General features: G+C 35.4%; 3 protein-coding genes across 5 annotated transcripts; 2 read left to right on the top strand and 1 right to left on the bottom strand.

Annotated features, from left to right (window-relative positions):
- The first annotated feature begins 1850 nt into the window (after positions 1 to 1850).
- Positions 1851 to 8419, top strand: BFSP2 (beaded filament structural protein 2). The gene is made up of 7 exons (XM_015822649.2): positions 1851 to 2330; positions 3526 to 3608; positions 3817 to 3973; positions 4942 to 5103; positions 6545 to 6676; positions 7469 to 7686; positions 8293 to 8419. The coding sequence occupies exons 1-7, from the start codon at positions 1875 to 1877 to the stop codon at positions 8417 to 8419; spliced, it is 1335 nt and encodes a 444-aa protein (XP_015678135.1). The 5' UTR covers positions 1851 to 1874.
- A 3205-nt stretch (positions 8420 to 11624) lies between these two features.
- Positions 11625 to 20844, top strand: CDV3 (CDV3 homolog). 3 transcript variants are annotated; one of them, XR_001549035.1, is made up of 6 exons: positions 11625 to 12181; positions 14565 to 14644; positions 15126 to 15262; positions 15548 to 15701; positions 16825 to 17085; positions 17239 to 20844. XR_001549035.1 is itself a non-coding variant. In XM_015823060.1 (5 exons), exons 1-5 carry the CDS (start codon positions 11954 to 11956, stop codon positions 16949 to 16951), a joined length of 726 nt encoding a protein of 241 aa, XP_015678546.1. In that variant the 5' UTR covers positions 11625 to 11953; the 3' UTR covers positions 16952 to 20844. The 3 variants fall into 3 exon arrangements, 2 of the variants coding, with proteins under 2 accessions (XP_015678546.1, XP_015678556.1); XM_015823060.1 differs by having other exon boundaries at positions 16825 to 20844; XM_015823070.1 differs by lacking the exon at positions 17239 to 20844 and having other exon boundaries at positions 15814 to 16941.
- Positions 20845 to 20852: 8 nt separating this feature from the next.
- On the bottom strand, positions 20853 to 66638 carry TOPBP1 (DNA topoisomerase II binding protein 1). Its single transcript, XM_015823079.1, has 27 exons — positions 66557 to 66638; positions 65340 to 65474; positions 64364 to 64507; positions 63566 to 63747; positions 62496 to 62689; positions 60152 to 60343; positions 57333 to 57502; positions 54215 to 54378; positions 53282 to 53514; positions 52340 to 52635; positions 50886 to 51058; positions 50396 to 50607; positions 49171 to 49469; positions 47177 to 47350; positions 43997 to 44106; positions 42748 to 42871; positions 39598 to 39741; positions 38989 to 39073; positions 37475 to 37667; positions 37131 to 37354; positions 36225 to 36403; positions 34112 to 34226; positions 33765 to 33928; positions 28382 to 28522; positions 26991 to 27080; positions 25855 to 26016; positions 20853 to 24935 (listed from the first exon to the last, which is right to left on the bottom strand). Exons 1-27 carry the CDS (start codon positions 66635 to 66637, stop codon positions 24792 to 24794), a joined length of 4524 nt encoding a protein of 1507 aa, XP_015678565.1. The 5' UTR covers position 66638; the 3' UTR covers positions 20853 to 24791.
- Positions 66639 to 72089: the final 5451 nt, after the last annotated feature.

The raw sequence follows: 72089 nt of genomic DNA, 5'->3' as shown, positions 1-72089 counted from the left end.
GCAGGGGTCATTCCAGAGGTTAGGGGCTGCAACATAGAAGGCATATTTCCAGGGTTCCAACATATTTTTTTCATTGAAGGATGCCAAGTAGAATTGAGTTAATCAGGCAAATACTATGCAGAATAGATGGTCTGTCTAGTAACAAGACCTTATGCCTTTTGGAGAGCTACAGGTTCTACATCCATGTAAAAGCAATTCACAATACTCAGTATACCTTCATTTATTTATACATTTCTCCACCACCATTTCTGTTTCAAAATTTTTGAGAGTATGTTGAAATTGTTCTGAATGATTTTATGGCCTTATTAATATGGTTCAGTTAGTGCTGGACACAGCTATATTCTGCCACATATTCATTGAATATTATGCGTAGTTCTAGGCTAAAATATTTCTATGAAATGAGCCATCACTAAATTAATACGAAACCAGTATGCATTACAATGGACATTACAATTTCACAACCCATCTTATTTCACCTTCTATCATAGGTCTCTCTCTCTCTACTTACCTCTAATCATGGTACGAATGTTCCTTGCAAATTTTTTTCATTGTATTATGTTCTATGTTCATTGTCTTTATCTCATTTCTGGCCCCCCTTAAGCAGTAACTCTCTCTCTCTCTCTCTCTCTCTCTCTCTCTCTCTCTCTCTCTCTCTCTCTCTCTCTNAGAGAGAGAGAGAGAGAGAGAGAGAGAGAGAGAGAGAGAGAGAGAGAGAGAGAGAGAGTTACTGCTTAAGGGGGGCCAGAAATGAGATAAAGACAATGAACATAGAACATAGTACAATGAAAAAAATTTGCAAGGAACATTCGTACCATGATTAGAGGTAAGTATATATATATATATATATATATATATATATATATATATATAATCTTTAAGATTATAATTCAATGGTGAATTTCAGGCTTTCAGTCTATATATTTTCCCATTGCTCAAACATTATATTATAACTGCAATTTCTTGCCCATTGAATGATACAATATTTGACATGCTCCTTCTCTAGGTCCAATATAACATTTTATAAACTTTAGCTATAAGATATTCATCATTAATACACAGTATTATTTCTATTTCATTTTTAGCAACTTCAAAACCATAAAATTTTTATCCAAAAGAAACCTTTATTTTCAATTGTAGATAAATAAGCAGTGACATGTAGGACGTTCTAGCTCTTCTTGATTTAAGAGTGGGTTCACCTTGAACAAAGGATATTATTTCGCTATAAATCCACCAGTTAGGGTTCTCTTGTCTTTTCCTTCTTTAAAAAAGGCTTTGTGGGATGACACCCAAAGAGGTATTTTAGAAAAAGACTTTTCTTTGTATTTATTCCAAACTCTATAAACGGCATGCCTAACAAAGTGGTTCTTAAAATCCACATTCATTTTAACTTTATCCTACAGAGATAGGCATAGCAATTCATAGCAGTGTCAAGGCCACAGTTGTTGGCCTCCACTGTACCAAACTGTTCCTGGCAGCCTGTCAGATAACTACTGCTGTTGGGGGAACAGCACATTAACACTGAAAACCTGACTCTAGCAAAACTATTTACACTGGCTGAAATCAAGTGAGCCAAATGTTTAAATGCACAGAGAATTCTTTGTTTTCCCCTCCCCATCTACAATGGCCCTCTACCGCATTGTCTTTGCTGCATGGTGCTCTTGTAGCAGATTTCTCATGAAATAGATTGCTGACCAAGTGAAATGGCCCAAACAATTGTTCTAACAAATATGCCTGAGGTAGGCAGCCCCAAACAATGAGAAATGTCCCAGAAATTTAGGAGAGAGCACTTTGACAGATTTCTATGAATATGTGCAACATCAGAGGCGCAGGGAAAGGAAAGTGAATCATTTAGTGCAAACCTTCTGAAGTACAGCATGTCCTTACCCAGAAGCAGGGCATCCTTTGCGGAACATGAACCCTCAACTTCTACTGAGGAAAGGTCAGTGCCCATAAGCCATAGATTTAGTATTAGCAGAGGAGGAAGCCTCTTAAGACCATCTGCTGCTTACATAGGTATTGTACCTATGGAAAGTGTAAGCAGCCTGGGCACACGGATATCCCGCAGAGCCCTGGGGATAAGCAGTGTCTTCTTACAAGGTCTTCATAGTTCTTGTACAACCATACCACTATCCCAAGGAATGGAAAAAGAACGAAGCCTATCTTATGAGAATATGAACAGATGCTTGGTGGATTACATTGAAAAGGTGAAAACTTTGGAGCAAGTCAACCAGGAACTTGAAGGACATATCCGTGCTTACCTGAACAAGAAATCTTCCAGCGACGGTAAATGGGGATCTCTGAGGGAGAGCTGGGCAACCATTTACCATCAAGTAAGTATGAAAATTTATGGCAAGAACAAAACAATGAAGCATTTGTTAACCACAGCTAAATTCACCAAATTCATCTATATTCTGATGAGGCTACTTAAGCGCAAACATACACTACATTTTCTCCTACCTGATACATTTTAATTTAATTTTCATAAAATAAATTCTATTATTTATAGTGTATGTTGCAATATTCAAATTAAGTTTGAGCATTGCCATAAGGGATCTATGTTTTTACTCCTTTATTTAGGGCATCACCTGACCCCTCCCCCCCAATTCTGAGTGTTTCACAAGAAAATATGAAAAAATGAAGAGTTGCTTCATTTATACACTTACTGTATATAGCCTTTTTACCAGCTTGATTCTATGTGTAATGAAAAAAGTGAGATTTTCATTATATTCCCATCCTTGTCACATTTTAGAATTACAATTTTGTTTAGGAAATAGAGACATTTCTCTGATCTCCAATGAACTAATCAGTGAAATTTAATATCATCCAAAGCATAAGTCCTCACAGCATAGGGAAGCCTCGTTTGCAAGTGCCCCACAACTGCTTTCAAAACCAATTTCCACCTCTGGAAACCTAATCATACAAGTACAATATGTGAGAGCTATCATGTTATTGGCTATCCACTCATTTACTAATGGTAAACGTGTCCAAAAAAGCTAGCAGTGTATATGAAATAATTACACATTTCAAACGTACACACAAATATATTTCTGGAGATTAAAAAAAAAACAGGGGAGGGGGTTGGTTCTGATAGATAAGATCTCAAATATGTTTTCTGGGGAAGTGCCAAACTCCTGTGAGATATGTCAACATTTGAGTTTTTCTTTTCTTTTTACATTTTGGGATCTGCAGTCATCATGTAGGAATTATCATATATAATAAGAGAGGAATTACATCTTATCAAAAATACAGTGCACGGGAAACGTGCTGGCAATGTATAGGACATATAAAAGCTATTTTAAATAATTTCAACAACAAAAGTGCCATGCAGCAAGTTATTGTTAGTGGTTCACTCTGAAGATTCATCCATTTTTTTTCATTCTACACTGCCGTCAGGAGAACATTAAGTCATATCTATGCAAGCACCACATGAGTTAAGATGTTATTCTAGCACTTAGTTCCATCCGTATCCAATTTTGGATACAGGCTGTATATTTTGTTTACATTTGACTCTTTAAATTGTTATAGGTAGGGGATGCAGTTCTGGAAAATGCCCGCCTCATGTTACAAACAGAAAGTATTCAAGCATGTGCTGAAGATGTTAAAGACAGGTAACATTAAATTAAAAGTAAATATATATATATATATATTTCAATATTTAAAAAACAAAAGAATTGTACTTTAAATAATAGCTGAGGAACTGGAATTCAATCCTCCTCATTAATAGAATGCAACTATGACTTCAATAACTGGTAGTTCTTCATGCCAAAAGTCTAAACTTTGTGATATTATTTTCTCATAGTCTCATTTATACTGCAGGTATGAAAATGAGCAACCATTTCGAAAGGCAGTGGAAGATGAAATTAACTCTCTGTATAAAGTAATTGATCATGCTAATTTGACTAAAGTAGACCTGGAGAGTCAGATAGAAAACAAGAAGAAAGAACTAGCTTTACTGTCAAAGAATCATGAAGAGGTAAATCAATTCTGAGAAACAAAGCATGATATGTATTCTACTTCTATCTAAACAAAAGATGGAAATCAATTTTATATATTTTGATACCAGAATTTTAATGCCATCAGTAAGCATTTTATCATTTTGTAATAATATAATAATCTATGGGTTCTCACTTCATTTCTGCACACCTACCTACATCGATGAAAGTCTATAATATATAGCATTAGAACCAATAGCTGAAAAACACTTTATAATAGACATTACGAAATCTCTACTTTCTTTTGTGTTCATGTTTGAAATTTCTGGGTTCTCCTTAGTAATTGTACTAAGTTCTGTTTTTTCACAGAACATCATGGAAAATAACAATGGCTATTAGCAGTACAGTATATATTCACTATCAGTCGTACAGCTTTCACCATCATGGTTCTAAATATCAGTGGTTATGGAATCCAAACATTTTGGAGTTCCCAGAGAGATCTAGCTATCCATTATGGGAACAATGATAGATTAGATGGGTTTTCAATCTGTACCAGAAGGGCTTTTTTATGTACTTATGAGTATCAAAAATGTAATCATGTACTGGATTTAAATAAAAACTTTCAAAGCAATGCTAGCTATCTGAGCCTATAGCACAGCCCTGTGATGTTTTATTAGACTGACAAAAATTAAATTATTTTGCAAATCATCCATTAATTTAAGACACTCTTGAACATTGCTTGTTCTCAAGAGAAATATATTCATAGTCACCCCTTAAAGCCACAATCAAGATTTTTATGTTTCTATTAAATTCTTACATATATTATGAAATACAGGATTAGCTGAGGAATAGCTCTTTCAACACCTTACTATAGAGGCAAATGCATTGCATAGTGACAAAGTTGCATCAAATCATAACTGCTCTGGCTTTCATTACAATATGTGCTTCACTTCATTATTTTATTTATTTAAATTAACTGGTCATCTATTTGTAACAACTTTATTTTCAGGATATCAAAATGCTTTACAAACAGCTTGCTTTATCACCACTGGAAGAATTAGAAGCCTCCACTGGAATTAGCCTGGATGACATTTTGAAGAAAATCCAGATACAATGGGAGAAAAATATCGAACAAAACCATGCTGAGACTGGTATCTTGCTCCATGCTAGGGTAAGCATGGAACAAGCTAAGATCAGCTGTAAGAGTGAATTTCAAATTCTTTTAGGTCAATTAAACATAATCAAACAGTATACAGTTTAAGGTTTTTGAATTCTGCACAATTATTCAGCAAAATTGTAAATAAAACCAAGAATGCAGCAGAAAATAATAAAAGAAACACCAGGCCCAAAGGGTTTGCATTTGGTCCAAGGCATATGTAGAAGAGGACAAAAAGTCATGCAATGCATTTAAAAAAAGGACAAGCCTTCAAGCACATGGTTGCAGCTGCCATTTTGACTTTTATTGTAATCCTCATTGTGGATGTCCCTAACTTGGTAGGTAAAGTTGTAGACATTCAAATTAGGCTCTTTGGATGCTCTTTGATAGTTGCAAATTGCAACTAGGATTATCTTCATTCTCTGCTAGGGTGAAGAAACCTAGCAAGTTTCAAATTGTCAAATGGAACAAAAATTAGTGTTAAGTAAAAGAATGGAAACTCCCAAAGCAATTGTGAATTGGTTACAAAAAAAAATCAAAAACATTTATCAGGCTAATCTGAAGATCAAGATATGGGAATCTTTTGAGTTCTCCAGAATTGTTCACCAATAGAATTAATATATGCTATTACATTATTTTGATTTCTAGCAACCACATAGTTTTTCTCCACAACGCTTTATCCCTAAGCAGTTGTTTCAAGTCTCCCAATGGTCAAGGTCAGTGTAACTGAGTCATCCTCTTCATCCCTTATCTTCCCCCTTTTCCAGCATTAGAGCCTTCTCCAGAGAGCTGGATCTTTGTGTGTGTCTAAAGTAGGATAGAAGATGATGACAAAAAGTTGGATGCTGTTGAAGCCAAGGAAATTAAGAAATGTATGGCACCTCTATGTTCACTGGGTTGGCTCCTGCCTACAATAGCCATAGTTACAATATAACTTTATGGGTCAAATTATCTCACCGGTATCATCAGTTTTAGTGGGATTGAAGTGAGGCTAGTATAATCTAGATTTAACCCAGTTGGGTGCTTCTACATTTTAACGTAATGCTATTCATTATTAGGACTGTGCAATGCTTCCGATTTGATTAGGAAGAGATGTTTCAGAATACATGGAGTACAAATGTAGCCTTCGTCTGTGACTCATGAGAACAACCACATTACTGAAAACAAGATACAGCCACTGAAATAAATTATAGATGCAGTGTTTACACACATACAAACTCAGCACTTCTTCCTAGCAATCTGAAGCACTACTCATTAGCTCATTAGTAATAATTTTTATTTCCATTTTCTTCTGACAATGTTTCTATTCAAGAATTATATTTATTTATGTTAATAATTAAAAAGCTGGATCTAAAACCTCAATAATTTTCCTTTAATTTTTCTCTAATATACTTATGTAGAAGAGACTGGAAAATAAAGCAATGTTTTTCTGTTTATCGCTGTTATATCTTGTCAGCAATCCACAGAAACAGTGCCTGCTGTACAAACACAAGATGCAGAGTTAGCTGAATCCCTAAGGGCAGAGTTTCATGAAACAGCTTGCAAAATTCAAAGCCTGCAAGTAGAGACCGAATCACTGAAAACACTGGTAAGTTAGGGACCAAGCGTCTCTTTCTGGAAAAAATCACTGACCTGGTTCACATATTATATTATTAAGTAGCCAGTTTAGGAAAAGAATACACAGGTCTTATTAGAGATCTGGACTGATCTCTTCCAGAGGATTTTTCAAATTAACTGAAAAATGCCCCTTGGCTAAAGATATAAAAAGATATTTTATAAATAGTATCCCCTCACACCTAGAATGACCATTTTATTTTGAATTCCCACATGTTCTTAAAATATCAAATGCCCCCAAAAACTTGGGGGCTTCTAGACTAGTGCATTCTTAATAAACAGCTGTAAACTGTTTACTATCAAACAACTTTCCGAGTTTTTACAAATTATTAACTGAAACCCATTTTCTGATAAAACAGTAATTATTATTACTAAATTATCTACTTTTAACTTGAAACAATATCAATATTTTGGAATGCACTGTGGTAATACAGAGATAATACTGATATCATTCAGAAAAATACTTTTGACTTTTTACCAAAATATTGAGAGCACAATATTAGCACTATTTAAATGCTCCTGATCAGTATTTATTTTGATGGCCAAATAATCTCTTTGACTGGAATTCTTTAGTCTGTGCACAGCAGATATTTTGTAGGAATAATGTATTAGTATCTTTTTCTTCTAGAAATTCATATACCGTATACCTGAGAGGAGGATTCTCTATTTGAAAAACTAATATGTATGGATTTAATAATTGTATCTCTAAAGACAGAAATTCAAGAAATTTAATGTTCAACATTCTATGGTTATTTTGTCTTTACAGAAGAGAGGCTTAGAAAACTCTCTTTATGATGCCAAGCACTGGCATGACATAGAGCTTCAGAATTTAGGCTCTGTCATTGCCAAACTGGAAGCAGAAGTAAGAGAAATCCAAGGAGAAACTGAGCAACAGCAAAGAAATCATGAAACTCTATTGTCCATTAAAACACAACTCGAATCAGACATTGCTGCATATCACTGCCTTCTAGAGAAGGAAAGCAGGTAATTCTTTTTCACGAGTGAATTATTTTGTATGAGTGAGAATTGTGTGTTGAATTTACATAGCAGCATCTCTGGGCCCAAGGAAAGAGGGAAAAATCAGAGTAAGCTGATTCAGAAAGAAAAAAAAAGCTGAATATTCCTAGTTGTGGTTTACATTAATACAAAATGGTAAAATTCCTGGTTTGCCAATATGCTTCTTCTACCAGCACCTATTCTACGGGAGGGATGAGGACATCGTTCAAAACTAAGTCAGTCCCTCCAGCTGATGGGATCTTAAAATAAACCTCTCCCCCACAGCGACTCTGCATTTTCTGCTCTTTATTGAAAAAGGAAAACTGAAGTGTGATGAAATGCCATATCAAGGGGTCTTGCCATCTTTTGTAATCCATATTCTCTTGTTAACATTTTTGAGCTTCCACTGAGATCATTATGTGTAGCTAGTGCCATTTTGGTTCTTTGCTCCAATAATTGGATTTCTGTGTAATAAAATCCAAGCAGTTTATTAATAATTAAGAACCTATCCCAAATACTATTTACCAAATAGGAATTCAGTTATTCACACACTTTATTCATATATTAGCTTTCTCCAACTTGATGTCTCTCTAGATTGCAAACATTGTCAGCTAATGGTTCAGTTTGTTCAAAGTCAAGCCTACAGTACAGTAGTACTTTATCAGAGCAAAAAATAGAGGCAGCTGCCAAACTATCAAACTACAATACCAATCAATCCTGATTAGTGTCCCCAATAAATTTAGAAAGCACCAGATATATGGTATATATTACCGAACATCTAATTGCGTTTCCCTGTGTAGTAACTATAGTTAAGAAAATATTTTGCTCATCTGGTCTTTAAAATTAAAACTAAAATTAGAAAATTATAATATTTTAATAAATTAGTAGCATGTTGCATTTGCAATTACCTACTCTGTAAATAAAAAGCATCAAGTCCAATTTAGTAACTTTATTTGTATTCTAACATTTATTCAGCCCTTAAAACTATGATAAAAGTATTCTTCATTGTCTCAGATTAGGTGACTATCCTGTTTATGGCATAGTTCTTACTAATCATTTACATAAATATAAGGGCATATGGCTCCTAAGGGACCCCTGATTATCTCAGTGGATTTTCAAAATTAGTTTTTATTGAATGATACCTTCTGAGATAGCCACATCTGGTAATTTTCCAACAGTCCTGCGTAAGATCTTGTGAAATTTCTGAGAGCGAAATCTTTCTCATAGTGGAAAATTTATGAGATTTAAGAGAACTCTTAAAGCATCTGCATGTGAGTTTATTGTACACAAATCTTGAATGAGACCATTAAAATCTTAAAAGAATAAAAATTGTTTTATTTTATTTTTTAAATGGCATCAATGTCATTGAACAATAATGGTATTCCATACCTAAAAAGTTTGCTAACTCTTGATACAAATCCATACATATACAAAATGTATCTGTGTACTGTAATTTTCTTATTTTTTCTTGCTAACATTAATCAATAATTTTGCTTTGTTAATAAGTTGTTAACAATTTGTTATCTTTTAGGAAATAATAACATGGCATTTTTTGCATTTAACTTTCAGCTGATCTCTTACTCGTCAGAAGACAATTATTACCATTCAAAGGAAAGTATCTTATTGGCAAGTGTTCATGGAAAACATGACAATAAAATTTCTTTGATTTGCTAATCTAAGCAGGCCAACTTGCCTATTATATTAAATGCCCTAAATGACTGCTTTGCATAAAAAGTATAATTGAATAAAATATTAGGTTCAAGTACTGCTGTCCAATTTTTTTTAAAATACTGAGCAACTAAAATAATTCTACAATTTTATATATGTAACTTGGAAATTGTATTCCAGTGATCATAGTGGGATTTACTTATGTTTTAAAGGAACAATTGAAGAATCAGACTGGCAGAACAGTATAATCTAAATTGTATTTTTGTAGAACAAGCTTTGTGCACTATGCACTTGAAAGATTTTAAGCTAACCTTGTAAGTTTCTTTGGAGTTTGTCTATTTGTTATTGATTGCACTCTCCAAGAATGTGAATATTTTCTAGGCTACCTTTTCTGTTTAGTCTTGAATAATGATCTCAATATAGCCCTAAACTACTAGCAAGTGAATATTTTAGACTATCCTTAGCCAAAAACACAACTATTTTTTTAAATTAAAGACTGTTTGAGGGAGCATACTGAATCATATCTCAATACTGAAAATGGTTTTACCTCTGTCCTCACTGCAATTTTCTAACTTAAATTTCATATATATATATAAAAATCACAATAGTATATATACTCTTTGCTGGCAAAGAGAGGAGGAGACCCTGTGGCTTGGTGGTTGAATCACTGCCTAGTATGTAAACTGCCCAGGTTCGAATCCCATAAAGGGTATGGCTAACTGATGAAAGCAGAACAAGCTAGAAATGGCCATCTTAGGGATCCAGTATATCCTAGAGATTTTCTCCTGTGGAGTAAGTAGTAATTTTGCAGAAGAGTGAGTATTCAGATAATGCAGAGATTAATGTTTATTTCCCCTTTCATGATCCCAATCCAATTCAGTATTCTTCCGTCCACTGAAGCTGTGAAGTTTCAAAAGTAATGATATGCAAAATGTATTCCCCGAGAAGAATGGTCTGGAGAATTCCAGAATGTTCCATTTAAAGAAAAGTATATTTTGCACAACTCTTTAAAAAATAGATCATTGCATTAGAAATGTATTTAATCTCAATTCATTTGAACTAAGAAAGAATTCCCTGGAGCAACATTTAAAAAATGTTGGCCAACATCTAGAAAAGAGCGTGTGAAATAAGAGTTCTTCCAGGAACCAGGGGCTTCAAATCCTAACACAGGGGCGAGTTGGGAGGGATGTTATCATTTCTGATCATGCGTCAATCTGACATACTTTTATCATTCCAAGCAAAGAGATCTGTAATGTTATAAAACTAAATAGGTCCATTTACAGATAGAATTTCATGGTTCAACTCCTTATTTCCCTCTTGTTTTCCTTTTGTGATTGTGATGGTCAAAAGAATAAATTGACTTCTATAATGGTAAGTAAAATTTTTACAAATACTGTACATTTTACGGTTAGCACCCAAATCTTACTTAAAATACATGCTGTAACTTCAATTCACAATATTACTTTAGGTAATAAAGAAGTTTTTAAATCAACATAACTTGAGATCCTTACACACACACAATATTCTAAGTAACTGAAGTTGCATTTAACATAGTATATTTTAATCAATATTTGGAACTAAGCCGTGCCTCTACAATACATCATGGCAGGATTCAGTGTTGTAGCTTTATTGCTGTGCATTGTAATAAGACCTTAAAACTGCTAATGATTTGGAGCTAAGCCCTTGAAATTCATTTTGCTGGTAATGCTGAAGGGAACTTTCCTGTGGGATACAAAACGCATGAGAAAAAGCAATTAGAAAGCTTATTATCTGACTACAGGCGGCTCCAAACTTAAGTCACGAAGATAATTAAAAGGAGAACCCTCTGATGTCATAAGTCAGATTTCCGTGACCTTTGCCGTCTACTGTCGTCCGCGCTTCGGAGAAGTCACTAGAAGTAAAGTCAAATTGCGCAGACTCCTTTCCCGCCTCATAGCGCATGCCCCTACTAAGCTCCGCCTATTTTACGCGAACGAATCATTTCTCAAAAATTCTACTGCCCCTACGCATGCGCGCTAAATAATTCACCCGCAGGAATTCCTAACGTTCACTGCTGCCGGCACTCACTTTGCTAGACGTACGTCGGTTCCTCCCCGCACCTTTTGATTGGCTCCAAGACTCTTAATTTCTTTCAGCGGGTTGGTCGGCGGAAGGACAAATGCATGCGTTCTCCCGCCTTCCCGCTCCGATGCCCAATAAAGTGGCTCTTTGCGTGCTACGTTAGAAAAGCTCTGCTCTTGACGGCGCCCCTCCCTCTCTTCTTCCCAGCCTCCTCTTTCGGCTGTGACAAGTGGTGGCCACCAACGTGGAGAGCGGAAGCCGTTCTGCTCCTCTTCGAACGAATTGCGTTGAGGCCAGAGCCTGCGCGTGCGGCGGCAGTTTAAGCTCGGACCTTCTGCTTCCCACGAGAGAACGGGAGCGGCGGGTACCAGGCGAACGTAAGGAGCACGCGAGGCTGCTGGGTGGCGCCGAGTTCTCGCCGCCCTTTCTCTTCTCCCCGCAACTGTCCTTAGGCAGAGGCGACTGGTCAGTCTGTCAGTCATAACCGGTTTGAACCGGAGTGCGAGGAGCTACCGCCGCCACCGCCATGGCTGAAACCGAGGAGAGGAGCTTAGATGACTTTTTCGCGAAGCGAGACAAAAAGAAACGAAAAGAGAAAAGTAGCCGGGGAAGTGCCACTGCCGCGCCTTCCTCGGCTGCCTCTTCCAATGCCACTGCCGCGGGTGTGACTGGGGGAAGCCGGCAAGCAGAAGGCGCCCATGGAGCCGCCTCTAATGCTAACGCGGCCACCGGCGGTGCTAAGGCAGCAAACAAGGTAAGGAGACCGAGACCGACCAGGGAGAACTGGGAGAATTATGGGCTCTTGTTGGCCAGGAACTAGGGTGGAAGAGGATTGGGGAGGAGGAGGAGGAGGAGGAGGAAACTTTATCCTGACTACTTCCTGTGGGCGTTGGTAGCTTCCTTTCGGTAGAGGGCGTCGCTACATCCCAGCTAGGCCATCTTGGGTTTCCTCTGGGGCGCGTGGAAGGCAGTTTCTTAGCTTTCTTCGCTCATAGGGCCGAGACCGAGGCTAGGGGCAACGGGAATCCATTTTGTTAGGAAATAGACTGGTACGCGGGATGACTTTGGGGATCAAACAGGAGAATTGCTCAGTCTTGCTTGACCAGGTTTGTCCCAAATTTCCCACTTGGCACTCACGACTCCTCTGTTTGAACCCGCATCTTGCTGCTCTAGTCATGAGAGCACAAGAACGATTTTCTCAGTTGCCGCTTTGAGCAACAGGAGTATCTTGCTGTTGAGGCAAGATAAGACCTGGGCACTCGCTTCCGAGTATAAAATATGAGAATGGTACACGGTTATTACGATTTTATTGCCTCCCTCCAAAAATAGCTACCGAAGAATGTAAAAGTCTGGAGCAGACCAAAATTTATCTCGTCTAGCATTCTATTTGTATACACCACTAGTTCTCAAGATTAATGGCGCTGTGGACTAAAACAATATACTAATTTTTGTTCACCCCTCCTCCCCCAACAAATTATGGAGGAAGCAAGACTTTTGATGACTGCAAGAGGAGGAGGCAGTGAAACTGTCCGTATATGACAAGATGCTAAGTTTCAGAATTTGTGTAACTGCCTGCCTGTCCCCCTCAAAAAAAAAATTACACTTAGAACAAGAGTAGACAATTAAGACACCACAATTCTGGTTAAGTCAGCTTGGATAGCAATTAAGAGCAAATTGGGGGTATTGTAGCCATTTGTAATTGTCTGTATTATCTTTGAAATGGCTATTGCTGCCAAGGAAGACCTGGCTCCTCATGGCTTCTCAAATCTTTTGATAAATTTTATTCTCCAGCAAAACTTATTCAGTAGGTGTGCATTGGTTTCATAGAACTAGACCAGCAACAAGTGGCAGCCAAGAGTTAACAAAACATTATATCTCTTTGATATCAACTAGTGGTTAAACACCCAAACTATGGGTATAAGCTATGGACAAACAATCTTGGCAAATCTGCCAGCAAACTCAGCAAATTCACTCGTCCAAACATTGCTGCCATCAGGAAACATCAGCCTCCTCTACGGGCTTTGACACTGTCAGTTCATTTTGCTGCTATGTTGCTAGTCACTAAATAACTGGTGTACCATCTATTCCTTTGTAGCTCTTTCCAGTCTTGAGTTGTGCTGGCAAGTTATAAGGAATATTAAAGCGTTCAATAACCAAAAAGCCAAACAATGAAAAGCAAAACAATATATATAAATATAGAGTCTGGGAATTTTAACTGTAGAATAGCAAGATTTAGAGTAGCCTGATTCCCTGCTGACTCTTGGAGAGGAAGGGAGCTTGGCAAATAAGTGGATGAATACGGCCTACAGCAGTTAATGGTAAATGAAAATCCGTTCCATCTTACCATCATAATACATTGTTGACCAAATGTATATGTCATTTTCATGCAACAAAATAGTTTTTAACTTGCAAATACTGGTAGTTTCTTCTATGTTTTCTCAGATGTATGAATTGACAATGCTCATAGCATGTTGGCGAGAAATAATGATTTTATAGTAACTTCAAAGATGGATAGTAACTTGGGACTAAACTAAAATATAGCCAATTCTCTCTCTTCCTTTTCATCCCTCTTTAAGCTTGCTCTAAGATATTGAGGAGTTTTGATTTCACTACTCCTTTTTGAATCAAACTCTGAATTAGTCAGATCAAAGCTAACTTCCATAACTCCAGAGTGTGTGAAAGTGGGGACATATGACTAATACCAGAAAACCTACACGATATGCCATCTTTCATACTATAGAGAGGTTTTACTATCTTGAAAGTATTAAATTTTAAGTTTTAATTTTAAAATTGGAATCGGTTAGAACCAGTTTGCATACTAGAATTTTACTGTATTAAACAATACTAAGATTTCTATATAGCATGTAATTTGAAAGAAAAAATTAACATTTACTTACTATCATGAAAATAATTTAGTTGTGTTATGGGATATGTATGGAATGTTGAGTAGTGGAAATGGTCTATCTAGTTATAAAGTAGGCACTGTTTAGCTTCTGATATAACAGAAGAGTTGGGAATATTTAAATCCTAGGAGGATGACTACTATTTTTTTTCTGTGACAGTCATTCTATAGCTGCCAGTGCTGATTGCCCTTCATTAAGAACTAATAATGAGCCTATGTAATCTTCATCTTGCAGGAAGAGGATGACTGGAAAGAATTTGAGCAGGAAGAAATAATTGACTACAGTGGCCTCAGAGTTCAGTCCATGCAAATTAGGTATTATTGTCTTGAAAGTATATAGGTATATATTGAAAACTATAGTTCTACATGAATGATTCAGTTACTACTTGCAAGTTCTAGGTGAAGAAAAACTTAATCAGGTCTTATCTCTAAGCTTGCCACACAGTGGCTAGTATTGCTTCAAAACATCAATGCTTGCTGTTCTTAAATGCTTTAATATTTCTGTGCTTGGTGGAGAAAATACTGTTCAGTATTTAATCTTAGTTGGTGATTATTAAAAACAAGGTTTTTTCATGCCTAAACATTTTGCATCCTCTTTATTAGTTAGGAGCCTATAGATTAGTGACATGATTGTGTTCTAATTGTTGGTATTAGTCTTCATAACACGAGATTGGAGATGTTCCCTTTTGTTTTAAATAACATACTTTCAGCACTACTGTATGCTCAGTTTGCGCATTATAGTATGAATGTGTTTACATAAGTGATGAATGCTGCAACACCTTTTTTTTTTTGTCAGTGAAAAAGATGAAGAAGAAAATGAGAAAAAAGAAGAACCAAGGGATAATAGTGAGGAACCAGGTGGAAGTTTGGAGAAATCATCTGGTCCTTGGAATAGGTCTGCTCCTACACAAATACCTGTTGCTGAAATTATTGGTGAGCTTTGTTCTATGTTCCTTTTAATTTACCAATGTTTACTGAATCGGCCATTTTGTCTCATTTTTAGCTAAATGAAAACCTGTTGAATAAAAAATGAATATATTTGGAAATATTTTATTTCTAACACTTGCTTAAGGAATAGATTGTCTGAATACAGAGGAATCTTTACTTGTACAGCCAAAGAATTAAGTGTAGATTCAATATTAAATATTAAATTGAAAATTTTCATTTAACGTTTATCTAATTATATCTGATTGTTTGGGTTTTTTAAATTCTTTACAGAAAATCCAGAGCCAGTGCAATCCAGTGGAGTATATAGGCCACCTGGTGCAAGAGAAGGCAGGACACGAAAAGTGCCACAAGGTCCTCCAGAGATCTATAGTGATACACAGTTCCCATCATTGCAGTCCACTGCCAAGCAAGTAGATACTAGAAAGTAAGTATGGCGATACAATTCTAGAATATTTCCTTAAAATAATTCTTCTCCCAACCTAGCAATCTCTTCATAGTTTCATAGTCTAATCTAAAGTTTTGTAATTTTTCCACAGATCATAAACAAGTATACAATGTGATCTGCACTAGAGGAAGCAAGTGTGCTTTAAGAATAACTAGGGAGGATATGGATTTTATCTGCAGAAGCTCAGATTGAAATTTTTAAAAACCAGTTTCTCAATTTATGCAGTGCTATGTAGAGAGGTGGGATGTGAGATTGTTGTATAACTTGATCTGGGCCCATTCCTAATATCAAATTACTTTCTATGGGACTTGGTCCATTGCAGAACTTCAGTATTTTAATTGATACTGAGTAAATGGTTCAAATTTTAATTATAGGTGGTTTATCAATATTAAACTTAAGCAGTAAATTACAGTATATCTGTATTTGTTCCATAATATACACAAAGATGGCATTTGCCAATTTTGTTTCATAATCTGTTACTGCATTTGGGATTATTTGTGTTAAGAATGACTTTTAGGCAGTCCCTACACAATTAATGGATTTTATTTGAATATCAGTCTTCTTGTAACTGACTGCTTATAAATAAGTATTCCAGGTCCAAGCTTTCATGCGATTTAAGTTCAATTAAAAAAAAACAAGCATGCAGAAATAGTTATGCATTTAGCTTATGCTTTGGAATAGTTTCTGAATGTTGCATTTAGGACATTACCATATTCATAATTATTGACATGTTGTTGCAGTGTTAGTCTATTTGGGATGTTGGGATACATTTTTGTGGCTGCAATCCAGTGAACTGCCTCATTAATGCTATCAAAAGTTTTGAATATATATGCTTGTATAACAGAATTTACATGCTTGTATAACAGAACCCAGTTTGTCATTTCAAAATCAGTTTATGAAATGGCATTGAGGTTTGTTCAGAGAAATGTCATCAGTGGCATATGCAAGCCCTTAACCATGCCTGCAATAGTTCTTTGGATTATGGTCTCCTTTGTTAGGACCCTAGTCATGGAATTTTGCAACTAAATTAGTGTCATTGATTAGTATTGCTAAAGGGCAAGTGTGTCTAAGACAGTTACTGATTACATTTATTTTCCCTTAGGGATAAAGAAATGGAGAAGAGCTTTGAAGTAGTAAAACACAAAAATAGAGGTAGGGATGAGGTTTCAAAATCCCAGGCAACTAAACTTCAGCTAGACAACCAATATGCTGTGCTTGGGGATCAGTAAAGCTGCACACATATTACAATTAAGGAATGGTTATTTGATACCCTTCCATTCTTAAGATAACTAAACCACACCAATTATGAACATGCCGTCTTGTTTCTGCTGGATCTTCTACAACAAGTGCAGGCTACTTTGACGTAAGTGATTGCTTTTCTGCACTTTGAAAATATACTTAATTTGGTACACCTTCTTTATATTATGAGGGAAATTAATGTAAATTGTTGAACAAGAGTTCCCGGTGTTTTGATTCCTCTGCAGCCAGTGGTTATTTCAAATTTTTTTATGTTCAGATACTGAGCCTTCGTAAAGGTTGACTACCTCAGACTTGCTGCACTCATTGTGGATACCATGTGGATCACAACTTCTGGAAAAGGTTACAACTCTTTGGTGGCCATCTGAAACTCGAAACCAGCTCTACTGGATTCCTCTAAGAAATCCTGCAGAAATCAGCCATCTGAGTTGATAATATAATATAATTTAAGTGACCTTAAATGAGCAGTTTGTTCCGTGCCCCATTTATTATATCCTTTCACATGTAGCCATAATTTACTAGGAACCTCTAATGCACAGTTTTTTTTTAAATGCAGCATAGTGTTGAGTTTTTCTTTAGTTATCAGAAAATAAGTACATATCCAGATAGAAAATTTATGGACATTGGTCTGTATATTAACTGGTTTCATTTGTGTAAATTCTTCATTTGAGAAATAGCTCTCCAGGCTTGACAAATTGCAATATAGTCAGGTAGTTGCATGGAATATGCAACTATATATCAAAGAGTTAGATTTTCTTTGGATAAATGGTCAATAAATGTTTGCTCCTATAATATCTGGGACATATTTCTGAGAAGTTGATGCTAAATATTTAGCCTTAGCAATCTGTTAGGAAATATCAGCTATTGCTCACGCATACCATTATATTTGCAGGATGGAGATACTTATATGCATAGTGAAAAATGTCCATTGTACTTATTTACTGTTTTTAAGATTTGGATATATTTTGAGAATAAGATGTTGCATTTATGGCATTTTTTCCTCCTGCCCAAAGAGTAATGGCAACTTCAGTCAAAACTGTTTCCTGGCCAGCTATGTACTCATTTATTTGGACACATATTAACAGTATTTGAATACTAATTTATGCTATATTTTGCTATATAACATTGACTGTGAGTAGAATTCAAACCAGCTCCCAAAGAGGTTCTTGCTCCCTGGATTAATTTTTTTTTACTTTGTTCTTCCAATCTGAATCTAATGTGGCCACTCCTGATATGTCTTTCCAAATGCCTGGCTGTTTTCTGGACTCTCAAGCCAACATTTAGACAAATGTATTACTTATGAAGTAGCTATGTACTTTATAAAAAGATGACTTTGCAATTAAGGAGTGTTTAGAATATGAAATCATTGCTTTAAATGAAGAACAGACTGCTTAGAATAATATTTTATTCCTATTAAGAATTGTGAGATATATTCTTCTAAGTAGTTGTGTTTTATACAGATGCAGAACCAGTCCTCTACATGCTTAGATCACTGGAAGTAAAACAGCTGACATCGTTGAGTTGCGTATCTTTCCTGAAAGTTGTCTATTTGCCAACAAAGCCTTTGCAGGGTATTAAAGCTGAAGAACTAAGATTATGTGAAACGTACAATTTTAAATTCCAGCTTTGACATTTATTAAAATTGTTACACATGAATCAAGTTTTAATATACTGTATGATAGGGTAGATGAAGCTGTCCTTTGTATTCACTTGAGTTCTTGGGCATAGTTGGTATAGCAAGTTAATATTGTAACATTAATAAATATAGAAATGTTCATGACCTCTGCAGTCTAATGATTATATATACATGTTCTGATGCCGTGCATCACTTCAGTGTGGCAAATACATGATCATGGTGTTGAAACTTAAAGCTGCAGTCTTATGCATGTTACAAGAAAAAAGTTCTGCTGAGTTCATTCATAGATATGCATTGAATTGGCTGTTGCAAAGTATTGGTGGCCTGTAAGTAACTTGAAATGTGTGGTCATCATCTACCTCACTGTGTCACTGCTAGCAACACCACTAATATCAAGTGGCCAAAAAAAATGTAGTTAAAAGAAAACAATACTGCTAAAGTTGACAGCTTTTTGTAGTGAAGCTAAAACTTTTACATCCCCAGATACTTATTAGTGAACATGCTTTCATTGAAATATTACACCATTGAATTAGTCAAATCTTTCAAAAGAAAGTGGAGCTCTAGTAAACAAAGTGCATATTTTATATTATAAATTGTTCCTTGAGATTCTTAATTTTGGGAGGAGCTCATACACATGTGGATGGTTTGACTTTATGCACTCTGAAGTTCTGCATTTTATCTATCCTAACAAATGTCATATATGCGAATATAAACTTCTGTTACACAACTGCTTTGTGATCCGTGGGCAAAATAATTATAAAGAAACAAACTGAGGTGATCTGAATGCAAATGAGTATTCTTTTAGTCCAGACATCTAATTCTGAGCTGATTAAAATAAATGTTAGCTTGAAAAAAAACAGTCCCAGTTTTTAGCGGTCTGTCTTTGAAGTTCAGAGTATTTAATTCACGGTACTTATAAAATCATAGTTAGCCTAAAATTCATTCTGAATTTGTATTTAGGTTCATTGCCTATTCTATGAATACCTCTGGAAAACCATGTAACTACTTTGCTGCATAAGAGTGATTGGTGCTTTTTAAATGAAAGCAGTGTCCATGTTCCTAATCAAAAATATTCAACTATAATTTAGGAAGCTCTTAACAGTACACTTCAAGGGAATCTAAGGGGCAGATAAAGTGTATTTACATGAACAATATTTTGATAATACACTATAGCACAGAATATAGCATAATAAAACTTTTATTTGAGCAGCTTTTTTTCTGCTCTAACCAGAGCATTTTATATATCTATGTATTTTGTATTGATAAGCAGTAAATTGGGAGTTACTGTTCATTTGGTAAAAGCATTAGGACTTCCCAAGAACATTTTCTGAGGCTTCTATACAGATCCTAAAATGTATACTTATAATTCAAGCCATATGCAGATGTGGCTTTAATATCAATGCCTACATCCATCTAGTCCAGGGGTGTCAAACTACCGGCCCATGGGCCGGTTTCATCATACCGAAGCTGCACCCATACCATTGCCATCAATGCAAAAAGTTGCGATATGTCACGAGGCAAATTTGGCACCCGTGATCTAGTCAAACTCAATGTCACATGTGATTTTTTTGCCTTTGTGGAACCGGGGTGGGCCTGGCCTGTGTGTGATGCATCTGGCCCACAGGCTGCCAGTTTGACACCCCTGATCTAGTGGATACACATAATTGCACCATGCTATTTAGCTGGTGTACCTGTTTCTGAATGTTGGCAGTCAAAGTTGAATAGGGATCAAGAGATACAAAGTTCAAGCTACATAGATCCAATCAGCACAATTGTCATGTCAAGAACTTGAAGTCTTGGACTGTATAGTCAGTCATATATTGGAATTCAAATCCAATGTATTGACAATGAATAGGCTGTGACCTTAACACTATTTTCAATTGTGGTATACAATAAAAACACTGTATAGAGCATGTCTTCTATATGCTCATTTCAATACTTCATAGGAAACATGCTTTATACAGTTTCAAGCAATCCAATTGTTTTTGGCTAAATTGTCTAAGCCAAATCAACTATAGAGACAACTGCCTGCTTTCAAAAGATGTTTTTAGACAAAATAGGGCAATAATTGATCTGCAAAATAAACAGTTTTAATAGACTTATCCTATGTCCACTTCTCCAAAAGAAATAAATTTATAGTAAATGCTATTTATTTATTTATTTATTTGAGTGTGCTACTCTTTAGCTGTATTGGGCATTCCAAGTATCTAACAAAATTTTGTTTAAAGAAAGAAAAAAACAATGTGAAATAAAATTAGCAAGAAAAGATTAACAATGAAGAATGTGATGAAGTGTGCATACCAACATTCAGGAGCAATGCAAGAAAAAGCCTTTTCTCATAACCAAAGGCTAGCTACATCTCTGGGAGTGTAATATGTTTAAAAGTGATGCGGGGAGGGGGAGGAGAGTATCTCCCAATCTTAACAATCAATTGAATTTGTAATGAGAACAACAGAGACTCTAAGCCATTTGGGACTTTAAGAATTAATAGCAACCCTTTAAATTATGCTTGGAAAGCAATTGGCAACCAGTGCAGATAGTATCAGCACCGTATGAACTTTGCACCTTCCATAATTTGGCAATCTGCCTGCTGGATTTTGCACTAACTGAAATGTTTGGACACTTCAAGGGTAGCCACAGTGTGTTGCAATAGTCACAATACGATGTAACCAATGCACGGACAACTTGTAAAAATCTAATCCTGGAAGGAATGCAGGTGTAATAATAAAATTGTGCAAAGATTCCTCAACATCTGCAAATTCAATGAGATTTAAGGATCAAAGCAGCACTTATTAACTACACATTTTCACTGGGACTGCAACCTTATACAAATCACATATAATTCAATCCCAAAATCCAAGTCCTCCTTTTAACCAACAGTAACATTTACCCATTATCAAACATAGGTAACGTTCAGTTACCAGATGCCTGCTTAGAATTGGATGGTGAGTGTAGAACTGAGTAACATCAACCTAGCAATGACACCTGACATCAGAATTCTTGAAAACACTCCCCTATCAAATTCATGTAGAATAGGGATACAAAATCGGAATCAAGGCAGGCTAATGGGAACACAAATCAGTACTGCCATCTGGACATAATTTGACAAGAAAACTGGAAGCTCTATAAAACAATACCAAACCTCAATCCTCAGGCAATTCACAAGGTTGTTTCATTACCTTATCTTGGTCAAAAGCCCAATTGAAATGGATTCACAAAATATGCCACTGACCTTAACTGCCTTCTCTGGAATAGGGGAATATAGGGAGATGATTATTTCTGCTAGCATGGCTTGTCCTGGCCATTTAAAGCAGCCCAGAAAACCAGAAGTTGTCTAATCAGGTTATAGCCGTTATCATTCTGCACCTCCTGTCCACTTCTTTAAAATCTACAATCTGAAAGGAACCCAAAATTATATCCCTAGCATGTCCCAATTCTAAAGTAGAAGCTGGGACAGAATTCATCAATTATAAAGAACTCTAGTATCATGGTGGACTAGTTGCATAATGTATCAGTTCTGGGTGGAAGCAAAAAGAACTTGGTTGCCTGTATTATTACTATTACTATTGCAGTTAAGAAATCAGATGGGTTTCACTATATATAAATATTTTGACCCATTCTAAGAGTTACTTCATATTGCGTTAATTTCATCACTTACTAAATCAAGAGGATCACTTGGCTCCAGGAGGAAGATATAAATGTTTAAGTGCAATAAGGTCAACTGCCCAGGGAGTTTCCCCACTCATGTTTCAAAACTATTATATTCTGGAAATCACTCTTAACCATAAATATTCCCAGAAATTAATATTACCATATATCAATTCATTTGCTCATACAGGATTAAAGTTCTAGAAAGATTAAAATACTAAATAGTTTCTGACATGCAACGAGGTAGGAATAAAAAGATGGTGAGAAGGTTCTGTGGAGCAAAAGATAAGAATCTGCTTTGGAATAATAGCTTGCTTGAAAAAATACAACTTGTGTATAAAAACTGGTCTGCACAAAAATGGTAAAATTCTGGATTTATACCACTTTAGACACTTATTATTATTCTTGTCCTAGCTTCCTATAAATAGAAAGGTGAAGCATAAATGAGACTATCGTAGTGAGCATCTTTGATATATTTTGAAAAATGAATAATACATTAAAGATTGAAGACCTATTCAATTTGTAGTGGGATAGGATAGACTAAAACTCTTGTCACATTTATTCTCTTGGATGCATAAAATGCCTCTTCTTTTTAGAAGCAAAATAAAAAAGGGTAAATCTTCAGATTATCTGGCCATAAATATGCTGATGTACTTGATTATTAAAGATAAAAAGTTGTTATTAAAATGCAAAAATGAACATTTCTAACATTTGTTCCAACAAAATGGAAATTAAAATGGATTTCACTGAAATTACTGATTTTTACAAAAATGCAACTTGTCATGTGACAAATCCAAGAATATGAAGAAATTTGAAACCATTGCAAAGGAGGAAGCATTGTCTGTACCAAATACAGCATTGGAAATTAGAGGAAATTTAATTATATTTGTTTTCTAAACTGCAAAAACAATACTTCCCTACCTCACAGGGATGTTGTGAGGTTGACAACAGCTTTATAAAATGTTGAGTTTTCCAATGAAGGTGCTATAAAAAATACAAGGTGTAACTAAATTTGCTGACATCTGCACAAAAAGAAAATATTCAACTAGGTTTTATTTACAGTATTTTACTACTATGGTAAAGTTCTTTACACATATATTAATGATCATGTAACAATGGACTTTCTAAAAAGGCATGGTTGAGTTTTCAAACTTTATACATCCCTTTTTAGTTCTGTGTGATTAACTGTGCAGATATAATTGTATTAATAAGGTTCTTGGGATTTGCATGGATGAGATGAATTATCATTTTTGTAATCTCTCTGAATGAAATAAACTTACATTCACAGTTTGTTATTCTTTTTGTAGAAATTTTGTTACATGCTTTTTCAAGAGACAAGTAGTGTTATCTTTATCAGTTATATTGCCTGAGAAAAGGTCCTTATATCAATTAGCAACTGTTCAATATTAGATCAGATTGTTTGTTTCTTATTTACTGTAGACACTTAGCATCCAGGTAGTTTCTTTAAAAACAAAACTAGCAAAATGAGGCTGAGTTTTAATTTTACTACTAAAGAATATAATAATCTAATTTCCAAGTCTCCAAATATTGAAATTATGTTTTCTTCACATTTGCATTTTTTTGAAATCCTTTTTGAAAAATGAAAACCCAATAGAATTTTGAAAGGAGACAGTGAATGATCTCTTCTTCATTTCTGCAAAGAAGTTGTTACTTGAAATCTTGCTATTCTCACTACAGCTATTGATATAAATGAATAGACAGCCAATTTAAATAAACTGCCTCAGATGTGACTGATACTTGCTGCATACAGATTTCTTGATACTGTTATTAAAACATTGATTTAACAAATGAAAGAACTGGGAGAATACTGTAAACATGTCAAAACTAGAGCTTTGTATAAATTACATCCCAGTTAATAAGCAAGTTTTTTGGGAACAAATAAAATAAAAAAAAGTCTGAAATTTTGGTTAGGCAATTCTGAATTATTCTTTTTTTAACTTTAAAAATCAGATGACCTTTGGTCTGGAAGGTAATGTTCTATCTTTTTAGAGATGCTTAACTGTTCTCTCCATTGAAAAGAAAATTCCTGAACTGCTAAAGCTAAAGTGCATGTTTTTAGAAAAGGAGAGATGAATTATAAAAGCAGGAAAAACTTCAATGGGGCTATGTCCTTTTCAAATATAAGCTAATATAGCAACTTAAATAAATGTTATATAATATTATATAACATTATATAATTGTCTTGCGGAAACCAATAAGAAGATACAGATGGAAGCAAAAGATACAGATGGAAGTATGTTAAGTGGCCTTGTGTGTCCTTTCTCAATAGTTTTTTATGCATTTACTGAATAAAGTACACTTCAAGTACCATTTCCAGTACAATATGAATCTAAATACACATTCCTCCAAGCCTGTAACAAAAGTTGCAGAAGTTTAGTTTTGAAAAAGTTGTAGTTATTATTTGCTTGAAATCCAAGGCACACAAAAATACTACAAAAATTAATATATTTTATCTTGGGAAGGAAAACAAATAGAAATTGAAAATTTATATTTTCAGATTAGTCGCTTCAGTGAATTCTGGACCTCTTTGCTGTATGCTTTTCTTCAGCAGCTTTACGTTTTTGAGAAAACCCAATTCCAAGTATTTTACTATTCTGAAGATAAGCAGCAGCTTCTGGTAAATGATAGTTTTCCATTGAAGGTGGTGGTTCCTTTAAAAAAAAAATAGGGACAGCAGTTTTTGAAAGCTGTAAGAATCATACTTTCAGTTTTTTTATCTGACGTTTTGTTTTCAGCTACCATATATTTTCTTCCTGCTACCATATATTCTTGATTAGAAAGACAATGGAGAAACAAATTACCACTTGAAAGCATTTTATTATACTGCTATCTGAAAAGATCACGTTGAAACCCAACCAAAAGAGTAATTTGTCATAATCTTTATACCTGAGAAATAAAGTGAATGTAAGATTTTCTACCCTGTCTTTTAACTGTGCACAAAGCATCCCACTGCCATAGATTGTTGGGTAGGTTGGGCAGAAAATGGATGGGCGTGGGAACAGAAAAGAAAAGAGGAGAGAAGAGAACTCAAAGTCATCTAGGGAGCGTCCAAGGCTGTGGATGTTCAACCTGGTCTACCTGAATTCAGGTAATCATAGTATTTCACTGAATATACAGATAAATCCTTGACTTAAGACCCACAACTGAGGCCAGAATTACAGTTGGAAAGCAATGCAGTTGTTAAGCAAGTGATCGTGTGCCTGGACCTATTTTATGAGAGTTTTTACTGTGGTCATTTAAATGCATCACATGGTGATTAAAAACAAATCTGGCTGCCCCAACTGCATTGCTTGTCAGAAGCTGACTGGGAAGGTCCCAAATCACGATCATATTACTGCAAGACACTGCGACTCTTATAAATGCAAGGCGGTTGCCAAATGCTCAAATTTTAATCAAATAACCGCCAGGGTGATTTAATGATCATAATTTTGAGTGTGAGTCGTAAGTCAGTTTGCTGAGGTTGAACCGTTGTTAAATGAACAATGAACAAGTAAGTTGAGGATTACTTGTATACCTAATAAAATATAGTCTTGATAATTCAAAATTGTACTATGACACTAATATGCAAACCTGTATCAGGTAGTCAGCAATGTATTCTGGCTTCAGGCAATTCACTCCTTGAGCTGCAGCCTCTCTTATATTAATTCTAACATCTTCTGGTTTTAGTTTATTAAGATCAGCAAAAAAATGAGTAACTTCTCTAAAGATAGGTGGATAATATGCAGGGAACACCTGTAGATTCAATCAGACAGAGATTCTGGTTTACTTATGTAGTATAGATGGAATTAGCTTTGCCAATTTCAGGAACTTAACAAAACCGCCTAACATATAGCCTTCAGAAAATAGCTTGTCAGATTAAAAAAAAACCATACACAATATTTTGTTGAAATATAATACAATACTAGTGATGGATGATCATTGTCTGCTCATGTGGGTAAGACTTGCAAAAACTTACTCTAAATCATAAGAGTTAATTTTTTTTGTTTTAGAAGTAAATAGTGTGCTCTCCCACTTTTTCCCCTGTGTAGATCTGAATGAGTAACAGGGATCTTAATATCTATATACTACCTAAAATTCTTAGCAAGGTAACTTGATTCAAATAGGCTAACTTACCAAATGAGTCCAAAATCCAGGACCCGGGACTTCTGATCTGCACTCCCTGGTAGGTCAGCTCTGACCTGCATACAATCTCTAGTTCACCCCCAAGCACCCTAACCAACCCATGTGTGCCATCCTTGACCAACATGGCACCTCACACAACCCTGCGACTGACCAAGCATTCTTGATTCACGCTACCTCCCCACATGTCCTACCTTACCTGGTGGTGCACCTCCTACTGTATGCGCTCCATGGCCCCATACATCCTTCTTGACCTACACCTATGAGTACCATCCCCGATCTACACATCACTTTTTGGGCACTCCCAGGCATCCTTCCCGACCTATGCCACTCACCCACAACCCTCCTCGATCCATACTGCAACTCTGGTGCACACCCATACAACCTTCTCAACCCATGCAGCACTTCTTGTACATCCCCACACTCCTTTCCTTTTTTACATCTAAAATAATTCCTTTCAATTATAAAAAAATATTGAGGTTTAACATTTAATCTGAAAGCATTGTTTTTTTTATTAAAATAGCAACATTTCCCTCACCTATGATTGTCAAATATACTGATATCTAAATAATTAAATGTATACACACCTTTGCACTTCCTGATTCTAGAAGACGCTTGAAGCCTGATTCCTTGGCTGGGTCAACATTCAAAATAACTCTCCAACCACCAAATGCCCCCTTAAAAAGGCAGAAACATTCATTTATATGTATGTTTGACTGTGTACCAAAATATAATTAACTTTGTCACACTGAATATATTTTTTACCATTTACATTTGAGGCTCAGATAGACAATGCAAATTAATTCTAAGATTAATTAATCTTAACAATTTTCAAAGACAATTTAAATCAAGAAAGCAACATAGATTAATATTCTTCCCTGTTCCAATTCAAATTGGCAGATACTCTACTTGAAGTGGTTGGAGTCTCAAAAGGCAAAAAATGCTCTACCTGATTCAGAGAAAAGTGCAGAAAAACTTCAGCAATACCACCACCCACAAATAACAGGTCAAAGCCCTTCTATTGCTTCAAACAAAAAAATAAAATAAAATTAATTGCATCTATAGCCCTTCCATGCTTCAGTACATGGTATGAAAATAAAGTTATCTGAAGATGCACTCAAATTGGTCTCACACAAACATAAAAAGTGTCTCTCAACTGAAAATTATGAACTAAATCGTCCAAATCATGGCTTGCAAACTCTGGAGTAAGTCCAAAAATGCTTATTAACTCATATCTTCTCTCCTTCGTTCTGTGTTTCACTGATTATAGTTTTACCAAGGTAACAAAGCTCATAAGAAACTTAGTAACTTCATCTGACAATGAAATGCTAACAAGAGCTCCTGATTTAGATACTTCAGATTGGTCTGAGGAATAGGGAATATTACACAAAGGAAACTGTACAAACAGAATGATAGGAAACCATAGGATTCCAATCAATGTCTTAAATCTCTCATTTGGCCATTTATTTACCCACTGTAAAACAAGGTATTTTAAAACACACTATACTTGTGTTTTACACTATAGTGACTGAGGTATCTATCCTTGATGGTCTCTGAGCTTGGTTGCTTTCTTGCAGGTGTTTCATTACTAAACTAGGTAACATCTTTGGTGTTTTTGATAATTTGGGTAATAAAACATTTTCAAGAAAACAACCAAGCTCAGAGATCACAAGGACCCCTCATTTCAACCCTGAGCTACAAATATTGTCCTTTATTCGTACTAAGTAACTGTATAAATACTATAAATTGTTATTTGGGGGTGGAGGTTGTGCCTTTGAGTCAGTGTTAATCCTCGGTGACTATCTGGACTAGTTCCTGCAGTTTTCTTGGCAGCATTTTCATAAATTCATGCATTATCCATCAATGAAAAAGTATTTTGAGTAAATTAAGTTGGATTAATCTTTGTTAGATGAAATATACTTCTGTCCTCTTAATTCTGTCCTCAAGATACAACTCATGATGTTTATTGTGTAAATACCTCAGCAGAGCTGTTTTCCTCTCTCCGTCGTTGTATTGTCTTTCTCCATCTCATTGCTGCAACTGCTAACTTCTTCTGAACTATATTGATTCCAGTCAGTACACTAAGTATAGAGTTGCTTCCCCACTCATAATCTTCCTCCTATAATAATATTTAATTCTGTCAAGTTTAAAGGAAATTTCAAACAAAATCTTAAGACAAATCATTCTCATGCCAAACTGGACAGAATAGTAGAAATTTATAAAACCCTATCTATTAAAAAAATGTTTTTTCAGTATTCATGAGTTAGACAAATCCAATATTTTAGCTTTCTTTCTTGGAAAAGGAACTCTCTTCCTGCTTCATACTTCAAATAAACTTCAATAAGACTTCAAACTTTCAAAAACAGAATTTCAGAAAGCTATTGTTCAAAAATGAAAATATCTCTGCCCAGGAGATATTGGAAAAAATTTCTAGAGCAATTCTAATTCAGATTTATACTTACTGGACCTCTCTTCAGATTACTAGTGTCTCATATTCATAGTCTAGGTATAGATTTTTTAATGCAACCACACCCACTTATCATTTCTAACTTTAAACCTCCCACTGATATTTTGATCTGTTTGTTCAAGACTATTGTATGTAATAAAAATGAAAGGTAATACTTTTTAATTTAGCACCTTTCCTTAAATCTAGAGAAAGAAAATGGAATTACATGTAGGCCATTTTTTTCAATTGCTTTCTTCCCCCCACCAAATCACTTGCTATTCTTATGTGCCCCCTCCAGAATAATATAGAATGATAGAATGCTGCATATCAGCAGTGGGATTCTGAACAGGATGCTGGTCAGGGCGTTGATGTTACATCCCAGCAGAAGTAAACGATGTATTTCACAGGTCCCAATATGTTCAATATTACTCTCTAGTTTAATAAAGATAGCAGCCCAAGGCATTTCAGTCCTTTCGGCAGTTGCAGTTAATTCTTTACTGTTCTGTTTATGGGCTGAAATCATGCAAAGTAGAAAGGAGAATCCCAAAGATGCTTTTTCAAAAGGCAACTGGACTTTGTTTTTCCTTGAAGTCGTTGACGCCACTTGAAGGTTTATCTATGCCTTCAGGGTCACCTGAAGAGTGCAAATGGGTGTGGAATCTTCTTGGAACTGCTGAATGGACTGTGTTGTAATCAGGAGATAGATAATGTTGTATCCCTCCTCCTCAGTGGGGAGAGGGCTGTTCAGTCTTCATGTAGATGGCCCCTTTGACCCCTCCTTCAAACCAGTGGTCCTCTCTATCCAGACTATATTGTTTCAACCACCACAAAAGACATAAACACTTTAAACCTCAAAATATTCTAAGGCAGAAGCTTGTCTACCCCAAGGATAAAACACCCAGCAATGTGCTGTATGCAGTACAATGGAGTGAGACATGTACATATCTGTACATTGGAGAAACAAAACAACCACTTCACAAATGCAATGCACAACATAAGAGAACAAACCCATCAGGACAACATTCAGCTGTCCATTTGCATTTGAAAGACAAAGATCATTCTTTTGAAGACAGCAAAGTCCACATTCTGGATAGAGAGGACCACTGGTTTGAAAGAGGAGTCAAAGAGGCCATCTGCATGAAGACTGAACAGCCCTCTCCCACTGAAGAGGAGGGATACAACATTACCTATCTCCTGATTACAACACAGTCCATTCAGAAGTTCCAAGAAGATTCCACACCCATTTGAGCTATTCAGAAGGCACAGATAAATCTCCAAGTGGCCTCAACAATTCTCAAAAAGGGTGCTAATACCCAGATAACTGCAAGGAATATAAATCCTTCCATCCTCTACCATTCAGTCAGAACTGAAGAAGCTTCTTGGATGAGAAGCAAAACGACTTCAAGGAAAAACAAAGTTCAGTTGCCTTTTGACTTAATAATAGTTTTATTAATTTATCAAAATATAAAATTCAAAGAAAAATTCAAAAAAGTAATAGAAAACTAGGAGGATGGGGAGAGAAGAGGAAAAAAATGGTGTAAAGAGAGAAAAGAAAAGAAAAAGGCACCAAATTCCGACTCTCTTTAGCATAGTAGAAGATAACATTACAACTGCTAATTTTTACTTGTAAACAACAGTATGTACAAGCTATTTACAATAGCTTATCAAATTAGCAAAAACAAAAACAAAATTTCATTTTTTTTATTGCAAGCACAAAATCTGGAAGCAATTTCAAAATAAAAACAAGGTTAGATATATTCTTTTCTTTGAAGAAAAGAATCAATTTGACCATCTCTGCTTCTCTTTGTTGTGGGGAATAATACATACTTTTGTTGACTCATTAATCTTTATCATAACTCATATTAAGGGGATCCTCTATACTACTTCAATTTTTTTAACCCTAAAGGGAGAAAACACTGTTTCTAGTTTGGATATTTTACTAAGTTTAAGCAATACAGATAGTCATCAAGTTATGAATGTAATGGAGCCTGCCCATTCCATTCGTAACTCAAGGATTTGTAGGAGTGAACCTCGTACCTTGAACGCGATTCACCCCCAGCTTTCACCCACGCATTCACTAATTTAATGCGTGGGCAAATGCATGCCTCATTAAGTGAACATGAGGTATCTCAGGGTGGGGAAGGTCATGGGGGGGCTAGTGATGGAAGAGGCCACTTGCTTCAGACCACCCAAGCTCCCCCACTGAGATACATCATGTTCTCTCCCCTGGGGTCACCACAATTGCTCCCTCGCCTAATCCTGCCGCACAGGTCACTTACCTTGTAAAGATCTGCTCTTCTCCAGCCTCTCTCTCTATTCCCAGCAAAAGCAGAGGGAGGCCTCAAGGCCCAGAACGGACCTCCAAAAGCATGCGGCCGCCGCCCACAGCCTCCCTTCTGGGCCTCAGAGGCGGCCTTTGAAGCCCAGGACAGACCTCCGGAGGCCTGCGGAAGCATCCCCTGGCTTCCTTTCTGGGCAACGTCCTGGAAAAGGCCTCAGACACCTGGATCGGGCCTCCGGAGGCCCACAGAAGCAGCCCCCGCCTCCTTTCCAAGGAGCAGCAGCCCAGAAAAGGCCTCCAAAGCCTGGATCTGGCTTCCAGAGGCCCGCAGAAGCGTTCCCCGGCTTCCGTTCCGTGCTTTGCTGCAGAGAACAGAAACCTAAATTACCATGAGATCATGCAAGATCAGTAGTGTGAGATCTCATGCCACTGTTCTTGCGTGATCTTACGATAATTTAGGCCTCCATTTTCTGTGAATGCACCGAAGGCCTGGAGCAGCCAAGAAAGCACAGGATCTTTCAATCTTCGCAAGGTGAGTATCCACAGGTCTAACGCCTAGGGAGACCCGAGCAAAGGAATAGCCAAGGTGAATGTTGCAGTGCCACTGCGGTCGTTCGTAAGGGTGAACAACTGCCGTGATGTGTCAACATTCATAATTTTGGGGCGCTTGTCGCGTGATTTCAAACATTCGCTAAGGAAACGTTTGTAACTCAGGGATTACCTGTACTCAAGTATTATATATAAAGGAGGGGGGAACCTAAAACTACATTAGAGCTTTCTCAACATTACATAAAAAGACAGAAGACATGCATTTACAAACTAATTTTACACATACAAAGCTACCTTAAAGCTTCTTTCAATATATATATCAAACTTATAAAAATCTATCCTAACTAATTAAATCATTAAATTTAACTCACTCCCTCTAGCTTGTCTTCATAGAATGAAATCTTTTTTTTCTCTTAAGGGTATTTATCAAGTCTCAACATTATTTACATCCATGAAAAATTGTCCCAAGATTGTTCTGTTAGACCAGGGGTAGTCAACCTTGGCTCTTTCATGACTCGTGGACTTCAACTCCAGCTGGCTCAGGAATTCTGGGAATTGAAGTCCAAGAGTCATAAAAGAGCCAAGGTTGACTACCCCTATGTTAGACACTGTAGATTAACCTGGAGCAAATCCTTGTAGAATGAAGTTTCCTTCTCTAAGATTTCTATCATATCTGTTTTTCTCAAATAGTTCTCGACCTTGTTGGTATCCATGAGGAAAAAAACCCCAAACTTGACCTCTTAGGAGTTGTGAGTTAACTTGACACTCTTGTTTCAGCTGCACTGGGAGGATTATATTCAAACCATCATCATAATGAAAACTGGTGTCAGCTTTACATTCCAAAGGTAGAGTTAGGTTATTTGGGTTATCCAGCATTTGTAGAGTTGACAAAATGGGTTGATAATTTTATAAAGTGGGTTGATAATGTTCTTTTTTTAATGTCCTCTGTATAATTATAATTTTTGGACCCCAGGTGATTTATGGTATAAATGTTTTCTGTATTTTCAAAAATTTCCTTAATGACAGACTCCAGCACAGAGTTAAACATCTTCATAACTCCCTCTAGTGGTCAAAAAATGTTATTTATTTTTCCCCCTTTTTTCTACCCAGAGTTCATGAAAATCGGAAAATTTCAGCCACCACAACACAAGGCTGCAGTTTATTTTAAAAATAGTAAATTAAGACTACAACTTTTATTCTTATATTTCAAAAGAAAACAATGCTCCATCTTTCCTTATTTTAGCTGCCTCCAGGAACCCCCTTCCTTGTTGTTTAACAATAAAGGAGTCTCAAAGATGGCATATAGCTTCAAAAAGAAATGATAAACTGTAACTAAAGAGACCTTCTTTTAGCTAATAGAGATAACAGTCTCATAAATTGATTAAGAAATGAAGGGAATAGCTTACTGTCTGTTCGAAAAGTAAATCCCAAAACGGCTGTTTTATCCAACAATGACGTGATTTCAGCACCACCTACCACCCAGCTTCAGCTCACCAGCTATTTTGAAGCACGGCTTCTAAAACTGCTTGCAGACTGTTGCAGTTATTGGAGGACCTTGAGGGATGATTCTGGGACTCTTCCTAATCCAGGAAGGTCAAATAAATAAAAGGAAGCCTGTTCCTTCTGTTGTCAAGTTGGAAAAAAATGACAGTTCAGAGAGAATTCTCTGGGCATGTCTTCATGGGACAACCATGATCTGGATGACTGAGACTATCCATAGACAAGTAGATAGAAGAAATATTTTTAATTAGGAGATATTAGTTGAAGAATGGCTAAGTAAAGTGCGTACTAAGGAAGGTAAGGAAAATAACTGAAAGAATATACTGGAAAAAGCCTACTTATCAATTACTTTGAATTCTGTGATTTCTTGCCTTCTTAGACAGTAAGGGAGATTGGTTTGTACTGTTGTCTTCAAAAGTCAAACAGTTAATATTTTGGTGGGAATATCTATATATATAGTATACACTGGTCATATTCAAAGAAATATTTGTTCACCATGAAATACAGGCTGGGACATTATGTTCTAGAGTGTAAATTACATTAAAATGTTAATGAATTTTAAATGTTCTTAATAATGTTGAATACCTTTACAAAGCTGTGTGCTGCTCGGCATGCTTCCAAATAAGAACGATGAAGCACCCATTTTCCTGCTGCCATTGATGCCAAGAATTTTTCATTGCGAAGAGGCTGTCCCACAATTGTATGTGTGCAGCTCGAATCAAAGCATTGCTTCTCCAACACCACTCCCCCTAAGGAATATATTTTTGTACTGTTATTTTAAAACAGAATGCCTTCTGAAGGAAAAGCAAATTTAGGAATTTAAGAATTATTCAATAAAGCAATTCAAAAGAAACATGGTTCAATATGTCTCTATGAGGAATGCAGCAACAGAGTCTAGATACAACATTCCAAAAGTTCTATACATCACCTACCTAGTTCTTCAATTAGCTGGTAATAATCAATTCTTTCCTGTGGATTAAGAGAAGAGAGCTGAAATCTGTGCATTTTTGTTGGTTCTTCGTAGTCCCTTTGGTCAATTTTAGTGACCTGAATATGAAATAAAAGAAAAAATAATTAAAGGATGAATAGGATGCTTTCTCATTAACAATATCCTTCCTACATAAAAAAATCTTGCATACATTTAGCAAGCCATCTAACATAAATTTAGAGTAAGTTATCTAACTTAAACCATCATGACTACAGTTCCAGTCATTTAAGAAGCAGGTTATCTTATTCCATTTTTCACACATTTCAGTGCTACTACATTGCCATTTATTACTGTAATTACACTGCCACAATTTAGTATTTAATAATGATTGTTATTATTAGTGTTGTTGTTCATTGCACAGTCAGACAGATGTTCAGACTGGATTTGGCACTATGGTCTACCTATCGAGTCCTTTCCAAGGACCTAAGATAGGCAGATGCGGATGTTTGATGGTGTTATAGATATCGTTGCAGGATGGCAGCCGTTTCGAGTAAAGCCGCCTTTTGCAATTGACTGATGGTGAATTTGTCAATGCCAATGGTGCTCAAGTGGTGGTCCAGTTGTTTTGGGATTGCACCCAAGGCACTTATTACTATTGGCATTACCTTTGCTTACTTCTGCCATAGTCATTCTATTTCTATTTGCAGGTCTTTGTATTTTGTGATTTTTCTCAAATTCTTTCTCTTCTCTTCTGCTGTCTCCAGGTACTGCCATGTCTACTAGCCAGACTTTTTTATCTTTTTTATTGACAATATGCATTTGTTATTTAGACTTGGTCTCGTGCAGCCAGAATTAGCTGCTTTGTCTTTTCTTCAACTTTCCTGCTCTTAGCCATTGGTAAGTGTTGTTAATATCTGTTTTCTCTGGGTTTTTTTTCTGTATTGGCCATGTAATGCTTTGTATTTCCATGCTTCCATTCTGTTCTTCATTTGGTCTTTCTTGTAGGCCAGTTTGGTCTCTCCAATAGTCAGTAAGCCTTCCTGGTATACTAATTTCAATGCATCTTCTTCACTGTCCTTCAGATATTCTTCCCATCTAATATACTTGCAACATTCCATGCCTACACATTTTCCTTGATAGATAGAATCTGTTAATGATTCAATGTCATTATTTTTTGGTCTTCCTAACCAGGACTGTTGTTGTTGTTGTTGTTATTATTATTATTATTATTATAAAAGAGTATTAAAACACAAGTACACATTAAATCAAAACAGTTTTATGGCTCATAAGCCTTGCAAAATAAAAGTTTACAATCTAATCATTTGTTAGATGTGTACGTCCTACTAGACTATTGTTTTTCATACAACAGATTAACAGAATTATATTTTGGAAATTATTTATTTGAATTAGTAAAATTTGTGCATACATTTGAAATCAAGATTATGGCCTGCGCCTATGGAGAAGAGTAGGATTTTTCCCCCCCTCTAGGTCATTCTAAAGGCATCCACATAGGTATTACCTCTCTCTATATTACTAAAGATGACCAGTTCAATTCCAATTTCTAGTTTCTTCATCAAGAAGAATAAAGTCAGAAATAGCCAATTGCAATCAAATATAATATTAGACTTAGCTACTGTGAATATTTATTAGGAATTTTGATGTTTAACTTAACCTTTGGACTTTGCAGCATTGGCAGGATTTTACTTTCCCCAGGCTTTCAACTAAATTTTAATCAAGGAAAAGGATTTCTGGCAGGGTAAGAAGAGAATTTAAACTAATCAATTTGATTGAAAAGCCTGTCCAACTGTCTTCCAGGTGATTTTCCGTAAAGATTTCAGCAAATTGTATCATTGGAGAATGAGAGAACTAAATTCATAGCCAGTTCAAATTCTGTGAAGCAACACCCATTATTTTTAGTTTACTTCCTGTTTGATTTCGATATCTTCATTACTCTTTAACAAGTAGAAGAAATTACAAGATTGAAAGTAAATGCTGGGAAACAACTGAAATGAACATTTTTTTTCCTGTCTTGTACATCTATTATCGCAAAATCTAAGATCACGTCAAACTAGAGATACAATTTCTCAATTTATGTGTTACTCTATGTATCCATTTACCATGCTAGAACATACATCTCCTTTTGGCTGGGGAGCAACAGGAGGATTTGCCAATGGAAAAGCAATAGCAGGAGCCAATGGAGTTGGGATCAGATGATCTTCTTTTATTGGTGTTTCTGGATTTCTAATCAGAAGATTTGCGACCTCAACTGAATCAATTTTCGTTGAATCATTAATCCCTTAAATCAGAAAAATATTAGTGCATGATTTTTCATATTTGATGAAATTGAATAGTTTACTGAGTAAAAGCAAGTAAAAATGGACCAGTCAAACAGGAGCATAAATACTCCTTTCCTATACTCCAAGACAGTTACCTACTTAATTGTAGGTAACTATTTCAACATAAATGGGATTTTCTTCTGAATAAACATGATTAAGGCTACAATCTAAGCTTTATTTACACATGGAATAACAATATATACAATATAAACTCAATTACATATAAGATGAACATCAGGTTAATCCAAACTCATGCCACAAACATATGTTCTAAATTCTATTTCAGTCTAAATACAAATTTCTCAATCCAAACATTTTGCATGAGAAAAGATTTCAAATTCATTAAGACTATAAAAACATAAAAATAACAAAAATTACCATCTATGCAGAGATTTATTAAAAAGAATAAAGCATTTAAAGTGCTCATTTACAAAATAAGAAGAAATAATTCAGGCAACCTTCACTATGTGACTCTTTGCTTTTGTACATAAATTTTAGAAGGTCCACAAGAAGTCAAGCATGAAATGACAGTAACATACCTAATTCAGCCCAGATATCTTCCATGTCACAAATAAAAAATGACGGCTAAAATGTGCAAAAGATTTAACTACGTACAGATTCTCGTGTGATAATGAAATTGCAACTCAAATGCTGAAATGCCATTCTGCCATTTATGCTGCAACTTACCCATTTCAACAATTTCTGTATCACTTACAGACTTTCTAAGTGAAAGTTCTCCTGGGGTCACTGCAGTAGTTTGAACTTGTTCTGAATACTGTGAAGGACTGTTAGGCCACTGCAAGTTACTGGCAAGCCTTGCTCTCTCCTCTCTTGCCGTAGGGTCATCCCAAATTATCTGTTCATTCTGGGATGGCTCAGTATTGACATCAGTTGCTCCATGACGTGACTGCCTGAGACATGAAGATATGCAGCAAGTGTTAGGAAAAAATGAGGACATAACTTAAGCTGTTCTGAGCAGTTTTCCTAAGATTACAGCCCTGAAATCTTAAGACATTCTGGCTAGTAGCTACCTTAAAGCTTCCAAGATTCTACTGCGGCCATTACGAACAGAACGGGGTCCATCTGGAGTTGTTGGAGAATTCTCAAAACCATTCCTAGATAAGGAGTTCCTTTGTCCTTGCAACTTTGCTAATGATGTGGCAGTCATGATTTCTTGCAGTTGCTTCTGAAAGTTTTCCCTCATTTCCAATGTCTGTGTTAAAACTTACATATAAAAGAAGAATCAATAAAGAAACTATTACAATCAAAACACATCTGTGGCTTAATAAATACTGTAAATAATAATAATAACAATAATGTTTGAAGTGATCTTGGAAGCCATCTAGTCCAACCCCCTGCTCAGGCAGGAAACCCTATACCATTTCAGACAAATGGCTATCCAGTCTCTTTTTAAAAACTTTCAGTGTTGGAGCATTCACCGCTTCTGGAGGCAGGTTGTTCCACTTCCACTGGTTAATTGTTCTAACTGTCAGGAAATTTCTCCTTAGTTCTAGGTTGTTTCTTTCTTTGATTAGTTTCCATCCGTTGCTTCTTGTCCTGCCTTCAGGTGCTTTGGAGAATAGCTTGACTCCCTCTTCTTTTGTGGATACCCCTGAGATATTGGAACACTGCTATCATGTCCCCCCTCGTCCTTCTCTTCGTTAAACTAGACATGCCCAATTCCAGCAACCATTCCTTATATGTTTTAGTCTCTAGTCCCGTAATCATCTTTGTTGCTCTTCTCTGTACTCTTTCTAGAGTCTCAACATCTTTTTTACATCATGGTGACCAAAACTGGATGCAGTATTCCAAGTGTGGCCTTATCAAGGTGTTATAAACTGGTATTAACATTTCACATGATCTTAATTCTATCCCTCTGTTAATGCAGCCTAACACTCTGTTGGCTTTTTTGGCAGCTGCAGAAGGCTGCTGGCTCATATTTAAGTGATTGTCCACTAGGATTCTGAGATCCCTCTCACAGTTACTACTATTGAGCAAGGTACCTACTATACTTGTGCATTTGGTTTTTCTTGTCTAAATGTAGAACCTTACTTTTTTCACCATTGAATTTCATTTTGTTAGATAGCGCCCAATGTTCAAATCTGTCAAGATCTTTCTCTATCTTAAGCCTATCTGCTGGAACATTGACTATTCCTGCCAGCTTGGTGTCATCTGCAAATTTGATGAATTCCCCATCTATCTCCTCCAAATCATTGATGAAGATGTTGAAGAGCACTGGGCCCAGAACAGAGTCCTGGGGCACCCCACTACACACTTCCCTCCATGTAGATGCGGTTCCATTGAGGACCACATGGTGAGTATGGCCAGTCAGCCAGCTATGAATCCATCTGGTGGTGATGCTGTCTAACCCACATTTTTCTATCTTATCAAGTAGTAGGTTGTGGTCTACTTTATCATATAATAAAAGCTATAACAGATCCCTTTTTATGTCACACTTTTCCCATTCCACATTCTAAAACATTTCAAAACTCAATGAAAAATTCTAAAATACCTAGTGATGGGGGCCAAATACACAAAAGGTTACCTCCTTTTGGTTCATGCTCCTTTTGTCCAACCTCATTTATCTGATCAACAATAACTTTTTTTGTATCATCATCCAGTGAATTATTCTGAAATAATTGAATAACAAAACAAATTAGTATTAAAAAAAACTATATAAAAAGGCATGGATAAAACCTCAAATAAAACACAATATAGGCATCACAAATATTGAAATAGAAACAGGTTTTTTATAGAACTACAGCAAAGTGAGTGTGTGTATGTGTGTGTATACACATAACTTCTAACTTAAAAACAGATTATAGACTAGTAATATATGTTTACCAGCTCCAGGATTTAGAAACATTTTATTTGCTCAACCCTAGTTAGGATGATAGAGCTTGAACCCAAAATGTTCTGTATGCAAAGCATTGCTGAAGTATAAAATTTTAAACTATTTAAAAATTAAGATTAATTTTAATAATAATATTCTGATTACTTCTGTTATACTATAGCAAGCAACGTTCTTAAAGTTTAATATGGTATTTTAGAACTAATATGAGTGAAAACAAATCAGAAAACCATTATTGTTATTTATACATACAGATTAATATTAGCAAACGGAATGGAAGAATAGACTGAACAAAAAACATACTTTGTTGTTTTTCCCGTCTTTTCCAACAGTGTCAAGCCTTTGTGAGAACCTGTCATCTTCCACACCACTAATATTCAAACTCATTTTAGGATTATATGTATGAGGATAAAGAGATTCAGCTAATCGTTTGTATTCTTGTGCACTCTGGGAAGAAAGTAAAGGTCAGTTAAAAAGAGATTAATGCCACCACTTTTGAAAAATGCATAAATGAATGTTAATATTAATAATTTTTTTCTTCTTTCCTGCCTAATAGATAATAAACAAAAGATTACTTTGTTTCCCAATGGAAAGCCCCAGTAAAGATGAATTACTTAGTGACCTAGATAATTACCAATCAAAGCTCATTTCATCAGATGCATGAGATTAGAAAAAATAAGAGGCAGCCCAAAAATGTTGAAATGCAAGAAGAAACAATTTATTTCAGTTCTGATCTCATCTTTCCAATTTTATCTTTTGGAGGAAGGAAAGTAAGCAAAAGTAAAAAAATATTAAGACCTTAATTTTGCGACATCATCATCTCCATTATACTATTGCTACTGTTGCTGCCACCGCAGCTACTGCTGAACAAGGAACACGGAATTCCTTCATTTAAATACAGAAGATAAACTGTTTCCAGTGCAGGTAATTTAAGTCACTATTCTGCAATTCCAACCCAAGTGAAACTTTTTTTTTTTTTACTTCTGTCACGTTTAAGGTCTCAGATTAATCAGTGGCTTCTCACAATTCCCACCATTATGAACCTTGCTCCTTTACCTTTTCTGAAACTCACAGCTATCATATTATAAGATGTCTAGAATAAAAGTAAAACAAGTAACAAAATACTTGGAATTGGGATGGGCAAATTATGGCCTTTTCTTTAAAAGGGACATAAAAATAAGCAGACATATAAAGAAGTCGTACTGTATGGCTCTTTAAAACAAAGAACAGTGAAAAAGAGATTTTTTTCCCCCCTTTGGAAGTGACAACATGTGGCTTCTGGCCTAATTTTATCTGTGCAAATTATACCCTTCCCTAGCAGTCCACTGATTAGAGAAGAAGAGGACGGAAAAAAAAGATGTGCTGGGGAATTAGAATGAGATCTTAGATCATTTTTGCTTCACTTGCTTCTCTATTAGTAAAGATTCAACTAGACTCCAGTCCCTGAGATATTTTTGCAATAGATTTATTTTTAAAATATTAATTTAAACAAGTGTGTACTACCCTTCAAAACCAAGTTTTTGTACTGTATAATACTCAAAGACAAAACATCCTTTGATTCAGAAACTTCATTTCTCACTTAACAGCATCTATTTTTATCTTTTTAGAACAGTGTTTCATTAGATATATTAGGAGAACAGCAACAAAGCAAAGGTTGTGTGCAAAGTATTTACCTGGAAATCCCCAAACACCATAACATTTACTATAAATAGCAATTGCACTGAATAATAGAAAAATCTACAGAATTTAGGATTTATTCTGACAAACAATAGTTGCTTATCAGATGATGGAGTATAAAAGTAAAAAATAACAGGGCTCTGTGAAAGTCTATATCTCTTTCCTTAAGGAAGTAAGAAAACGTTACAGCAAATTAAAGAATGTCACATAAATCTTAACTTTCCACATATACATGATAACATTTTATACACAATGGGGCTAAAAATATATTTCTGCAAGAAGAGAATATAGAGAAACTGTTCAGAGGACCTTTTTCTCCTGAGCCAGATTAAAAAAACATTGTATTTTTATATTCATAGTCTGCAACTGCAATGCAGCATGTATAAAACATATGCCTAGTTCAGAAATACATGCAAATTACACACAAAATGTCAGCTATCTTATTTTATATTCAATTTTTTTAAAGACTTCTCTGATCTGGCAGAACTTTGCAGATGAAAGTATTTCCAAAACCATCCCTTTCCTGCTTGCAGTCTTTCCTCTGAACCTCAAGTGCATACTCTGCAAACCTTCTATAGTAGAAGGAGAAGGAGGCAAATAATAAACTGAGATAAAACCATATCTCTTATCTCTATCCTTTCTGCTAATAAAAACCTCAATTTAACTTTTCATCAACTTGTTCTCAAGAAACCTTCTTAGGTTCCTACCTGCCTGGACAATTTCTTTTTAGGGAAGTGATGGAAAAAATGGTTGCACTGTAATTCTAGAGGGTCTTTCTTCAGGGCTGGTCCCAATTGGTGTTAACAGTGAGCAAGAGATCCAGTCCACAGCCACTTCTTTGTGGTATGCTGGGGGCTTGGTTTTCTCTCTCTCTCTCTCTCGTCTCCTTTTTAACATCAATCTGAAACCATTGAATGGGTTCATCCAGTATCATGGGATGAGGTATCATTAATATGCTAATTTAAGTCAACTTTACATCTCCATCTATGGTGACCCAAGTGATGCTGCAGCTGCTCTCTTGCAGTGCTCAGAGGCTATGGGTGTCTACATAACTGTGGATTCAAAAGATCTGGGAGTTTATCATCTTTAATTCTGGATGGGGTTGCACTGGGGGGTTCTCTTAGACTCACAACACCTGCTCGAAGGGCAGTTGGCATTTGTGGCCAGGAGAGTCTTTGCACAACTTCATATTCTGTCACAGTTGAGCCCATTCCTGCATTGTGAGGCCCTGCATGCAGTCACCCATGCCCTGTTCACCTTTCAGTTGGATTACTGCAACATGCTCTACATGGGGCTACCCTTGAAGAGTATTCAGAAGTTATAACTGGTACAGAATGCAGTGGCACGGAAGTTCTAGAGGCCCTTCCCCTTGCTGTTATGTCACCTGCACTAGTTGCCAATTTGCTTCCAGGTCCGATTCAAGGTGTTGGTCATTACTTTTAAAGCCCTTTATAGTATGGGTTCAGGTATCTGAAGAGCTGTCTCACCCAATGGGATTAGCCATCCCACTCATGCCAAAGGAAGAGGCCAACTGCCGATCTTGTCTGCCAAAGAATTTCAGAGTCTAAAAGCGCCTCTGAAAGAAGATCCCCATGCTGCCCATCCTCTTGGTTTAATCTTTAATTTTAACTGCTCTGTATTACCTTTTTACTATATTTAGGCTGCCCAGAGTTGCTGTATCGGTGAGATAGAAAGCATAAAATTTAATAATTAATAATAAATAAACAAAATAAAGATTTTCTTCACTTTAGCATCAGAAAGAAAGGCTATCCCTACCTCCAAGAGCCAATGCTCTGAAACAATGTATATGCCTCTTTCTTTAGCAGATTTGTATTCCCGGCTGTTATCATTCTGCCTTCCTTGGTAGATGAAATGTGTTACAGTTTCATCAAAACACCACCTAGAATAAATGCACACAATCAATATTTGTTAAATAATTGCTAATTCAGAAGGAGAGAATTAATGTGCACATAGCAGAATTCACCTAGATAGTGAATATTTCTGTTATAATAAATTTGGCTATTACCTATTTACATCTATTGAAAGTTTTTAAAATAATATTCTGATGCATGTAGAAAAAAAATCCATACACTCCTTAACAATTCAAATTCTTATTTCCTGCCCTGTATGTTTAAGCAGAGTGGATATTCTCCAAATCACATATACAAAAGAAGCATACATTTTTTGTATGAGAGGCAAAGACAGTTCTGAAAGCCCATAAGATCCCAGTGTGGTATGGTTTGCTATTTTTATTGTTACTTTAGTCTGGGTTGCCAGACTTTTATTGTTTGTATATTTTGTAAGCCAACAAGAGAGGAAGATTACAATAAATTTAAATAAATTCTAGATATTTTTTTAGGACCACTGTTCAAGGAGGATCTAATGTAAAATTGAATGTAATTCCATAATATGAAAAAATGTTAGTATTTGATTAGTATACTAATATTAATGTATATTCAGCAATATTATAAAATATTATATAATTCCAATATTTTCATGTTTAATTTTCTTCACCATCATTAAAGATTATGTAAAATGAATTACAATATCATATAGTCCATTTGAACTTCTAGAGCTATTAAAATTTAAATCTATAGTCATTCTAACAATGACTATATTGCTATTTATTTAGCTTACAGCTGCATGTAGCAATGTTTCAATATCTCAGGGGTTGCCATAAAGAAGAGGGAGTCAAGCTATTCTCCAAAGCACCTGAAGGCAAGACAAGAAGCAACGGATGGAAACTAACCAAAGAGAGAAGGAACCTAGAACTAAGGAGACATTTCCTGACAGTTAGAACAATTAATCAGTGGAACAACCTGCCTCCAGAAGCTGGACATTTTTAAAAAGAGACTGGACAGCCATTTGTCTGAAATGGTATAGGGTTTCCTGCCTGAGCAGGGGGTTGGACTAGATGAACTCCAAGATACCTTCCAACTATATTGTTGTTGTTGTTGTTGTTGTTGTTGTTGTTGTTATTATTATTATTATTATTATTATTATTATTATTATTATTATTATATACCTGTAATCAGCTCCAAGAGATGCAGCAATAGCATTTAATTCACTCTGCTTTTTACTCAGCTTTTTACTCACACAGATGACAACATTCACTAAAGGTTTTGATTCTTCTTCCTGTTCAAGTTAGGAAAAATATTTGAACATTTGAGTTTTCAACATTTCAAGTTTCCAGCATTCAATTGTTTACACAACTCTGTATTTTAAAAAGTTAATATTTAAAGGAAGTAAAGGGGAGATTCATTTAATTATTTCTTTCAATAAAATAGCTCCATTGTGCTAAGTCAGAGGTAGGCAACCTTGGCTCTTTTATGACTTGTGGACTTCAACTCCCAGAATTCTGGGAGTTGAAGTCCATGAGTCATAAAAGAGCCAAGGTTGCCTACCCCTGTGTTAAGTTTAAAAAAAGGTATCTCCAAACAAAAATGGCACTGCTAGCTATTACAACACTGCCCTCAGACGAACTGTATGGCATCATTAGAGGAAGAATAACATTCAAGTCTTGTACCAGTGGTATCACTTACTCTATCACTTACTCTAAATTCTTCTTTTAGGTGACAGAGGAAACCCCTCCTGAGGAAGGCTACTCTTAAGAAGGCTAGCAGTGAAATGAACCGGACCATCAGAACGGAAAGGTTTCATTCCTAAATTACTCATCAAAATGTAAAATCGTATACTATCTGGTTCACATATACTTTTTTTCAAAATGTCCAGACTCAAGAGCATCCTCCACTAATTTTCAGAATTCCTATCAAGAACTGCCTTGTTTTTCATAATTAAGCTAATTTCAATACTACAGGTATAATTAAGGCTAAAAAAACACCCTTAGTTTTATTTTTAAACGTCCTTGCAAAGTGATATTATATCATCAGATCACGGAAGCATACATAATGGTTGCCCACTCAGTTCATATAATGATGTAGGGCAGGTTTTTAAAAAACCTGCCCTACATGACTCAATGATTGTAATGATCCAAAGGTGTGAAAATTTACACTTCTCCAACACACTTTCAGAAATATGTCCAAAAATGTGGAATTATGAAAGCTGAAGCTCAAGCAGGCCAGCACAAAGTTAAGAAAGCCTTCATAACACTAATTATATTTTTCTTCTCCCAGTTCAGATATGCTTACTTCTGAGATTTCCAGTGAAGATATGGCAAATTGAAAATAGTTCTGCAAAAGCAGAGCTGATAACCACAGCAAAAACTAAGGAACCGGTGAGTAGAATCCTCTCCAAATAATAAAAGGATGGGAGATCACCCATACAATATGTCCTCCAGACAGTTGCTCCTCGTAAGACTACAGAATAGTGATTTTCCATGATTTCTGAGTACTGGAAGACAATGGAATCAGCCATTTTGCTCATACCTGTGGCAGAGCCTTTTAAAGGACACTAAGTTCACAAATCTCATTTTCTAATTCTCTTCAAAAATTGCCCATTAGTTATTCTAAACCTATATGAGCCATTCTAGGTAAACCAGACAGGATAGACAACTAGATGAGCTATTTTATTGTAAAGCTGCATTCACAGACTTGTAGGGCTGAAAGCACAAAATTTCCCACTGCCAATTTTAACTGTTTGACCCCTTAGGGTGGGTCCTTCCTAAGCAGCTGACCATTGAGCCATTGGGGATCCTTCTCTTGTCTGATTGTGTCCCAGGCAGCACCCCTTTCCCGTCTTCCCCAAGGTCACTTCCCATATTCCAAGTTTAAATTAGAGACAATTCACAATGACAGGTTTAAGAACTCCAAACAAAAGAAAAATTGATTACAAGCTTATAACTTAAAGTACTGGCTCCCAACCTTTTCTATACCCCGCATCCCTAGAACGCTTCTGATATACTTTCGCAACCCTTACAAAAGTTCGAAATAACGGCAACGAATTATGCATATACACTATAATTTTGAAAAACCAAGTTTTTGCACCCCATGGAATATCATATCACAGCCCCAGTTGGGAACCCCTGACTTAAAGGGTTTGAAGTAAAGAGCAAAAAGCTAAATAAGATTTTGATCTAAGAAAGTTATAAATGGATTAAGGAGCCAGATAAATTTGGAAGACTTTTACTATAAGATTTTGGAACTAATTATAAAAAAACTTGAGGGGAAACAATTTATTTTGATTATACTGGCAATTGCAAGTCATAACAAAAGATAGGTGATGATTTAGAAATTAGGCACTAGAGGGGAGATTTTAAGCAGAAAAAAATATGAAATCTGATGTCGATTAACACTAGGATTTACAGAGTGAAATTGAAAATTATGAAATCCAAACTATTAAAAAAACTTTGAAGAATGAAGCCAAAAATTAATAACTACAATAGCAACACTATCAATAACAATGTTTGCTTCTATGAATATATATATGTAAAAGAATGAGATAATGAAGGAAAGACATATGTGGAACAATGTTTATCTGATAAGATAAAATAAAGATGACAGGACAAGAGAATGATTTTAAATGATTTGCTTTACTGGATATATAAAAGAAAGAGTCTGAAGTTTAAAAAAATTAAAATACAAATAATAGGAACCACAAATGAGAAACCAAGAGAATGACTTGGAAAAAATTCTTATTAGATTTACAAGAGGCTTGTTAAAGCCTTGAAGATATCTGTGTGATGGGATAAAGAAGAATTGAAATCAAATCTTATAACAATATTTGACTGAATTAAAGATTAAGACTGCTAGAAGTATTGTAAAATTAGGATTTGTGAACTTCTTTGTTTAAAAATATTTGTTGCAATTTTCCAGTAATCCTTTATAGATTTTTTGCTGATCTGGGGATTCAAAGGCTAATATCTTATGGATTTGTTTATGTATAAGGGATGATATATGAGATGAAGATATATTTGTGTAACCTTGTAGGGTTTGAAGAGTAATAATTTGCTTTTCTATTTGTTTTAATGAAGGTTTGAATCACTTCTTTATATATTTCTTTTTTTATGTATTATAGCCTATTTATTTATTCTTTCTTTCCATTCTCTTTCTCCAAGTTTAGTTTTTATTAATATTTAATAGTGTAATGAAAATTCTTAATAAAATATAATATATATATATATATATATATAATTATATTATATACTTCCACAATAAAATGAATGCCACTTCAGGAGATAACAATTTGCCAAGAACATTTCCACTAACTGACTGCATATCTATATCATGAAACTAAATGCTAAGCTCACCCTTTGCCAACCTGGAGCTTTTAGCTGCGGACTGGCAGTGAGAGCAATGGTTTGACGTGCGCTGTTGGCCAAAGCTAGTTTTAAGTTCCTGCCAATGACTTCTGAAAGAGGAGTACTTAGATTTGTGTTTCCCTGATTAGGACCACCTGGAGTTTCCAAAGCTGCCAAAGCATCCTAGAGGATAGGAATAATAATAAAAAAGCATTAATGATTGTATTTTCAAAATGTTTCTCATAAACTAATCTAATAAATAAAAGTTTTGTTTTATTCTTCTAATTATGTAAAATATCCAATCAAGTCATATCACAGAAGCTTTTATATTATAAGATTTAACAAAGGTTAGTTTTTATCCAGACCAAAATAAAATCTGTTAAGTTTTATTGACAAACTAAGCTACCTACAAGAATAAGGAAAGTCATCATTCAATTTAGAACAAGAGCTCCTATTAAGTTATAAGCCCTCAAGGATATTGAAAAATTATGTAATTGCTTCAAAATAGGTAAATATTATCAAATTATTCTAATTTCCTACATCATAAATTGTGATGAAATGTACTCAATTACAGTAGAGAGCTATTGGTTGTCCTCAAATTATGATCACAACAGAGCCCAAAATTTCTGTTGCTAAGCAAGATAATTGTTAAGTGAGTTTCACCCCATTTTACAATCTTTCTTGCTACAGTTGTTAGGTGGATCATTGCAGTTGTTAAGTTAGTAACACAATTGTTAAGTTAATCTGGCTTCCCCATTGACTTTGCTTATCAGAGGGTCACAAAAGGTGATCACATAACCCCGGGACACTGCAACCATCATAAATACATGCCAGTTGCCAAGCGTCCGAAGTTTGATCATGTGACCATGGAGATACTGCAACTGTTGTTAAGTGTGAAAAGTGGTCATAAACCACTTTTTTAGTGCCGTTATAACTCTGAACAGTCACTAAACGAATGCTTAAATTAAGAACATGGCATGAAGTAGCCACAGCTGCTTAAAAGCTCAACATGGCTGTTTCAAGGCATTTCTGACTTCTGTTGATACTAGAGAAATGATGGAACTTATGCTAGGGTTTATGTAAAATTCTGCATACCATTAGTGTTCTGGTGATGATTTATAATATTGAATGTATAATTAAAATGTGATTTGAGGCAATAGTTGATGGACATTTTTATAAAATAAACTGATAAAAAAACTATGATCATTATTTTTGCAACAAGAAAAATAGATTGAATTAAAGACAGATTTTGTTAGAATACATTCAATTAAAATTCATTCTTAATTTCATTAAGAAATCTAATGATTTCAAATAGAAATTGCAAAATAATTGAAATGTTTCACTATAGCACTTCAAAGCCAGTGAGGTCCAGAGAATTTACCAACTTCCCAGGTATAAACAAATTAGTTGACTGGAAGTTAAGAGAAGACTGGGATTCATCACATCATTTACTACATACTCATTTCTGGAAGCAATGAATTAAGTATATGAAACAAGGGAGCACAAATTTTGGATCAACCCCATTTGGAGCTTTTCTAACATAAAAGGAAAGCATAAAAGTTGAAGTACAAATGAAACAAACTTTCTTGCCAGAGGGAGGAGAAAAGCAAATCAGTTATATAGCCCTTGCCAGTATGCTAAATTGAAGAATATATTCTAATTCTGCTCATAACCAACAAACACACACACTTTAGAACATATTATTAATTTTCTATATAAAGGACAACTTTTATCAACTCTTATGTACAACATGATCACATCAATGTCATGTTATAATACAAACTTGAAAAATAAACTACCCATATTATAAAATATTCATTCAAGTAAAATAAATAACTACAGATATAAAAAGTAACCTAATATTAAAACTAAGCATTTGCTTTGAAATTAAAAGCAAAATTAGAACTAACAAATTCATACTTATTGATAGTTACATCATAACAGCCACAGTTAACTATTTTCTCAAATATTTACAACATGAACAAGATTTTCAAAGTATTTACCTTGACATCAAAAGAAGGTTTAAAGAGTTTGTCTTTAGATAAAAATTTAGATGGTGTGTCCAGATGCAGAGATGGTTCCTTCTGTACTACTTTGCTTCCAATTGGAGGGCTAGGATTTTTACCAATATGTTGTGAAATAACACTTTGGAAAGCTTTACTTTGGAAACGATTCACATCCAGGGGTGTCACTGTTGTTATCTTTCCAGTTTCAAGGACACTACTTGGATGATCAGGTGTATTTGAAGATGCAGTACTTGTCTCCATTTCTTCTGTAGAATTTGTAAGGTTCTTTTGTTTATCTTAAAAAAAATTAAAGCATAATTTAAAAATATTTTTACTATGTATTTCATATTTCATTACAATAAATAATAAGACAAAAATGTTGTATTCTATGCTACAATTTGCAGTGATCCTTAATAAAAATTACCTTGGTTGTTCTTTATTATGTTCAGTAAATATAACAAAATAAATGATAGAGTTGTAAGTTCGCCCTTTCAATTTTAAAAGTGAATACTATGTTCCCAGAGTGCTAAAAAGACATATTCTTTAGCTAATACATTTTTATAACATGCTAGTATACCAACATATTGTTTCATCAATGGTAGCAAATATTATACAATCTATATAATTATAAACAGAAAATTCAAATGGGACAGGCAAGTCAAGAATGAAATCACTGCTTCATGGCAGGTAACAACCTTTAAATGTTTGCATGATTATGTTTATCTCCAGTTCCACCTTTGAGTAAACTAATCGAGGCATCCTGTTGTAAAAAGCATTGGATTAAAGGGCCAAATGTCATTCAACTGCAACACTTATTGAATGACTTTGAGCATTTAGGAACAATGTGACAGATTTAAAGTGGTATATCACTGTATTTATTTCACGAGTGAGGAAAGAACACTGGTGAAAATTGTGCAGAGTGGCACCAGGGAGATGTCTCATACATGTTTATTGTGTGGAGCCAAAACATACAAATGATACTTCTATCAAAAGAGAAAGAATGGCCAACTGCATTTTTTCCAAGACTCTTCCAATTATTAATAGCATCCTGATCTAGTGCAACATCAGTGCAATCTAGCAATCAAAAATATTTACATGTTATTTTTCTTTAAAATGTAATGCTTATGGATGGGGTGTCTGAGGGAATATATGAATGCTTCTATTGTTTACATAGATATGCACTACTCAGCACACACACAGATGCAGCTCCATTCCAACTAACCTTTGTTGCCTATATTCTCAATCAGGAATTTGCTTTCAGCAGCCTTTTTTCCCATCCTAGCGGACTCCAATAGCCAAGCCATAGTAACGGCAGGAAGATTCCACTTCTTTGCTGCTTCATATTTAGAACCATCTGGCTCTTTTAGCACCAGATGAGTGCTGACAAGCATTCCTTTCTTTGGGTTGGCTCTTCTCACAAAGAATTCCTGAACTCTAAAAAGACATTTAAAAATTCTTTTTTCCATAAGTATCAATATTATTCTTAAAAAGAAAAAACTAGCAAAGAATGTTTTATCTTCTGAAAAAGACCTTAACTAATTTTTGCAAAAATAAATACAAGACCATGAACAATCTTTTTTAATAGTTTGATAGTAATATATATTACTAGCCTTTTTGGAAAAGCATATACATTTTCTTCTTTTTCTTTTAATATGACAGAGGTTTAATATTATAGGGTGCCAGAACATTTTAAAAAGTAATGGTGTACAGACCTTGCCCCAAGCTGACTTGCCAAATATATTAAAAATTCTCTCTCTGCTCCACTAAACTGACTGAAAGACAACACACAATGCTGTAATGGGGTGGCTCCTTCCTTCATTGGCACTGGGATGAAAAGTGGACTTGATTGAGGATCTATCAGGGTCCGTTGTTCTATACACATCACCTTAGATAATGACACAAGAAGACATTAAACTTAGAAAAGCTTTCAACTATAGTAATACAAGAGTCTGACACAATAAAGGATCAAATGGCATACAAATGGCACACAACAATGCTTTCTTAAACTCTTATTTTTAAATACAAATGATATTGCAAATATTTTATGAATTAAAGTTAGCATTATATTAAATTTTGTGTCTTCAAATCAGTGCTGATTCCTGGTAACTCTCTAAACAAGTCCCAGCAGTTGTCTTGGCAACATTTTCAAAAGTAAATTCCAGGGCTAAGAGAGAATGACTGGCCCAAAGTTACCAAGTGAAAGTAGAATTTAGTCTCCTAGATTCTACCCCAGTGATGGCGAACCTTTTAGAGACCGAGTGCCCAAACTGCAACCCAAAACCCACTTATTTATCGCTGGGTGCCAGGTGGGCGTGGCCTACTGGATGGGCGTTGCTATGGTGATCATGGCAGATTGGGTGGGTGTGGCCAAGGTGGGCGTGATCACCTCAATGTTGCTCATGGGGAGGGACGCCTGTGGGGCCTGGGCAGGGTTGGGGGAGATCCAGGGAGTCTCTGGCAGGTGGGACGGTGGGCAGGAGGCTCGTCCTGAGGGGTGAGGCGAGGCAAGGCGAGGCAGGGTGGGGGTGCCATTGTCACAGGGCAAGGTGAGGCAGGGGCCGGGACGGCTGCTGCCTGACACCATCGGCCCCTGCACACAGAGGCCAGCGAGCACATGGGTGCTGGGATGCATCCAGCCATGTGGGACCTCGGCGAGTTAGCGGGCGGCTGGTTGAAGAGAGATGGTTGCCATCTCCAGGGCATGGTGCGCATGCCCACAGAGAGGGCTCTGAGTGCCGCCTCTGGCACGCGTGCCATAGGTTCGCCACCACTGTTCTACCCTGTACCTCCTAACTACTACATCAAAGTGGCTCTCTAAAGTTAATTTTAGTTCTAATGACTGACACAAACTGAGGCATTAAAACTGATAAAATTGTTGTAGCTATTTTATTCAAATACCCAATAATTTATTAACAGTGTTCTATTGGTGTTTGGGGCTTAATGTGTGAATATTTGTATTATCTTTTGCTATAGAACCTCAATGATTAAGGTAGAAAGAATAAAATCAGACCATAATTGGATACAAATCCTAATTTAGCCTATATATAATTTGGAGGTATATTATTCTTCAAAAGTAATTTTAAAATATCAATAATACTTCCATTGCCTATTGTTTTTTTATTTGCTTAATATACGTTTGAAACATTATTTTTCATCTTATTCTTACCAGCCATGTGTTTGTAACCACATCTCCTACAGTTGATGTGACCTTATTTCCCAGAAGAGGAACCACAGCATAATCAGCAATTACTTTATTTTCCTGGAACAGAACCTTCCCAGCATTCTCTTCAATCAGAGCTCTTATGCAAGATTCATCTTCTTTGCCAAAACCAAGAATGAGAAACTTCCTTCCACTGAATAAGGCTCCTTCAACAACTGAAGAAGACTCTGCCAAGGAACTAACAGTGACCTCTTTTCCATCTTGAAATACAGTGTGATCAATATTGTGGTCATCAAAATGAGCTAGAAGATAAATAAAATGTTAATTTTCTTTTTTTAGTAAATTAGTGAAGTATTCTGGAAGAATTTATGGCACATTTTGTATATTGACAGATGGTTAAACATTCATCTATGTAAGAAATCTATTACCTCTGGGAATTGACAAATCAATTGGTTTGAATACATCATTTAATTTTTAGAAATGTAGGAGCTCTGTAATAAGAGATGGGAATGGAAGAAACAAAACCTAGTAGGTAGTAAGGAAAAAGTTCCATATAAGAAAAAACTAATAACATGGTCCAAGAAGCAAGATGATAGATGATAATTACACAAAAAAGATGGCAGGCTGTAAATTAAATCCTTGAAGAGCAGTAGGTATGGTTATCAAAATACAAAAGGAAAAAATAGAGTACAAGAAATAGAAAACATTTAAGGACAATTAGGGCAGTTGTACATAGACTATGAGCTACTAATAGAAAGAGGACAAGTGTAAGTATAACTATCATGCATATGTACCTAAGAAGAAATCAAAGAGAACAGATAATGGTGGAGTATATTTGATGGTTAATGAACATAAAAAAGATTATCTATTTATTCTGTCTGTCTGTCTGCCTGCCTGCATGCCTGCTTCCCTGTCCATCTCCCTGCTTTTCATGGACTAGTACCTTACCTACTTTGGAATCATGAGTAACATACTGAGATAGCAAATCTTCATCGGTATCTGCAGCTGTCACAGTATTCACATGTTCTTTCTTCAACATGTTATTTTTGGGGGAGATGAAAGGTGGTTCAGAAGATGGAGTATTCACTTGTTGATAACTTGCAGGGGCATATTGCTCTTCAGGTATTAAATAACCTTTTCTAAAGCATTCCAAAAGCCATTGTACTGTCACAGCATGTGGCCTGTTATTGAAAAAATTATGAATTATACCATGTAGGAAAAGGGTTCTATAACTCCTATGAAACCAAAGCAAAGTTTCTAAACATCATAAGAACACACAACACAAAGTTGTGTCTAAACAATTTTTTTGCATTGTTAACTGTGTGCATTTAAGGCAGTAATTTTCCCAGGGAAAATATTTGTATCACGACATTATAATCATAATCTATATTTCTGTACTTAACGTTTGTACAGAAATTACCAGATGCTTACAGCTCTGGAGATCACAGTTGTGAAGAATCAATCCATTAATTCTTTTAATTTTTTCAAATCCATTTTTCTATATATTTTTTTAATAAAGTTGAACAAATGTTTGATTCAGAGCTCTGACAGCAATTTGATCAAATCTCAAAATTGATTTTTCACATTGTATTGGGAAAATGAATTGAAACAATTCACCATTTTTCTCAAATCAAATTCACTTTTTGAGTTCAACTGAATCAATGTGGTAGTCTAATTCAAATATACTGAATTGCTTTAAAGACACAAACTGAAGATTCAAATATTCCACAATCCACATAGCCTTGGTTTTAAATATTTCATTGCAGAACGGATTTTTTTAATTAATAAATATCGTCACTACTTTTGAGAAAATGATAAAAATATTTACCAATATTTTAATTTTAAAAAATGCCAGTAAAATGTAAAACTAGTTATCAATACCTCCGTTCTGTCTTCTTCAAAAATTGTTTTAATTCATCATCACAATCTCCCACAATAACATGTGTCACATCTTCATTTAGTTGATTAAAACGAACAGCACCACCAGAGTTAATCAGCTTTTTCATTTTATCTAATTTTCTGGTACTAAAGCCACAAAGATAAATCTAAAAGAAAAGCAGAAAAATATCTGAAGTAAAATAGGAACACTAATTTAAGACAGATTAGATACTCCATATTCAATAGAAAAGAGTAACTCAGGGATGAACTATGGAGTCCTTGGTTGTTTGCTTGCAAAGGTCAAAACCATGGCTATCCCAGACAGAACATAATTTACACAAAAGCCAAAGAATTACTAGAGGACAAAGAAACTTTCATCTCAGTAAACACAATCCATTACAAAAAACTGGACATCCCCTCAAACGTCCAGGAACACTATAATCAAGAAAGGTCAAATCAAGCGGTGGATGAAATCCTCCTGAGCTTCTATGGACACCCAAAAATAGAAGCCTGACATATCTCTTTGTCTAACTGTATCATTACCAAATACCCCGACATACAACGTAGCCAAAGAACTTACAAAGGAATTTGGGCATTGCACAGAAGGAATTGGATATTCTATCAACTCCGCACTACACTACCTCCAGATAATATAGGATAAAAAAATTATGGTTTCATTCGATGTCACAGATTCAGAACTAACCAGAGAGTCATGACAGTAGTATTGCATAACACACCCAAGTAGCCAAATTCACTAAGACCGAAATACCAGAATCATGAATGCTATCAATCTCCTCGTCACTGCCTACTTTCAATTTGATGGCCAAATATACCAACAAATCAGAGGAACACCCATGAGGATGCATAGCAGAGACCATAACACAGCATCTAAAAACTATAGTAGTCACACACATAAAACTAGAAGTATGTAACATAATAAAAAAGAAACACTAGAGATGTAACAAAAAAAATAAATTAACATATTTAAAGGATAACATTCACAAGGAAACATGAAAACAATATCCCATTATCATTTCTGAATATCCTTTTCATCAAACAGCAGAAAGAAACAGCAAATTAGAAACACAAGTCTATCAAAAAACACACAGTAAGCAAGTGCTCCATTACCAAAATAACAACATAACCTCACAAGAACATTATTCTGATGAATATAACATATTGCAACAACCTACACATCAGAAAAAGGAAACAGACCACCTATAAAACATCTTCCCATGCAACTTTTTAGAATGCCTGATCATTCTACATACCGTAGCACATCCAATACAAGCTAAGGAAAAGATAACCTGGCATGGCTGCTTATGGCATGAGAAAGTTAAGGTTAATATAGATTTTAAGAATCACTTTGTTAGTCTTGCCATCCTGAGAGTTTGGAACAGATAAAAAGTAAGAATGTATCTGATAGTTCCTCTATGGTTATCACGGAAAGCCTTTTACAGAAGAGAAATGACAGTTAAATCCACTGCTTTGATCAGAGATAAAATATTCTTTCTACATGACCACTTTTGAACTTTTTACTTGATAAAGAAAAAAATGGATTCGGATTTTGAGATTTGATGACTAGATTAGTTATGGTTATAGAAATATTGGATATTGTTGAAGTTTAATAGGTATACACTTTATGTTCTTATCTATTTATTGAAATTTAAAGTCAAAGATGTTGTATTATAAACATTTGATTTAAGAAATATGTGGAATTATTCTTATGATGCATTTATGGATTATATGTTTTATTTAGAATTAAAAATTATGATATTATATATTGATCTTATTGTTTGTTTGGGATGTATCTTTCATATTTAAATTTTTATTTGTTGTTAATTTGAAACAAAAAAAGTACTTTATCATAAGAATCCATACTGAAGAGGGTTGGAAGTAACTTTTTTCTGTTATTTTTGGTTTTTGTGTGTGTTATTTTTTAAATATTCCATGCTGTCCCCCCTTTTTGGTGTAATTTTGTATTTTAAGTTTTACTTTTGAAAATCAACAAAATCTATTATATAAAGGATAACACTACTATATATCTCAGAAACAACCAACAGACTATTACAACTACACAGCATCACCTTAGAACATAAACCAATTAAACCCCTCCGAATCAACTTAAGCAAACCAAAAGAACAAAACTAACCCAAGAACAAAAAACAAAACAAAACAGGAGTCATAACAGAATATAAGGACTGTAATAGCCATTAAATAGAACAGGCATAACACTAGCAGAATGCATCCATGAACACCAACTAGCAGTCTTAAGACACGAGAAAAACTCATTCATTACCTGTAATCAAGATTTGAACAATACCCTAATTCAGAAACTCGCAAGAAAACCATGCCCCCATCAACACTGGCAGGGCAAGCTATTACACATAATCACCATGTATGAGTTATGTGGCCCTATAAATTTATCAAATAATAAACAAATGGGGAGCAAACCTCACACTCACTAACACTGGATGTCACCCAGTAAGGTAATGAAGCGTCTGCAAGCAAACAACCAAACTCAGAGAGCACTGACTCCACGTCCTTTCATCATTCAAATTTTATCTATAGCATTTTGGTATTGTTCATAGTTTTTTTTTCTTTCATTCAATCATATGTTTTTCAAAAGTGATTTGTCACTGTCTCCTTCCTATGGCTGAGAGAAAGTGACTGGTTCAAGGTAATCCAGGAGAGAATATAACTCAGTCTCCCATTTCTATCCTGATTCTATAACCACTATACTACACTGGCTGTCATAGTTCATTACTATTTACTAAATATTATTCTGGTACTAGCACAACACAGTATTCAGCATTTCTTCAGTATGTTCCTACTATTAATCCTTTTTAGTCTGCTATATTATCAATGAGATATTACAATAAAATATGTTATTTACATGGAAAAAGTAAATAATTTAACACAGTTTGTAATTAATGGCTTTTGCCTTCTTTTTTCAGTCAGAGGTGCAATAATAATGGACAACTGCTTTTAACCCATTATTCAGAGACGAAACATCAGATTCTGCTTAGTTACATTCATGAACAATATAATCCCACAAATTCTAAAGATCTATAGAATTATCTGGGTAATTTTACAATTGAACATGCACTATTAAACATACTCGGCATCCATCCAGTAAATCCTCACGTGCTTGCAAAGAACTAATATTCAAGTTGTTCAGATCATCAGGTGGAGGATCCAGTCTGCTATTCAAAACAGAACTACATGATGTCTCATTAATGTCATTTAGGTTGATATTTGAAATATGACTAACATCAGAAAGTGTTCGACCTTTAAAAAAAAATTAGATGAAGAAGTTATTTACGAATGATTATGAAAAATTGCATCAATATATCAACTAAAACTTTCTCATTTCACAGAAGATCAAGCAAGAGTAAAAATCATACTGGACATTAGTTAATTTTCATTTTCCATTAATTTCTTCCTTCTGTTATGCTATGTACAACATAGTTTACTATCAATGCATGAAAAGAATGCTTGGTATTTTCTAATGCTTACAAAGTAATGACTTATTCATTATTCAAGACACATTATTTCAGGTTATGAATATTATTTTTAGGAAATACTCAGAAAGGAAATAGCAAGACACTGAAAGAGGAAAAATTATGGATTTACTTTATTCAAGATAGCTTATATTAAACCTATTTTTATTTATTTCCTTAACAACAATCCTTAATAGTTTGCCTGGGAAAGAAACTGACTCAAAGGCACCTTATGGTTTCCACGGCCTCCCCAGGTTTAATCCAACAACTCTTATATTACATTAGTCCTCATGAAGAGATAGAATGTCATGCATAGAATTTCACTGTAATGATTTCATATATTGTAATAAACATATTTTGTAAGGCACGTTTTTCATAGTTCTACAAGTAATTTCCTTCACTGAAAAGATATTAGCCATTTAACTTATCTTCAATAAAAACTCCCCCCCCCCATTGGTTTTGATAGAATTGTGGCCAGAGTAGTGATACTATTTTATATATTGATGTAAATAGCTTGTAACTCTGCAAATGTTAGCTGAACTTCAATTTACAGCAACCGCAATCAATGTAATCGCCCGGAGTCACAAAGGTGAGATGGATGATATAGAAATTTGATCAATAAAAAGTAAATAAAATAAAATAAAAATAAAATCAAAGAAAAAAAGATACTGATAAATGTAGTTCAATCATAGCTACAGAGTCAAGTAACTCATCTTGCTATTTACTAGAGTTCTTCAAATCTTTTGAAAGATGCCCTTTGCAATTTATAGGAGCATGTCTAAAACGGAATAGGACAACTTGCTGCAGCCAACTCACAACCAAATTGACATGGTCAACTCAACAAGGTCAATTCACCATGGCCAACTCATCACAGCCAACTGACCGCGGGACAATTCACCATGGCCAACTCACTACAGGATAACTCGCTGCAGGACAATTCAACTATTCAATTTAATCATTTAAAATAATTTTTAAAATATTTTAATTTTTGTCATTTGACATTACATTTTGTCCCTTCTTTGGCATCCTTTCTTTAATGATTCTATTCCACTATTTTTTCGATATTAGTGTAATTCTTGTCCCATGGCATGTTGTCCTACGGCGAGTTGTCCTACGGCGAGTTGTTCCATGGCGAGTGGCTGTGGCAAATTGGCCGCTGCAAGTTGTTGTAGACTCTGTCTAAAGCACCTCTTTTCAAATCAATAAAATAATTTTATCTCTTTGGGGGCTCATATGGGTGCAAAACTGTTGCTTTATTGATTTGAAGAGGTTTCCAAATGCATTTCCACCTCTTTCTTAAAGATCATGCACAGCCTTATTTATTTATTTATTTATTTGTTTGTTTGCCGCCCATATCACTTAGCGGTAACTTTAGTGGCTTATAATCAATAAAAGCAACTATATGAAACATTAAAACAATAAATAGAAACAGTAAATTAACTTAAAATTAATAAAGATGGGAAGGGAGCAAGATGCACATGGGGAGGAGGTGGAGTCTTATTTTAGCCCATTAGCCATATCCAGAATGATATACCCCCATTGGGACCTCAGGTCCATCGGCAGACTTGGGTCTTCGGGTCCTTTTAAAAGACCATGCATCCAAAGCTATTTGGTCTTACCATGGTTCAACTTATTATACTGTATGAATTATTATATGCTGATATCAGTATATAATTATATTTTTATAATTATTTTTATAGCAAAACTATCATACCTTATGCTTTTTGTAAGTACTCAACGCTCATCAAGGAGGACTGAACATGCTCAGTAGCCACAGAAAATTGCAGTTTGGGAGATGAAAAGTGGACAGAATATTTTGATAAGGGAGTGGCTAAAAAGATGACTTGAGGTACAATACAGGTAGTTAACTTATGACCACAATTTCTGTTGTTAACTAAGGCAGTTTTTAAGTGAGGCCAATTTCATGACTCTGTTTACCATGGTTGTTAAGTGGATCACTTGCAGCTGTTAATAACACAGTTAAGCAAATCTGGCTTTGCTGTTGACTTTGCTTGTCAGAAAGTCAGAAAGGTGATCACATGATCCCATGACACTGCAACTGTCACAAATACATGCCAAGCACCTGAAATTTGATCACATGACTGCGGGAATACTGCAAAGGTTACAAACCAGTGAGTACTGGTTGCAAATCATTTCTTCCAGTGTCATTGTAACTTTGAATGGTTGCTAAATGAATGGTTATATATCAAAGATTTCCTGTACTTGGTTAGAAGATTCATTTCTTCTACTTAAAAATGTAACAAAAATAATCTGAACATAGCATCCCAAAGTAAACAGCCATAATAGAATCCAGACCTTCCAAATATTTATGGGCTAGTATTTTCCTAAAAACAAAAAAAATGCTGCAATCTTAAGTCAGTTAATAATTATACAATCTAGATCATATAGGAAATCTGTCCCTTTATGTATTACTTACTGTCTGTCTGGTTAGCTTGATTTGGTTGGGTCTGGTTAGGAGTTGAAGTGCTTGGTGCATTATCTTGCTTTGTGCTAGGAACTATCAAATACATTGATTCATCCTGGCAAAATCCCTTTTCAATGCTGTCAAAAAACCACTGCATGGATATACAATGAACATTCCACCTTTTTGCACATTCATATTTCTGGCCTTTCCCAAGAAAAGACAAAATAATAAATAATACATGTTACATTTCTTCTGAAGCATGTAAACTGCATGAGCATATGAAATATACGGAGCAAGCTTTGTAAAGATTTTCTAGACATTTTCTTAAATAAATGCACCAAATCTCTTTGTCCCAATTGGTTCTTTGTTCTGTAACTATCTACAGTACAACACTATGGCAGGCAGTTTGGAATAAAGAAAGACTCCTTACTCTAAAACTTCCAACTGTACTTATTAGCTAAAATGCCAGAGATCCTATTCTATTTATATTTAAAAATCAACTTTAAAAAATGCACCCACAAACTTATTTTTTGGACTACAATGAAATATAAGGTGCTTACATTTTCCTTTTATAAATGACTCCTTAGCTATATATTGGCATTGGAACAATATAGCTGTGTCTGAGCTTTTTTGCACATGCAATTAAATATAATTAGATCATCACAATGGCAATATATTACTAACAAAAAGAGGTCTTATACTGCAACATCAGTGGCTGAATAATGCTAGGTATTGCTAGTACAGAATGCCTCTCTACTAAGCCCTACCTGCTCATTAATAAAATATCATGAAGTAAAAACCAATGAGGCTCAACATTATTTTCTATTTGGTTTTACATTTTATCCACTTAAACACAAAAATTGAAACATGTCCATGAAATCACCTTGCAATGAATTTGATTCAGTAAATAGGAAAAAAAAGGATTGGATCCACAAATTACTCCCACTGATAGGAAAATCGCCTGTATGAATTTGCTCTCTGAACACTCCCAGCAACATAAAGAAGAATCTTATATTTATATTTATAAATCTTGCTCCCTTCCTTCCCCTCCTTAAGGAAAGTTTCCAACCATTCAAAATAGATTTTTAAGACTCCTTTCATTTGCCAAAAGTGAGGTCTGGATGGAAGGTCAGTCAGTTTTCATTTTTTTTAAGTTCCAGTGTTAATTTTCAGATCAATGTAATTTGCTAAATAAATGTGAAAATGCAGGCACCATAGCCTGTCATTTCAATTTAGCAGGCTGTTGTTCAAAATTCCCATTGTTCTTATACAGAAGACCTGAACTATAAAAAAAACTCTGGAGAAAAAATGTCAATAGCTACTTTTTTCAGTAGCCTAATGTGCAGCTTTATTTCAAGAAGACATCTTATTATCCAAACTAAGTTAACTACAATGTATTCATCCTTTAAAGTTTTCCTTTAAAGAAAATTCAGAAATTTAAGCCTATATGGACAATAGTCACTCTATTCTGGAGAACTGTAATCAGATATACTGGTGACTGATGTATTTTCAGGTTTGATTTAAAATGCTGGCATCATCTTTTAAATTCTGAGCACTTTTAGCTTGAGTTACCCAAAATATCTTTTCCATGTTAATACTTCCAAGCCTTCTTTACAAGTAATCAAATATTTATTAGTCAGTGACCAGCCTTCCTTATGTCCTACCTATAATACAAGTAGGCATACATAAAGAATAGGACTTTGTTAGATATAGTCTGTCACTTACACAGGGAATGTGCCACATCCGTTTATTATAGCTTTCAAGCAGTTTGTAAAAATTTACCCCTTTATATTGGTCTATAATTGTACTTAGTATTCTACTTGATTGTTCCATGTATGAAGCCTTCTGGTTAAGTATTTTATCATTGCTTTTATTATTGTTTTTAACCTTGTGTTTATGTATTATGCTTCCAAATTCTGTTGCATGATTTGGAGGGATTTAATAGAACATATGAAATATATTTTTAAATGAATCTAATTATGTTATAGACTTCTTCTATTTTCATATCAAAATCCCTTTAATAAATGCTGGGGAAAGTGGCAGAAAGTCACATGAAATTCAGAAATGCAACATTAACATAAAGGCAGTATTTGAAGAACTCTAAATTAAGTTTAAAACATTTTTATTTTCATTGCCATAAAAAGCTGTCCATTGTCAGTTGAAGTACTACACAAAAATATCACTAATACAATTTGTTTGCAGCAAATCCAGTAGAAAGTAATATGATACATTCTACATTCAAAATTTAAGCCCAGTACAAAGTGAAATCTGATTCTCTGTCTGCAAATATTTACACAAATACAAACCTCTTGAACTCAACCTAACAAGAAATATATGTCAAAGATTTCTTGTTTACCTTTTGGTTCTTGAACAATAAGATGTGTACATTCATTCATCTTCAGTTGCCCTGTATATTGACCACCATTCTCAGTGGTGAGACGTTGCACTTCTTGTCTATCCATGCTGCTTAAACCAGTTACGCAGATTGTACAACCAAGAAATGGAGGACACAGAAAGTCTCCCATATTTATATCTGTGTATCTAATGATCCTTTTGAAAACAAGAATAATTATGTCTCTTGATCTTTTTTTGGAAAAACAGTGATGAATGCAGACTTCTTTGAATACAGACAATGATGTTAATGCATCTATTTCAGAGGTGTGCTACTCTGATTTTAACTAATGTGGCTTTTTGGAGCCAGAGTCCAAAAAGTACGTAAGACTAGAAGCAGGACTAAACTTGATTTAATTTATATGTACATAAATTAAATTGACAGCCAGTTTGATGCAGTGGTTAAGGCATCAAATTACAAAATGGAAGACTCTGAATTTAGTCCTGCCTTAGGCATAAAAACACATGAGTGACTTTGGGCCAGTCATTTTCTTTCATCCCTAGGAAGAAGGCATGAACAAACCATTTCCAAAGTGATGCCAAAAAAATTGCAGGAACTTAACTACTAGCAACTGGCTGGACAAGGCTGCCTGAAGGGGACAGAGAAAAAAAACCCTACATTACAGTTAGTAAGATTATTCCATACATTTATAAGTGTCCTTCCTGTCTCATTAAAAATAAGAATTTGTTGGGAACTTTTGGAGTGACACTGGAGCTTGCACTCAAGCTTATGTTTGGTCTGACTTAAGACCTGATTATTCTAATGGGTTTATTCAAAATTTGATTAAATTTTTACCCAGGACAATAAGGGTTCTGTGTTAGTAACTGAAAAGAATACATATTTGGTTGTATAAATTTAGATGTTAAGGACATCATTCTTACATTTTTATATTTTCCCCATCAACAGGGTGTGTTTCTTTGTAAAATTTCTCATTAAAGCATGCTCCTTTTGTAACAAGAATGTTAATTCTTTATTTAAAAATATTGCAGGTCAGAATTGTTCAGGTAGTTCAAATGCATACACAATTATCTTACCTGTGCTGTGATTTATCCCACAATGTTTTTATCCAAGTGGGGAGCAAAATGGGTTTTTTAAGATTAGCAGCAACTAAATATTTTTTGCTTCCAACTTCTCCAGCTATAAGATGAGTTACTAATACATTAAGATCTCTGTATACACGGCCACCCATCAACTGTACATTTTCATGGACTTCCTCCTATGGGAAAAAAACACTAGTAGATAAAAGTACAAGTCACATAGAGCTGCTAGTTATCTTCAATATAAACAATGCCACATTTCAATAATTTTCATAGAAGTATAACTAAACCAACTAAACCAATGGAGTGTTCTATTTTACGTTATTACTGTAACGTAAAATACTGATAAATTTGAGAAGATTCAGGAGAAAAGTTATAAACTTTGGAAGATTATATAAATAGCAAAAGAACTTACTGAGAATAAGTAACTTGGGACTGAGAAGAAAAAAAACTTCAAATATTTGAAATGACACTTAAAAATGACCTTGCTCTCTTGCCAAAGCAAGGATAAATGCTATTAACCAATCATGTTATACCTTAAATATATTAAGGCAATTTATTTCTAAAATAACTTACGTGTAAAAGTAGGATTGAAGAATTTTTGAAGTTATTAAACATCTGTTGGTGTTTTAATAAAATAATAAAGAAATCTGATCCCTTTTATTTTGAATTTTATGCTTCTATACCTATTCTACAGTTAACTGATAATTAACATGGCTAGAAGTCAAACATAACTTTATAAACATTGAGAAGATAAACCTCCTCTATGAATCTGAATTCTATGTAATATTTTACCCTTGTTTCCTTTGGAAGACTTGTACAAGATACTGTTACATCAGCCATTGTCATATTAAATACTGGATGATCAGCCTTTGGCACACATAGTTGATTTTGCATACAGTAGATAACCACCTGTGGCCCCACAATCCTACAACCAAGCTGAAAAAGATAAAGGAAGAAAATTAATAGTTCTTTTTTCACAAAGCAATTTCCCAGCCACTTAATATGTACTATTATCTGAAACAGTATCCATGCAAATAGCTTCGCAATTTTTCAAAAGATCAATACATTCAAATAGTCATTTTTTTCTCTCTAACTCAGGCATGTCAAACTTGCGACGTCATGTGACGCCACGCAACGTATCGAGCTGGTTTTGCCATTGCCTGCAATGGGGTGGGCACGGCTTCCACGTGACGCATCCGGCTTGCGGACCGGCAGTTTGACACCCCTGCTCTAACTAACTATACATTCTTCAAGAAGTATGGTAGAAAGTGGTTATAAAAGGCTAAATTGGAATATGCTAATTGGAATTAAATAAAACCTAAAAACAGGACTTGGATATGTATAACCTAAATGTTATTCACAAATGTATGGATTGATTGAACTTTAGCTAGAAATCTATTAATATGAATATGATATAATATTTGTTGGAAATTAGAGAGGGAACCTTTATTGATGTAACCTGAGATGTACATGAATGATTTTGTTATTGGACTATTGACTACCCTATCACCACGCTGCTTCCTAAGTACTTGGATATAAGTACTTTATTAATTGGAAAAATTAATAAAACTTGTATATAACAAAGAAATATAGTAGAAAGAAAAATTGGCACTAAAATTTTAACCCATCATCATTTGTTGGTTATTTGTTTAATAGCCAAATACAGAAATGGAATGCAACAAAATTCAGTACACTGTAATTCATCTGATTATGTGTCATCACTTTACCAAGATATGACAAAAAATAACAATATAAATAAAATGCAAACCTTTTGAAGATGATTAAAAACAATGCCACTAAACTGATCACATATATAAAGGGATTTGTCATTCTCTTGTATTCTAAGTGCAGCTTCCTTATCAAGAATCTGAAGACATTCTTCTGACTGAAATTCTTTGATGGACTGCAAAATACACAAGCAGCAAATAACTCAATGCAAAAAGCATTCTCTTTACTTCAAAGCAATTTTCTCAAAATCACTGCTATCCAATTTCTAGCAGCTCATGAGCCAAATTGGATTTGTGCAGCATGGTAAACATGAGCAAGGCCAGTTTTCACTTTCTTTATTTCTATCAAGCCTTTATTATTTTTACAAATGACTCAAGGCTCTGAACATATCTAGCACATCTTCCTGCACCTCTTTTCCCCAAAACAACCCTGTGAGGTGAGTTGGACTGAGAATAAGTGATTGGCCCAAGGTTATCCAGCTGGCTTTCATGGTCAAGATGGACGTGAACTTGTGATCTCTTGCTTTCTTGCCTGATGCCTTAATCACTAGATCAAACTAGACCAACCAAGCTTTAATGTTGTTATTACTGTAAAATTAATTTTAAATGTTGTTTTATGTTGAGGGAAGTAGAAAAATCATTCCCAAAAAATAGTTTTTCAGTAGGAAACATTATGTCACTGAGATATTTTTCCTATACTAATCAAAAATGCTGCAGGCATTTGCAGGAAGTTGAAACTAATATTTCTCAGTAAAGTTGCATTTTAGTCCTTGCTGTGAACATTGACCATATTCATAATTACCTGATACCAAGTTACTGTCCTATGGTTTGTTTTTATGAAGAAAAAGAATTATACATCTTTATATGAAGCTTTTATTTCATTAACATTGGCTGAGTAGAGTAAGGTTTCACTGCATCCAAAACTTCCAGAACACTCAGGCATATAACTTTATTTAACAAATTATATTTAAAACTAAAGATGCTTACTTTATACCTATTCATGCAAAATTGCTGTTTAATATTTCAATACACAAATCTCATTTGATTCAATTCACTTGCACTTAGGATAGACCCACTGAAATCAGTGGGACAGTTAGTCATAACTATAGATACCAAAATTCTTCCTGTCTAGTTATTATGAAGAAAAAGAGCACTAAGAAATTCCTGCTATAAAAACATATATTTAATGACTATAACTAGTCTTTTAATGACTATAACTAACTTACTAGATGGTTTTAAACACATTAAATAAGCATACCTCAAGGGCTTGAAGAAAAAATTCTGAACTTTCTGCAGTTTTTATAAACTTCACAACATATGGCTCCTTGCTACCTTTCATTGTTTAACTAATAAAGAAAAAAGAAAGAAGTCATTAGGTCTTTTTAAAAAATAAATAAAAAGCAGATCAATGGAACAATCATCTGTAAAGAACTATATCCAAGGAACATTTTAGGTAGTTTGACTATCAATATTTTTATGAATCAAATAATGGTCAATTGTTGAACTATAATATTAAAAAAACACCTTTCATTTGTTAAAATAGAGGTAATTCTCGACTTCATTTAGTGACTGTTTGAAGTTACAGCGGCATTGAAAAAAGTGACTTATGACTATTTTTCACGCTTACGAATGTTGCAGCACACTCATGGTCAAAACTCAGAAGTTTAGCAACTGACTCTTATTTATGATGATTGCAGTGTCCTGGGGGTGTCACTTTTTATGGCCTTCTAATAAGCAAAGTCAATGGGGAGGCCAGATTCACTTAACAATCATGTTATTAACTTAACTACAGGTATTCATTTAACAATTGTGGCAAGAAAGGTCATAAAGTGAAGCAAAATTAACTACTGTCTCATTTAGCAACAAAAATTTTGGGCTCAATTGTAGTCATAAGTCAAGGACTACTTGTACAGACAAAAATCACAGATCTGATCAGTGATGAGTGATCCTATCCTCTAAAAACATTTCGACTGACATTAATTATCTGTAAAATAATTATTACTTGGGCAACTTTGGAACAATTTATCGAACCAACCTACAGAGTTGCTGCTGCAGGAGAAAATACAAGAGAGCACTATATATGGGACCTTAATTTTCTATATTAAGGTTGGATAGAAATCTAATAAAGAAGAAAATAAATGATTCTTTTTCTAGTTCTTGTGTTGTATTCCTTTTTTCCAGTAAAACTATACAGGAAATCTAACAGCCTAGATCTTCTCTAAAGAGTTACAGCACACACAAATACATATGATAAAATCTTAAGGGAACTATCTAATTATAAAGCAGCTGATTGTAGCATCCTTTTTTTATATGGATAGGTGTTTAATGCTCCCTAAGTATAAAATCATTCAGAGTACAGAAGGAAATGGAAAATCAGGGGGGGGGGGTTTGCAAATCATTGTAATCTAACTCAAGGGTTCCCAAAGTTTCCCATACTCACTGTATCAATCCTTTCCCCTCCCCAGCTAAATAATGGAAATAAACAAACAAATAAATCTGCCTTGACTAGCAGATGATTTTGACATATGGCTATTCCTGCAGGTTTAACCATTTTTAAAAACTTGCTCTGAGTTTTGTGTGGCTCACACAGGACCTTTTCTTGTTTATCATGCAAAATATTGGAAAGAGAGATGATGTAATAATGCAGCAGCATGGTTTTAGATTTATATTTTACAACTGCTGTAGGTGTGAAACCATCTCAGAAATGGAAAAAGTCTCAGGAAGATGAATGAGATTAGACAGGCAAGAAGGATCCTCCTTCTCACTCTTCAGAAGTCCTACAATTCGGTTTTTTTTCCCTGTGCCATCCCTGCCCTAATTTGGGGCCTTCCAGATGTGTGGACCTATACACACACATCCCATCATTCCCAATTAGCAGATCACCTGCTGAAAGTTTATGAAGGTTTGGGGTGACGATGGGAGATATAGTTCCACACACTTGGAAGGCTCCGGATCCAATAAAGTCGCCTCAAACGCTTTAGTATCCGAGATAGATCGCGATTTGACTTAGCACAGAAAAACCTATCCCTAATCTCAGACATGGGCGACGATTCTGCATTCTCCCGCCCCCAACCTGAGAAACCGCAGTAGAAACCGTTGTAAAGAAAAGGGGGAGACGGAGAAAAACAGGGAATTTAGGGGAGAGAGGAAGGCAGAAGCGGTGTGAGACAATTTTTTTTCTTACACCTCTTCCCCGCTCCCGCTCCCCTCCTTCTCCGGCCTTCAGTCAGCTATCTTCCTCGTAGTCTTTCCAAGAACTCCAATCTTCTAAAAGCTGGCGGGAAAGACCAGGATGCTAAACTACGCATGCGCCAAATGCTCCTAAACCTGTCGCCATTCTTGATTACGTATCGTCATGTGACTAGGAATTAAAGGCGCCCAGAAACGGCTGGAGAAGGGCTGTAAAAAAAAAAAAAAAAGCTTCCGGAAGTTTGTGGCTCCTTTAAGCGTTAAGAGGCGGGATTTATTTTATGCGGTTTAAGCGAGATTTCCGGTGAGTTTTTGTTTTGAGTTTGTTTTGAGGAAGTATTTGTTAAAGGGCAGCATGCAGTGTGCAAGAAAGCAATCATACCCGCAGCTAAGGAAATAGTATTTTCCCATCGTATTCGGGGGATATATGACACCTAAAGAGCCCTGCTGAATTAATTGCAAAACCTGGACGAATACTAAACGGCGTATTCAGACTTTCGATGATTCGGTGCAATATGCATCAATTGGAATTGGCATAGACTGAGGAACGTTTGCCGTTTTAAAATTATTCTTTTGGTTAGAAAATCGATTGGAGACACACACACACACACACACTGCATACAGTATTCCAAAATGCTTACTTGGAAGAACACTATACACGTTCTTATATTGTGAAAATTTATTCATTTGGTCTTATTGCCTGCTTTCCTGAATTTATTAAAGCAATTGGCAAAAGAAAGCTCAGGACTATTGTTTGGAAACATGCAGAAGAGGCCTTTATCCTGCAGTGGATGAAGGGCTAAAAGCGAACCTTTTAAAGACCAAGTGCCCAAACTGCAACCTGAAACCCATTTATGCATTGCCGGGTGCCGGGAGTGTGGCTACCATAATATAGTAAAATTGAACAATTATTAGAATAATGATGTGTCTGCATAATCACTGGGAAAATTCACTGGGAAAGGTCTCTGTCAGTAATATGTGGCAACAAACCTTCCATTCTATGCCTGTGAGAAACGTTCCTAATGTATCACAGTGTGTATTTCAATGTGTAGCCCTTTGTTCTTTAAGGAGGGGAGTATAAAAACTGAAGTCTAATCACGCCCTCCTCGTTCAGAATTGCCTATCTATAATATGCTCTGAATCTTGCGCAAATAAACTTCTCTGCTAACCCCTCTGGAATTCGTAAGAGTTCTTTCGTTTTCCACAAGAACCGAGTGGGCTGGGCTATGGTCATGGCAGTATGGGTGTGTGGCCAGGGTGGGCACGGCCACCTCGATGTTGCTCCTGGGGAGAGATGCCTGTGGGGGCCAGGCAGGATTGGAGGAGATCCAGGGGTTTTCTGGTGGCTGGGGCAGTGGGTAAGAGGCTTGTCCTGCAGGGTAAGGTGAGGCAAGGGAAGGGGCAGGGCAGGGCAAGGGTGCCATTGCCCTAGGGCAAGGCAAGGCAGGGGCCGGGGCTGGTTGCAGACAAAGGGGGGCTCTGGTGAGAAGGAGGAGGTGGAAGGGTTTAAGCAAGCTTAGCAAACAGTGCCCCCCCCAAACAAACATGCTTCATGGATAACCTCAAAGCACGACAGAAGAGACCAAAACCTGCTGCAACCACCCAGCAGATGGGAGGGGAATAAAAACCAAACAGCCCCCCTCCGCCAATCTTCAATGAAAGCCTCAGGGAAGAGCTCAGGCAGGCGGACATCTTGCTCGGCTGATGGCTTAGAGAGAAGGGCAGGTACACCCCCTCCCAAATGCTACCTTCTCACAAAAGCAGGATAAAAACTCCAAAAAGCGACAAGGAAAAAAAGTTAAAACACAAGAGTGTGTCACAATGGTTTTCTTCCCCACTTCCTTCTGAAGGTTAAATATGTAAAGACCACAAAAGAAAAAAACTTGGCTTTCTCTTGTTTTAATTCAGAAGGAAGGAGCGGGAGGATTGGGGGTGTGTGTTTGTTTTAAAAGGAAGGGAAAAGGGCTGGGGGAGCGCTGCAGGAGAAAGGCGATGGCGCAAGGCTTCTGGCTATGCAGGGGGACGTTGGGGGCGTTCTTTTTAAAAGAGCAAAATGAGGCAAAAAGTGAAAATCCCCCACTCACTCCACCTCCCAAAAACATAATAACAGAGCTTTCAATGATATAAGTTTTTATTGAAAAGTAAAAGTTTGCATTTGGCATGCTTTTAAAGAATTAATGTGATTTTTGCTGTTGTATGCCTGCTGATAATTTATCTACCCTTGGCTCATAGTTTGTAAGTTTGAGAGCAACACATGCAGCACTCAGGTCATCTGTTAGTCTGCTTCTGGTGTCAGATTTGATATAATTCAAAGCTGAAAACAGCTACTCACAAGCGTAAGATGATCCAAACAAAGTAAGGAAAGCAATCCCAAGTGCTTTCATGGATTTAAAATTATCTGGCAGAGAATTCCACACTTTGAGGATTTCGTTCTCAGAACTAACTGTGCTGTCCTTTGTCATCCCTTCCATCTTCTCTAGTGTTTCACGCAGGTCACAGAATTTATTTTTCCCTTGAAATTCTAGTAGCTCCATTTCCAGATTTCCTAAATCTAACCATTCTAAGGAGGAAAAATCAAGTTCTTCAAATTTGGCTTTATCTGGAGAAGTAAGAAAACACAGGGTTGTCTCATTGTAGATTTCCTGATGGCTTGTAGGATTGTCTGCAAATGTTGTAGAATTTTCTAAATGAACTTTTAGACTAGGAAAATATTAGCTGCCCACTTTCAAGATCTCTTTCAAAAACCTGCAGTTTTCTCTCAAATGTTTTGATATCACAAAACATCCTTTCTGCTGTTTTCCCTGCACCTTGTAATTGTTTGTTCAGTAGACTGAAGTGGTGTGTAAAGTCTGTAAAAAACATGAGGTTGGTAAGCCAGGCCATATCAGTGAGCTGTGGATATTCTTGCCCTTTTTCATGCATAAATACCCTAATTTCATCCAAGCAGGCTACAAATCTCTCCAGGACTCATCTTCTGCTCAGCCACCGGGCATTATTGTACATAAATAAACAATCATACTGTGCCTGAACCTTCTCAAGAAGTACTTAAAACTGCCGACAATTCAGAGCACGAGCGATGATGTAATTCACTATTTTTGTGACGTCTTTGAGGACATTGTCAATTTTTTTGTTGATTTCCCTGGCACAAAGAGCTTCTTGGTGTATTATACAATGGAATTGAATTACTTTATGTTTTGTTTCTTGAAGAAACAACTGTATGAAACCAGATGTTGCCCCCACCATAGAAGGTGCTCCATCACTTGTAATTGTTATGTCTTGTGACAAAAAAGCTTCCTTCACAGCATTGTAGATATCTACACCTTGTGTTCTTTCAGGCAAAGATATCAGTTTCAGCAGCTCTTCTCTCATGATGTCACCAACAGCATAACGCAAAATTACTGTCAGCCTTGCATGATTAGTGATATCTGTGCTTTCATCCAAGCACATGGAGTAACAGGCTGCCTTTTGTAAGTCAGCGGTGAGCTGCTGACTAACATCATTTGCCATGCGCTGGACTCTAACAGTATTTCTGCTCAGTGGTATCTCAGAGATGCGTTGAATAATTTTATCCTTGTTTGGGAAATCATGAAAAAGAGAATCAC

This window comes from Protobothrops mucrosquamatus, unplaced genomic scaffold (genome assembly GCF_001527695.2).
Source record: "Protobothrops mucrosquamatus isolate PMUCROS unplaced genomic scaffold, P.Mucros_1.0 scaffold_177, whole genome shotgun sequence".
NCBI classification, from domain to species: Eukaryota; Metazoa; Chordata; class Lepidosauria; order Squamata; family Viperidae; genus Protobothrops; species Protobothrops mucrosquamatus.
Note: the sequence above shows the minus strand (reverse complement) of the source record. Positions and strands in the feature narration are given on the sequence as shown.

What these genes read in the sequence shown, in the direction of transcription:
- BFSP2 (XM_015822649.2), top strand. Translation starts at nt 1,875, where the DNA reads ATGTCCTTACCCAGAAGCAGGGCATCCTTTGCGGAACATGAACCCTCA. An exon ending in GGGCAACCATTTACCATCAA is followed by an intron (nt 2,331 to 3,525) that starts GTAAGTATGAAA and finishes AAATTGTTATAG; the next exon opens with GTAGGGGATGCAGTTCTGGA. An exon ending in CTTCTAGAGAAGGAAAGCAG is followed by an intron (nt 7,687 to 8,292) that starts GTAATTCTTTTT and finishes ATGTCTCTCTAG; the next exon opens with ATTGCAAACATTGTCAGCTA.
- CDV3 (XM_015823060.1), top strand. Translation starts at nt 11,954, where the DNA reads ATGGCTGAAACCGAGGAGAGGAGCTTAGATGACTTTTTCGCGAAGCGA. An exon ending in GTGCTAAGGCAGCAAACAAG is followed by an intron (nt 12,182 to 14,564) that starts GTAAGGAGACCG and finishes TTCATCTTGCAG; the next exon opens with GAAGAGGATGACTGGAAAGA. An exon ending in ACCTGTTGCTGAAATTATTG is followed by an intron (nt 15,263 to 15,547) that starts GTGAGCTTTGTT and finishes AATTCTTTACAG; the next exon opens with AAAATCCAGAGCCAGTGCAA.
- TOPBP1 (XM_015823079.1), bottom strand. Translation starts at nt 66,637, where the DNA reads ATGAAAGGTAGCAAGGAGCCATATGTTGTGAAGTTTATAAAAACTGCA. An exon ending in ATTTACTGGATGGATGCCGA is followed by an intron (nt 54,379 to 57,332) that starts GTATGTTTAATA and finishes CTTTTCTTTTAG; the next exon opens with ATTTATCTTTGTGGCTTTAG. An exon ending in TACTCATGATTCCAAAGTAG is followed by an intron (nt 52,636 to 53,281) that starts GTAAGGTACTAG and finishes TTTATCTTCTAG; the next exon opens with CTCATTTTGATGACCACAAT.